General features: G+C 50.5%; 1 protein-coding gene and 1 long non-coding RNA gene across 2 annotated transcripts in view; one reads left to right on the top strand and one right to left on the bottom strand.

The window, feature by feature from the left end:
* Positions 1 to 21,698: 21,698 nt before the first annotated feature.
* LOC140429720 (uncharacterized) lies at positions 21,699 to 48,322 on the top strand. Its single transcript, XR_011949177.1, has 3 exons — positions 21,699 to 21,769; positions 44,769 to 44,966; positions 47,974 to 48,322. It is a non-coding gene; the product is annotated as an uncharacterized lncRNA (long non-coding RNA).
* A 6,773-nt stretch (positions 48,323 to 55,095) lies between these two features.
* Positions 55,096 to 62,852, bottom strand: part of zmpste24 (zinc metallopeptidase, STE24 homolog) — a 44,942-nt gene continuing 37,185 nt past the window's right edge. Inside the window, exons 7-10 of the mRNA XM_072500900.1 lie at positions 61,196 to 61,389; positions 60,782 to 60,886; positions 58,976 to 59,119; positions 55,096 to 58,682 (exon numbers count right to left, since the gene is read on the bottom strand). Coding sequence (XP_072357001.1) covers positions 58,458 to 58,682; positions 58,976 to 59,119; positions 60,782 to 60,886; positions 61,196 to 61,389 — 668 coding nt within the window. The 3' untranslated portion in view covers positions 55,096 to 58,457. The remainder of the gene's footprint in view (positions 58,683 to 58,975; positions 59,120 to 60,781; positions 60,887 to 61,195; positions 61,390 to 62,852) is intronic.

Genomic DNA, 62,852 nt, shown 5'->3' with positions numbered 1-62,852 from the left:
ACGCCTTGTCAACTCACCGGGTCGGGCGCAACGAGGCCATTCGTTCGTGCCCAAATTTTATTTATCCCTGGCCACCAAATGTAACCGTGAGCAGCATCTTCATTTTCGTCTGGCCCGGATGAACACTGTGCAATTTTTGCTGCAGGGTTTCCCTCGCTAGGCGTGGTACTGCTACCCAGAACCCCCAGAGTATTACTCCATCCATGCAGGTGAGCGCATCCCTGCGAGTGAGGAAAGGCCTCAATTGGTCAGATTTCTCATGGTGCCAACCTGTTCATTTTTTAAAAAATTTACAGTACCCAATTCATTTTTTCCAATTGCGGGGCAATTTAGAGTGGCCAATCCACCTATCCTGCACGTGTTTGGGTTGTGGGGGTGAGACCGACGCAAACACTGGGAGAATGTGCAAACTCCACATGGATAGTGACCCGGTGCTGGGATCAAATCCGGGTCCTCGGCCCCGTGAGGCAGCAGTGCTAAGCACTGCGCCACCATAATGCCCAATGCCAACCTGTTAATATCTTACATTTCACCTTGTACAAGGCAGGGTCCCCCTGGGTCCAATTTTGTACGTGTCCTGACAAGGTGTCATGCAATTCCAGTGGCAAGATGATTTCTTGGGGCACTGATGGTGGCACTAGGGCTTTTGGCAAAGAAAGTTAACTCAGGCCAAATATCTAATGTGATTGAACTATGTTGAAATATATAATTGTAGGCAGCTAGCAACAAGGCCCATTGTTACACTCTGGCCGAGGTGATTGATGCAACCATCAACTCACGCGAGACAGAGGGTTGAAGTGAACAGTGGCTTTAATCGACTGGAACAGTGCCTGCTAGTGAGGGCCGCCTACAGGGCAGGTGCTCTTTATACCTCCCCTCATGGGGGCGTAGCCCACAAGGGCATCACAGGTGGAGCCCAGATGGGGAACAGCATGATACAGTGTAATACAGTGGTGAATGGTTAGTACAATATGTTCACCACATTCACCCCCTGTTAAAACAATGAAGGTTCACAGGTTCAGTCTGTCCGGCGCCCTGATCATGCGCTGCAATCGTCGGAGCTCTGGTTTTGTAGCTGGCCCGGGTGTCAAACTCATTGGTGCGGGCATGGGTGGTGAACTCACCGGTGCGGGCACAGACCTGGACTCCGGGAGCGTGTCTTCTGGAGCTTCGTTCCTGTGGGTCGGTGAAGGGGCAAGGGAGTATAGGAGGGGGTGTGGAGGCCATGTAGGGGCGGGGGTGCTGGTCGGCGTAGGTTGGAGGGGGTAGGTGGTGGTGGAACCTGCGGGTGCCAGGTCCCGGAGGGAAGCTGTATCCTGTCGGCTGTCGGGGTGCTCTACGTATGCGTATTGGGGGTTGGTGTGAAGGAGCTGGACTCTCTCGACCAGGGGGTCGGACTTATGGCTCCTTACATGTTTGGGGAGTAGGACGGGCCCCGGTGTCTTCAGCCAGGATGGAAGCAAGTCCCTGGAGGTGGATTTCCTGGGGAAAACAAACAGGCGGTCATGAGGGGTCTCGTTCGTGGCCGTGCAAAGAAGTGACCTAATGGAGTGGAGTGCGTCAGGGAGGACCTCCTGCCAGTGGGAAACTGGGAGATTCCTAGACCATAGGGCCAGGAGGACGGTCTTCTAGACCATCACGTTCTCCCTCTCCACCTGTCCGTTTCCCTGGGGGTTGTAACTGAAAGTCCTGCTCGAGGCGATGCCCTTACCGAGCAGGTACTGACGCAGTTCGTCGCTCGTAAACGAGGAGCCCCGATCACTGTGGACGTAAGTGGGGACACCGAACAGGGTGAAGATACTATGTAGGGCCTTAATGACGGTGGACGCGGTCATGTCGGGGCAAGGGATTGCAAAGGGGAAGCGGGAGTACTCGTCAACGACGTTGAGGAAATACGCGTTGCGGGTGGTAGAGGGGAGGGGCCCTTTGAAGTCGATGCTGAGGCGCTCGAAGGGCCGGGATGCCTTTACCAGGTGGGCCTTATCCGGTCGATAGAAGTGCGGCTTACACTCCGCACAGATTTGGCAGTCCCTGGTCATGGCTCTGACCTCCTTGGTGGAGTAGGGCAGGTTGCGGGCCTTGATGTAGTGGAGAAGCCGGGTGGCAGAGGTCATCGTGGATGGCCCGGAGTCGGTCATCTTGCGCTCTGGCGCACGTGCCGCGGGACAGGGCATCTGGGGGCTCATTGAGCTTCCCAGGACGATATACTATATCGTAATTATAGGTAGAGAGGTCGATCCTCCACCTCAAGATCTTATCGTTCTTGATCTTGCCCCGCTGTGTATTATCAAACATGAAGGCTACCGACCGTTGGTCGGTGACGAGGGTAAACCTCCTACCAGCGAGGTAATGCCTCCAGTGACGCACAGCTTCCACGATGGCTTGGGCTTCTTTTTCGACTGAAGAGTGCTGAATTTCGGAGGCGTTGAGGGTACGGGGAAAAAAAACGCTACTGGCCTGCCCTCCTGGTTAAGGGTGGTGGCGAGGACGACCCCGACGCGTCGCTCTCCACCTGGAAGGGGATGGACTCGTCCATCGCACGCATCGCGGCTTTGGCAATATCTGCCTTGATGCGGCTGAAGGTCTGGCAGGCCTCAGCCGCCAGTGGGAAGATGGTAGCTTAGATAAGTGGACGGGCTTTGTCCGCATAGTTGGGGACCCACTGGGCGTAATAGGAAAAGAACCCGAGGCACCTTTTCAGGGCCTTGGGGCAGTGGGGGAGGGGGAGTTGCATGAGGGGGCGCATACGGTCAGGGTCGAGCCCTAGAACTCCGTTTTCCACGACGTAGCTGAGGATGGCTAGTCTGGTTGTGCGGAAAACGCATTTCTCCTTGTTATAAGTGAGATTGAGGGCTTTGGCAGTTTGGAGAAATTTCTGAAGGTTGGAGTCGTGGTCCTGCTGGTCATGGCCGCAGATGGTGACGTTGTCCAAGTACGGAAATGTGGCCCGCAGCCCGTACTGGTCCACCATTTGGTCTATCGTTCTTTGGAAAACCGAGACCCCATTTGTGACGCCGAAGGGAACCCAGAGGAAGTGGAAGAGGTGGCCGTCTGTCTCAAAGGCCGTGTCGAGGCGGTCCTCCTGACGGATTGGGAGCTGGTGGTATACAGACTTCCACCGTAGAGAACACCCGGTAGTGTGCAATCTGATTCACCATGTCCGCTATCCGGGGAAGGGGGTACGCATCGAGGTGCGTGTACCGGTTTATGGTTTGACTGTCGTCTACAACCATCCGGTTCTTTTCCCCGGTCCTGACGACCACCACTTGGGCTCTCCAGGGGCTGTTACTGGCCTCGATGATCGGGCAGCACTGTCGGGGATGTTTTGAGTGTCTGCAGAAGTAACATTTGGGTCCCCCGGGGTTGGTTGCCTGCCGCGCGGCACAGGCCTGGGGTTGGCTGGGGGAGGTCGTTGATGGGGTCCACGGTGGGGTGTTCGCTGGCGGGGTCCACGATGACAATATCAGTCTGGCCTCAATAAAACTCGAGATGGATTTGTAGGTATAGTATTATTTATTTTAACCAACTTGCAAGGCTGACTCGCTTCTCAGGGACACAGAACACAGAAACTGTCTCCTGGACCCCTTGGAAGATGAACGAGGTCGGAGACAAAGAGATCTCTGCAAATACATTCAAATGGCATCAAGTTTCACATACATGATTCCCATAGGTCATCCTATACCCCTCCTGACCTGGCCATACATCCTAATTGGCTCACTTCTCATTCCTTAACCCTGGGCCTCTTGTTACCCAGCATCCTTTTCCCCTCCTCTACCAGACACCCTCCCCCCTTCCTTGCCATGCTTTCTGAAATCCTTTGTGCTTTGTCTTTCGTGAACTCACTAGAATTAAACTGGCCTATATCTACATTACTGTAACTATTATTTAAACTAACTATTTTATATCACATTCGTTACGATGCCCAGGAGGGGTGGGCCGTGCGGTCGGGGGCATACGCCTGTACATTGCGTGAGGCGACTGTGAGCGAGAGCGCTAGTTTCTTGGTCACCGCGAGGTCGAGGGTAGCCCCTTCTATGAGGCGCTGGCGGATGTAGGCCGACCCTATGCCCGTAATGAACGTGTCTCTAACTAGCAGGTCAGAATGTTCAACGGCCTGGCAATTGCAGTCTCTCACCAGGGCGTGCAGGGCACGCCAGAAATCTTCCATAGACTCACCGGGGAGTTGATGCCGCGTGGACTGGAGGTGACTGGCATAGATTTTGTTGGTCTGCTGAGTGTAGTTCTCCTTCAGTAGCGCCATGGCCTCAGCGTAGGTCGGTGCGTCGCGGATGAGGGGAAAGATATCGGAGCTCAGCCGCGTGTAAAGGATCTGGAGCTTCTGTGCCTCTGAGGGTGGTTCTGTTGCAGATCCGAGGTGTGCTTCAAAGCAAGCTAGCCAGTGTGCGAACGCCGACTTGGCGTTGTCTGCTTGAGGATGCAGCTGCAGGCGATCAGGCTTGATGCGGAGATCCATCTTTGTAAAATCTCTGTGTAATAAATTGATGCACTATCAATTACGATGAGACGAGAGTAAAGAGTAAACGAGGCTTTATTACGCAGAGAGTTGCGTGTAGCCGGCGTGGTTGGAGGTGATGGGGTGGTCTCAAGATGGCTGCCCCCGTCGGTCGCACGTGTCGAGCAGCGTTGAAGATGGCGGCCCCCGTCGGTCGCACGTGTCGGGCGGCGAGGAAGATGGCATCCAAGATGGCGGCCCCCATGAGTCGCACGTGACGGGCCGCGTGGGAGACGGTGGCCAAGATGGCGGCCCCCGTGAGTCGCACGCGGTGTGCGGGGTTGAAGATGGCTGCCCCCACGGACAACACGAGGCAGATGACGCGTCTGGAGGGGGCGGAGCCGGCAGGCACGCAGCCACACTGCAGGGTCTGCGGGCCTGTGAGTCTGAGAGTCGGGCCTGCGACTTGGAGGACTTGGACCTGGCCTGGCAAACTTTGACAAAGTGTCCTTTCTTGCCGCAGTCGCTACAGTTCGCGTTTCAAGCCGGGCAACGCTGCCTGGGGTGCTGGTACTAGCCGCAGAAATAGCAAGGAAGCCCCCCGGGTTGGACGGGCAGCCACGCGGCACAGGCCTGGGGTACTCTCTGGTCGGTAGTCTATGAGGGGATCGCATGATCAGAAGGGAAAGCTTTGAGGCTCTGAAACGCTACTTCTAGGGAAGTGGCTAATTTTACCGTCTCTTCTAGCTCAAGGGTGCCCTTCTCGAGCAGGCGCTGTCGGACGTAGTTTGACCGGACCCCAGCCACGTAGGCGTCACGGACGGCGAGTCCTATATGTTGCGAGGCCGTGACGGCCTGGTAGTTGCCGTTTCGCGCGAGGACTTTGTGGTCGCGTAGGTACTCCTCCAGTGATTCCCCGGGGCGTTGGCTGCGAGTGGTGAGGAGATGCCGTGCGTACACCTCGTTCACCGGCCTCACGTATTGGCGCTTCAGCATCGCGAGCCGTCTGCGTATGTGGAAGCTTCGTCGATTTGCACGGAGATTCGATGGCTCACCTGGGCATGGAGGAGGCTCAGCTTCTGATCGTCGGTGACGGAAGGCGAGAAGGAGGCGGCGAGTTAGGCCTCGAAACATCGGAGCCAGTGTGAAAAAATCCCTTTGGCTTCCGCGGCCTCTGGGTCGAGTTCCAGTCGGTCAGGTTTGAGGGCCGATTCCATTGTGGTGTTGTAGTCGATTAAATCAATTCACGTGAGACAGAGAGTTGAAGTGAACAGTGGCTTTAATCGACTGGAATAGTGCCTGCCTGCGACTGCTCTGCTAGTGAGGGCTGCCTACAGGGCAGCTGCTCTTTATACCTCCCCTCAAGGGGGCAGAGCCAACATGATACATTCTGTGTAATATCGTACAATGGTCCATAGGTGGAGCCCACATGGGCAACAGCATGATACAGTGTAATACAGCGGTGAAGGTTAGTACAATACATTTACCACAATCAGCTTATCATCTCTAAGGAGTCCCAATAATGGTTTATGGTTGGTTAACAATCGCCCTTCGAGGTATTGGTGAAACCTTTTTACACCATAAATCACTGCAAGACCTTTCTTTTCGATCTGGGCGTACTTGCGCTCAGCTCCTGAGAGGGTTCTGGAGGCAAAAGCAAGTTGCCTTTCTGATCCGCCTTCTATTTTATGGGATAGAACCGCCCCTATCTTGTATGGTGATGCATCACAAGTTAGGATGATTGGCCTCCCCGGGTCGAAATGAACCAAAAGACTTTAAAACTGTAAGGTTTGCTTGATGAGATGGAAGGATTTCTCTTGTTGTCCTTTCCAGTGCCAACACTGGCGTTTTTCTCAAGAGCAAATGTAGTGGCTAGGCTGGGATGTATCTACCATAATAGTTTACCATCCCTAGGAAAGACTTTAACGCGGCTGTGTTCCTGGGTGCCAGGACCCAGTATAGCTCTGACCTTTTCTTTGAGTGGGCGCAGGCCTGTGCTGTCCACTATGAACCCCAAGTAAATGACTTCTGTCATTTCTCACATTTCAGACAGACTCCTACACCCCTAAATCTCTTCAGCACCTCTTCCAGGCTTGAGGTGTACCTTGTGTGTTCCTGTTACAGGGGCATAATCCAGGTAAACCATCACCTTTGGGATACCCAGAAGTAGGTATATCAGGCAGGCTGAGGAAATGCCAAAAGATAGACTAGTGTATCAGAATAATCCCTTATGTGTGTTGATTGCAGCAAACGTTTGGATTCCTCATCGAATTCCAGCTGCAGGTAGGCATGGCTGAGGTCCAGTTTGGAGGATGTGAGGCCATCTGCCAACCTTGCGTGGAGGTCCTCGATTCTGTAAATTGGATACTTGTCTACTTGGGCTGCCTGATTGAGTGTTAGTTTGTAGTCCCTGCATATTTCAACTGAACAGCCTGGTTTCAGTATGGGGATGATGGGGGCTGCAGTAAGGAAATGGTACTGGTTTGATAATTCCCAATTCCTCCAGGCGTTCGAGTTTGTCTCCCACTTTTTGCTGTAGGACGTAAGAAATTGGTGTCGCGCTAGGAAAAATTAGCATTGAATCTGGATCAACATAAATCTTGGCGTTTCCTCCCTTTATTCAGCCAAACTCATTTTGGAACATGTCCTTGTATCTACATAAGACATCCTGGAAAGAACTGCTTAAACCTTTGAAGATTTCCAGCCAATTTAATTGAATTGGCTATAGTCAGTACCATCCCATTAGGTTTGGTCTAAGCCCCTCTGCGATGATCATGGGCAGCTGGGCTTCTTGTTCCTTGTAAGACACTGCCGTACAGGTGATCCTCAAAATCTTCAGGGTCAACAACTTGGCTGTCATGTTGCTCAAATTCTTGAATATATTCGAACGTCTGCTCACCCACAACCCTGACCAACACCCCGGTGTCGACGTCCGTCTCCAGGGGTCTTCCATTCACTTGTAGGACTACCTCAGTTGGGGCTGTTTCATTCACTTGGACAATGTTTAATCGGTACCTGTCGTGTTCCTCACAGAATTCCTCTCCAATTGGTTCACTGGCATCATGACTTGCCGCTGCTGTTTTTTTTAATTGACCTGGCGTGGCAACGTGCCTGGCTATGGCTCTTTCAATTGCAGCAAAATCACGACATCAGTAGCAACCCTCGTCTCCCTTGATCTGATGACCTGTTTTCTTCACAGACTGTGGACTACGATCCTGTCCTGAGAACCACCCTGACTTTATTTTGTGCCTGTCGACCTGGCCAGCACCTCACAGCCGTAGAACCCCACACTGATTTACTTCCCTTTATGGCACACTTTGGAGCTCAGTGGGCCTTTCTTTGTGCATTCGGTCACGTGAGCAATCTGAATCGCCTTGTCTAATGTGATCTTCATTTCAGCCAGGAGTTTATTTTGTATGTTTAGGTTGTTAATTCTGCACACTAAACAGTCGCACAGCATATCACTGAGTGCTGTACCAAACTTCAAATGCTCAGTCATTTGGAGGAGTCTGTCAAGGAAGACGGAGATGGATTCTCCTGGGTCCGTAACTGAAGTATTGAATTTGTACCACTGGAAGATGATCGAGGGTTAAAATGCTTCTTCACCAATGTTACCAACTGGTTAAACCTTTTGGAGTCAGGAGCCAACGGGGGATGCTAGATTCCTTTTTAGGTTGTAGGTCTGGTACCCACAAACCGTCAACAATATAACCTTCTGTTTGTCCTCCCCGTCACTTGATTCGCAGTGAAAAAGTAGCAGTGCCATTCGATGTACTGGCTTCGACCTGCTGGTCGAATGGGTCTAACATCCTGACAATGAGCATTTTCACTCACTGTTTTGATGCTTCCGCCGATGTATCCTGATCTTTCATTTCTTTTGGAGGCTTCTTCCTTCCCCCTTTCAATCCAGAAGCCCAGGGCCCCATTGGTCGGGGTTTACATGCTCCAAAACATTAGGCTCGGAGCCGATCACGTGGACCGCGAAGGCTCACACCTTAAAGGGACTGCATTACCACAGAAACAGTGGTTCACATCAGTTTGTTGTGCAACCTGAAGGGATCAAATGAGCCTTGACTGAACTAAATCTGGGAATCTCATTAGAAAATCCAAATGAGGGCAACACGGTAGCACAGTGGTAGCACTGCTGCCTCACAGCGCCGAGGTTCCAGGTTCGATCCTGGCTCTGGGTCACTGTCCGTGTGGAGTTTGCACATTCTCCCAGTGTCTGCGTGGGTTTCACCCCCACAACCCAAAGATGTGCAAGGTAGGTGGATTGGCCACGTTAAATTGCCCTTAATTGGAAAAAAATGAATTGGATACGCTAAATTTTAAAAAAAAAGAAAATCCAAAAGAACCCGCAATACAGAAACAACCCAGAGCAGGACTTATGTCAATGTTTGTGTGCGATCTCCACAATCCTGAACATCCATTCCAGAGCAACTCCAGCACAGATTTTTAGCACTGCGGACAGACTCTCATGGCAGAAATGGCCGGAAATCCTCAGTCCTCCCCCGAATATGGCACCTCCTTTTTTTTTTGTGAACACAGGACTAGAGTTGCATCAGGGTTCACGCATGTGCTTTTTACAAAGGCAGTTGGCCATTAAATCATCAGCGACCTCCACTGATGTGGGATTTTAGTAGCTCAGAAGTGTGAAACCAGACATGTGCAGATTAGACCAGGTAAGTGCTGGCCTGAACTTGGTGGATTTTTTTTGATAGCCAGGGTACTCCTTTGAATATGGTCTCAGGATCACCTTTGGGAGAGGTAAGGCAGCTGTTGTGATTGTTAAAGTGAAGCATGATTGTGCGTAACTGTCAACGCTATCAACGGATTTAACTCTGCTGGGCTTTAAATATAATTTTTTAAAAATAATATATTTATTAAAGTTTTTTACCAACACAATTTTTCCCCCTTACAAACACTACTCCCCCCCCCCCCCCCAACCAACAAAATAACACAAAATCGCACTGAGCAAGATATATACATGGCAAAATGGTATATTTACAGAGCTTTATACACTGGCTCTCTCCCGCACATGCCAGTTTCCCCCACCCTTCATGTTATCTCTTGCTCCTCCATCCCCCCAAGCAATCCCCCATTCCCCCCCCTTCCCCCCCAAGGGTTGCAGCTGCTGCTGACCGACCTTCCTCTAACGCTCCGCGAGATAGTCTAGGAACGGTTGCTACCACCTGTAGAACCCCTGCGCAGACCCTCTCAAGGGAAACTTAATCCTCTCCAGCTTTATGAACCCAGCCATGTCGTTTATCCAGGCCTCCACGCTGGGGGGCTTCGCCTCCTTCCACATTAGCAAGATCCTTCGCCGGGCTACTAGGGACGCAAAGGCCAGAATGCCGGACTCTTTCGCCTCCTGCACTCCCGGCTCGTCCACTACTCCAAATATTGTTAGCCCCCAGCTTGGCTTGATCCGGACTTTCACCAACTGAGATATTGCTCCTGCCACTCCTCTCCAGAACCCCTCCAGTGCCGGGCATGACCAAAACATATGGACATGGTTCGCCGGACTCCCTGAACACCTTCCACATCTGTCCTCTACCCCAAAGAACCTACTCAACCTCGCCCCCGTCAAGTGCGCTCTGTGAACCACCTTAAATTGTATCAGGCTGAGCCTGGCACATGAGGAGGAGGAATTAACCCTACCCAGGGCATCAGCCCACAAACCTTCCTCGATCTCCTCCCCCAGCTCCTCCTCCCATTTACCCTTCAACTCTTCTGCTAGCGCTTCCCCCTCTTCTTTCATCTCTTGGTGTATTGCCAAAACCTTGCCCTCCCCGACCCATACACCCGAGATCACCCTGTCTTGAATTTCTTGTGCCGGGAGCAACGGGAATTCCCTCACCTGTCGCCTCACAAAAGCCCTCACCTGCATATATCTAAATGCATTTCCCAGGGGTAACTCAAACTTCTCCTCCAGTGCCCCTAGGCTCGCAAACGTCCCGTCAATGAACATGTCCCCCATTCTTCTAATCCCTGCCCGATGCCAGCCCTGGAACCCCCCGTCCATCTTCCCGGGGACTAACCGGTGGTTATCCCTGATCGGGGACCACACTGAAGCTCCCACTGCACCCCTGTGCCTTCTCCACTGGCCCCAGATCCTTAATGTTGCCGCCACCACCGGGCTCGTGGTGTACTTTGCTGGCGAGACGGCAGCGGTGCCGTCACCAACGCCCCCAAGCTTGTTACTTTACAGGACGCCATCTCCATCCTCGTCCATGCCGCCCACTCTCCCTCCATAACCCACTTGCGGATCATCGGCACATTTGCTGCCCAGTAGTAGCTCCCTAGGTTTGGCAGCGCCAACCCTCCTCGGTCCCTACTGCGTTCCAGGAACCCTCTCCTTACCCTCGGGGTCTTTTTCGCCCACACAAACCCCATAATACTCCTACCCACTCTCTTGAAAAAGCCCTTGGTGATCACGATGGGAAGGCACTGAAACACAAACAGAAACCTCGGAAGGACCACCATTTTGACCGACTGCACTCTACCCGCCAGCGAGAGCGGTAACATGTCCCATCTTTTGAAATCCTCCTCCATTTGGTCCACCAACCTCGTCAAATTCAGTTTATGTCGGGCCCCCCAACTCCTGGCTATCTGGATCCCCAGATACCGAAAACTCCCCACCGCCCTCCTCAGCGGTAGGTCCCCTATCCCTCTTTCTTGGTCCCCTGCCTGTAATACAAAAAGCTCACTCTTCCCTACATTGAGCTTATAGCCCGAAAAATCCCCAAACTCCCTTAGAGTCTGCATGACCTCCACCATCCCCTCCATTGCGTCGGCCACGTACAGCAACAGGTCATCCGCATATAGCGACACCCGATGCTCTTCTCCCCTCGGACCACCCCCCTCCATTTATTAGACTCCCTCAGTGATATGGCCAAGGGTTCGATCGCCAATGCAAACAACAGGGGGGACAGGGGGCACCCCTGCCTCGTTCCTCGGTACAGCCGAAAGTACTCCGACCTCCGCCGGTTCGTCACTACACTCGCCACCGGGGCTCTGTAAAGGAGCTTAACCCAGCTGATAAACCCTCCCCCGAACCCAAACCTACGCAACACCTCCCAGAGGTCCTCCCACTCTACTCGGTCAAAGGCCTTTTCCGCGTCCATAGCTGCCACTATCTCCGCCTCTCCATCCTCCGATGGCATCATTATCACGTTTAAGAGCCGCCGCACATTGGTGTTTAGCTGCCTGCCCTTTACGAATTCCGTCTGGTCCTCATGAATCACCCCCGGGACACATTCCTCAATCCTCGCGGCCAGCACTTTTGCCAATAACTTAGCGTCCACATTGAGGAGCGAGATCGGCCTGTACGATCTACATTGCAGTGGGTCCTTGTCTCGCTTTAGAATCAAGGAAATTGTCGCCTCCGACATTGTCGGGGGCAGGGTCCCCTCCTCTCTTGCCTCGTTAAAGGTCCTCACTAGTAGCGGGGCCAACAGGTCTACGTACTTTCTGTAGAACTCCACCGAGAACCCGTCCGGCCCCGGGGCCTTCCCCGCCTGGATACTCCTCAAACCCTTGCTCAGCTCCTCCAACCCGATTGGTGCCCCCAAATCAGCCACCTCTTGCTCCTCCACCCTCGGGAACCTCAGTTGGTCTAGGAATCGTCTCATCCCCTCTTCCCCCCCGCTGGGGGGCTGGGATCTGTACAGCTCTTCATAGAAGGCCTTGAATACCTTGTTTATTTTCGTTACACTCCGAACCGTGGCTCCCTTTCCATCTTTGATTCCCCTTATTTCCCTCGCTGCCGTCCTCTTACGGAGCTGGTGTGCCAGCATCCGACTAGCCTTTTCCCCGTACTCGTAGGTCGCCCTCTGCGCCTTCCTCCACTGTGCCTCCGCCTTCCCAGTGGTCAACAGGTCAAGCTCCGTCTGGAGCCGTTGTCTTTCCCGAAGTAATCTTTCCTCCGGGGCCTCTGCGTATCTCCTGTCCACTCTCAAAATCTCCCCCACTAACCTCTCCCTTTCCATACCCTCTGTCTTCTCCCTATGAGCCCTGATGGAGATTAGCTCTCCCCTGATCACCGCCTTCAACGCCTCCCATACCACCCCCACTCGCACCTCCCCGTTGTCGTTGGCCTCCAAGTACCTTTCGATACACCCCCTCACCTTCCCACACACCACTTCGTCCGCCAGCAGTCCCACATCCAGCTGCCACAATGGGTGTTGGTCCCTCTCCTCTCTCAGCTATAGTTCCACCCAGTGCGGGGCATGGTCCGAAATGGCTATGGCCGAATACTCCGTCCCCTCCACCCTCGGGATGAGCGCCCTGCCCAGAACAAAGAAATCTATCCAGGAGTAGGCTTTATGTACGTGGGAGAAGAAAGAAAATTCCCTGGCCTGCGGTCTTGCAAACCTCCATGGGTCCACTCCCCCCATCTGATCCATAAACCCCCTGAGCACCTTGGCCGCCGCCGGCCTCTTTCCCGTCCTTGATCTGGAGCGGTCCAGTGCTGGATCCAACACTGTATTAAAGTTCCCTCCCATTATCAGGCCTCCTACCTTCAGGTCCGGAATGCGCCCCAACATGCGCTTCATGAATCCAGCATCACCCCAGTTCGGGGCGTATACGTTTACCAACACCACCCACGTCCCTTGCAACCTACCACTCACCATCACATATCTCCCTCCATTATCCACTACGATAATCTTGGCCTCAAATGACACATGCTTTCCCACCAAAATTGCCACCCCTCTATTTTTCACGTCCAGTCCCGAGTGAAATACCTGTCCTACCCATCCCCTTCTTAACCTGACCTGGTCCGCCACCTTCAGGTGTGTCTCTTGGAGCACAGCCACATCTGCCTTCAGTCCCTTCAAGTGCGCGAACACTCGAGCCCTCTTCACCGGCCCATTCAGGCCCCTCACGTTCCACGTTATCAGCCAGATTGGAGGGGCTCTCACCTGCCCCCCCCCCCCCCCCGACTAGCCATCTCCTTTTTTGGGCCAGTCCCGTGTCCGCATCTCCCTCGCCCTCCAGTCCCCCAGCCGGGCGACATCCGTCCCGACCACCTCTTCTGTGTCTCAATCCGTTTCGGCCAGTGCAGCAGCAACCCTTTTTCCCCCCCCTTCCCCCCTTCCCCCCTCCCCCCCTTTCCCCCCTCCCCCCCCTCCCCCCTCCACTCCGCCCCGCTAGACCCCTGTCTAGCTTTTTTGCTCCCCCCATATCACTCCCGTAAGTCAGCTGACACCTGCTGACCCCGGCTTCCCCTGCCGTCCCTTTGACCCCCCCCGTGTGGGAGTCTCCCAATCAATCCTTCGTTCCCCTTCCCGCCATTCTTCCCGCACGCGGGGAAAAAAAAACGTGCTTTCCAAAGCCTGCCCCGCCCCCTCTGGCGCAGCTCCTGTCGCGGCCTAGTCTCTCTCCCCCAGCCCATATAACATCTCCTGCACGTGATTGACCCCCTATATACAACAACCATCATACTTCAACTCTCAAACACCCCCCACCCTCACAAACCCACAGTTAGAGCCCAACTTTTCAGCTTGTATAAAGGTCCACGCCTCTTCAGGCGTTTCAAAGTAGTAGTGTTGACCCTTGTATGTGACCCACAGTCGCGCTGGCTGAAGCATTCCAAATTTCACTTCTTTCCGGTGCAGCACTGCTTTGGCCCGGTTGAAACCCGCTCTCCGCTTGGCAACCTCCGTGCTCCAGTCCGGGTCTCTTCGGATCTCTGCATTGTCCCACTTGCTGCTCTGCTCCTTCTTGGCCTATTTCAGGACCCTCTCTCTGTCCGTAAACCGGTGAAATCTCACCACCATCGCCCTTGGCGGCTCAGTTGCCTTGGGCTTCCTCGCCAGCACCCGGTGCGCCCCGTCCAGCTCCAGCGACCTTGAAGGGGCCTCCGCGCCCATCATCGCCCCGATCATCGTGCCCGCGTATGCCGCGGCATCGGCCCCCTCCCTCCTTCTGGGAGACCCAGGATCCTCAGATTATTTCTCCTCGACCTGTTCCCCAGGTCATCGAGTCCTCCCGCCCACTTCTTGTGTAGCACCTCGTGCCGCTCCACTCTCACCGCCAGGCCCAAGAGCTCGTCCTCATTCTCACTTACTCTTTTCTGGACCTCCTGGATCTTCACCTCGTGGGCCTTCTGGGTTATCCCTAGTCCTTCAATTACCGCCAGCATAGGCGCCAGCATCTCCTTACGCAGCTCCTCGAAGCAGCGCTTGATGAATTGCTGCATCTCCTCTTTGTCCCCGGCCACCGCCATTTTGCTTTTTTTCCCTCGCTTCTCCCGCTGCTCCAATGCTGCTTTTTTGGCCGTTGCACTTTGCGTCTGTAGCGCACAAAGACTCCGAGAGACGAATAGAGTGAAGTTGATGAGGTTTTATTAAGCGTGACTGTTTCCCCCGCAGTTCAGTAGTAGACTGCCTGCGGGGGAGGACTCCAGGTACTTATACTCCGCCTTCAGGGCGGAGCTAGAGGTCAACGTCCAACCAGGACCAGGGATCTGTCAGCCAATGACATCATGGCTTCACAGTCCCACATGACCCCTAATGCATACTACCACATTCACCCCTTGTTAAAACTGAACCCGGCGGGGGGATGCTTCGCATGGTGGTAAGGGTTTACAAGGCTGGTCCTGGGAGCAAAACTTTCGCATGTTATTACAGTATGTACAAGGGTTTTTTTTTTAAAAACTATTTACAGTAATCGTCAGGAAAAGACAAAATGTTCTCGTTAAAAGTCCACATATTGTACTGTTAGATCGGCCGTCGGGGTACTCCACGTAAGCGTACTGCGGGTTCGCGTGAAGGAGGTGAACCCTTTCGACCAACGGGTCCGACTTGTGCTTTCGGAGCAAGATGGGTCCTGGGGCCGCCAGCCAGGTCGGCAGCGACGTTCCAGAGGAGGACTTGCTGGGGAAGACAAGGAGGCGCTCATGAGGCGTTTGGTTAGTGCTAGTACACAGTAGTGACCGGATGGAGTGGAGGGCGTCCGGAAGGACCTCCTGCCACCGTGAAACTGGGAGGTCCCTGGACCGTAGGGCCAGTAGGACGGTCTTCCAGACCATGCCGGTCTCCCTCTCTACTTGCCCGTTCCCCCGGGGGTTGTAGCTGGTCGTCCTGCTCGAGGCTATCCCGTTGCTGAGCAGGAACTGGCGCAGCTCGTCACTCATGAAGGAGGACCCCCTGTCGCTGTGGACGTATGCGGGGCAACCGAACAGTGTGAATATGGTGTTCAGGGCTTTAATGACTGTGGCCGCGGTCATGTCAGAACAGGGGATGGCGAATGGGAAGCGGGAGTACTCGTCCACCACATTAAGGAAGTATATGTTGCGGTCGGTGGAGGGGAGGGGTCCTTTGAAATCCAGACTAAGGCGTTCAAAGGGGCGGGAAGCCTTAATCAGGTGCGCACCATCCGGCCTGAAAAAATGCGGTTTGCACTCTGCGCAGATGTGGCAGTTCCTTGTGACTGTACGGACCTCCTCTAAGGAGTATGGGAGGTTGCGGGACTTGATAAAGTGGTAAAACCGAGTGACCCCCGGGTGGCAGAGGTCCTCGTGGAGGGTTTGGAGGCGGTTAATTTGTGCGTTGGCACATGTGCCGCGCGATAGGGCATCGGACGGCTCGTTCAGCTTTCCGGGACGATACAAGATCTCGTAGTTGAAGGTGGAGAGCTCGATCCTCCACCTTAAGATCTTGTTGTTTTTGATTTTGCCCCGCTGTGCATTATCGAACATGAAGGCTACCGACCGTTGGTCCGTGAGGAGAGTGAATCTCCTGCCGGCCAGGTAATGCCTCCAATGTCGCACAGCTTCCACTATGGCTTGGGCTTCCTTTTCCACTGAGGAGTGGCGGATTTCTGAAGCGTGGAGGGTTCGGGAGAAAAAGGCCACGGGTCTGCCCGCTTGGTTAAGGGTGGCCGCTAGAGCTACGTCGGAGGCGTCGCTCTCGACCTGGAAGGGGAGGGACTCGTCGATGGCGCGCATCGTGGCCTTTGCGATATCCGCTTTGATGCGGCTGAAGGCCTGGCAAGCCTCTGTCGACAGAGGGAAGGTCGTGGTCTGTATTAGGGGGCGGGCCTTGTCTGCGTACTGGGGGACCCACTGGGCGTAGTATGAAAAAAAACCCAGGCAGCGTTTTAGGGCTTTTGGGCAGTGCGGGAGGGGAAATTCCATGAGGGCGCGCATACGTTCGGGGTCGGGGCCTATTATCCCATTGCGCACTACGTAGCCCAGAATGGCTAGCCGATCGGTGCTAAAAACGCACTTGTCCTCGTTGCACGTGAGGTTCAAGGCTTTAGCGGTCTGGAGGAATTTTTGGAGGTTTGCGTCGTGGTCCTGCTGATCGTGGCCGCAGATGGTTACATTGTCGAGATACGGGAACGTGGCCCGCAACCCGTGTTGATCAACCATTCGGTCCATCTCTCGTTGGAAGACCGAGACCCCGTTTGTGACGCCAAATGGGACCCTTAGGAAATGGTATAATCGCCCGTCTGCCTCGAAGGCTGTGTACTTGCGGTCACTTGGGCGGATGGGGAGCTGATGGTAGGCGGACTTGAGGTCCACGGTGGAGAAGACTTTATATTGGGCAATCCGATTGACCATGTCGGATATGCGGGGGAGAGGGTACGCGTCTAGTTGTGTGTACCTGTTGATGGTCTGGCTATAGTCTATGACCATCCTTTGCTTCTCCCCTGTCTTTACTACTACCACCTGTGCTCTCCAGGGACTATTGCTGGCCTGGATTATGCCTTCCTTTAGTAGCCGCTGGACTTCGGACCGAATGAAGGTCCGGTCCTGGGTGCTGTACCGTCTGCTCCTAGTGGTGACGGGTTTGCAATCCGGGGTGAGGTTTGCAAACAAGGACGGGGGTTGCACCTTGAGGGTTGCGAGGCGGCAGATAGTGAGTGGGGGTATTGGGCCGCCGAATTTGAAGGTTAGGCTCTGTAGATTGCACTGGAAGTCTAATCCCAGTAATGTGGGGGCGCAGAGTTGGGGAAGGACGTAGAGCCTGTAGTTTTTGAACTCCCTCCCTTGCACCGTTAGGGTAACTATGCAGAAGCCTTTGATCTGTACGGAGTGGGATCCTGCAGCTAGGGAAATCTTTTGTGCGCTGGGATGGGTGGTCAAAGAACAGCGTCTTACCGTGTCGGGTTGGATAAAGCTCTCCGTGCTCCCGGAGTCGACTAGGCATGGCGTCTCGTGCCCGTTTATCAGCACCGTTGTCGTCGTCGTCTGGAGTGTCCGGGGCCGAGCTTGGTCCAGCGTCATTGAAGCGAGACGTGGTTGTAGTAGTTGAGCGTCTTCTTCGAACCCGGTGGAGCCGTCGATACTGGGGTCCGTTGTTGCCGTCCAAGATGGCGTCGGGGGTGAACAAAATGGCTGCCCCCATGCATCGCACATGGCTGGGAGGTCACAAGATGGCGGCGGGGGTGGACAAAATGGCCACCCCCATGTGTCGTACAGGTCTGGGGTGGTCCAAGATGGCGGCGCCCTTCCTCCCCCCGTGGTGGCCGGGACCCAAAATGGCGGCGTCTGCGGGTCGCACATGGGGCGCTGGGGGGGTTGGGGAGCGTTAGGAACGCGCGGGGCTCCCTCATCTCTGGGGACAGCGGTGGTCGGGACCCAAATTGGTAGCGCCGGCGGGTCAGACGTGGGGCGCGGGGGGGGGGGGGGGTTTGGGGGGCGTTAGAGACGCGCAGAACTCCCTCTTCTCCGGGGAGAGTGGTGGTCGGGACCCAAAGTGGTAGCGCCGGCGGGTCAGACGTGGGGCGCGGGGGGGGAGGGGGGTTTGGGGGGGGGCGTTAGAGACGCGCAGAACTCCCTCTTCTCCGGGGAGAGTGGTGGTCGGGACCCAAAGTGGTAGCGCCGGCGGGTCATACATGGGGCGCGGGGGGGGGGGGGGTTGGGGAGCGTAAGCGGCGTGCAGGGCTCCCTGTTCTCCCGGGACCGCGGTGGTCGGGACCCAGAGTGGCTGCGCCTGCGGGTCGTACATGGGGCGCTGGGGGGGGTTGGGGAGCGTAAACGGCGTGCAGGGCTCCCTGTTCTCCCGGGACAGCGGCGACCTTGCGGGACCGGCACACAGCCGCAAAATGGCCCTTTTTCCCCGCAGCTCTTGCAGATCGCTGCGCGGGCCGGGCAGCGCTGCCGGGGGTGTTTCGCCTGGCCGCAGAAATAGCAGCGGGCGCCCCCGGTGCGACTTGGCGTTTGGACCGCGCAAGCCTGTGGGGTGTCCGGGGGGGGGTGGGTTTGTCGCGACGGGTACGTACGGAGCCCAATGGGCTGCCGCGCGGTCGGGGCCGTAGGCGCGGGTATTTCGCGTGGCCACGTCTAGGGAGGCTGCTAGGGCCCGTGCCTCTGAGAGTCCTAGCGACTCTTTTTCTAGAAGTCTTTGGCGGATTTGGGAGGAGTTCATACCTGCCACAAAAGCATCGCGCATTAACATGTCCGTGTGTTCATTTGCATTCACCGACGGGCAGCTGCAGGCTCGTCCCAAAATTAGTAGCGCGGCGTAGAATTCATCTATCGATTCTCCGGGACTTTGCCGTCTCGTTGCGAGTTGATAGCGAGCGTAGATCTGGTTTACTGGGCGGACATAGAGACTTTTTAGTGCTGCGAACGCCGTCTGGAAATCCTCTGCGTCTTCGATGAGAGAGAAAATCTCCGTGCTTAACCTCGAGTGCAGGACCTGTAGTTTTTGGTCTTCTGTGACCCGGCCGGGGGCCGTTCTGAGGTAGGCCTCAAAACAAGTCTGCCAGTGCTTGAAAGCTGCTGCCGCGTTCACTGCGTGGGGGCTGATCCTCTGGCATTCCGGGATGATCCTGAGCTCCATAGTCCTTTAGTCACGCTTAATAAATTGTAGCGCACAAAGACTCCGAGAGACGAATAGAGTGAAGTCGATGAGGCTTTATTAAGCGTGACTGTTTCCCCCGCAGTTCAGTAGTAGACTGCCTGCGGGGGAGGACTCCAGGTACTTATACTCCGCCTTCAGGGCGGAGCTAGAGGTCAACGTCCAACCAGGACCCGGGATCTGTCAGCCAATGACATCATGGCTTCACAGTCCCACATGACCCCTAATGCATACTACCACAGCGTCCGGTCCATAAAAGTCAGTAGGGGACCTCTCTCTTCTCTTCTCCATGGGTTGTCTGTAAAAAGAATCCCGTTGGGGCTCCTCTAGCGAGCCCGAAAGTCCGTAATCGCGGGAGCTGCCGAATCGTGCGGCTTAGCTCCGCATAGCCGCAACCGGAAGTCGCTTTAAATATAAAGTTCAAAAAAAGACCAGTGCTTGATATTTCATTTTGTTTGTTGACATACGCTTGAGGGTCATTATTATAGGATTTCTGCTAAAATGACTGATTTTACAAACTAACATTTTCACAATGGGGTGCCTGTTCAGTGAGAAATTTGATAGACAAGTCTACAAGAGAGGCTCTAACAAACCATCAGCCCTTGACATTCAGTGGCATTATCATCACTGAATCCCCCAAAATCAACATCCTGGGGTTACCATTGATCAGAAAGTGAACTGGACTAGCCACGTTAATGCTGTGGCTACCAGGGCAGGTAAAAGGCTAGGAATCCTACTGCGAGTAACTTACCTCCTGACCCTCCAAAGCCTTTCCACCATCCACAAGGCACAAGTCAGGAGTGTAATGGAATACTGTCCACTTGCCTGGATGAGTGCAGCTCCAACAACACTCAAGAAGCTCGACACCATCCAAGACAAAGCGGCCCGCTTGATTGCTCCTCCTTCCACAAACATTTAAATCCTCCACTACCGATGAAGAGTGGCAGCCTTGTGTACCCTCAACAAGATGCACTGCAGTAACTCACCAAGGTTCCCTAGACAGCACCTTCCAAATCCATGACCATTACCATCTAGAAGGACAAGAGCAGCAGGTACCTGGGAACCCCACCACCTGGAGGTTCCCCTCCAAATCACTCACCACCCTGACTTGGAAATATATCGCTGTTCCTTCGCTGTCACTAGGACAAAATCCTGGAATTCCCTCCTTAACAGTACACGGGTGTATCTACATCTCACGGACTGCAGCGGTTGAAGTAGCTAACCACCACCTCCTGAAGGGCAACTAGGGATGGACAATAACCAGCGGCGTCCACATCCTGTAAATTAATTTTTAAAAAGTGTTTATAAGATAATAATCTTTATTAGCGTCACAAATAGGCTTACATTAACACTGCAATAAAGTTACAGTGAAAATCCCCTAGTTGCCACACTCCGGCACCTATTCCGGTACACTGAGGGAAAATTCAAAATGTCCACTTCACCTAACGAGGAGGTCTGTCGGGACTTGTGGGAGGAAACCAGAGCACCCGGAGGAAACCCGTGCAGACGCAGGGAGAACGTGCAGACTCCGCACAGCCATTGACCCAGCCCGGAATCAAACCCAGGTACCTGGTGCTCTGAAGTAACAGTGCTAACCACTGTGCTATAGGAATGTTTGTTTTCATAAGAGGAATTTCTAAGTATTGAATGTTTTTCTTCAATCAACAAGTGCTTTTTTTTGTTTAAAATTATGTTTTTAATCGGCTCAACTCTATTTTATGTCAGTATGTTTCTTGAGGTTTACCCATGGCAGATCCTAAGTGAGTTGGCATGGAGGGGGTACGGTCAAATGTTATGCGGGGGTATAAGGACTGTAAAAAAACCAATAGAATGTGAGGGTCATAGGGGTTACGGGGACCATGGAATTGGATAGAGGGGCATTGTTGGCATTGCGGGCATGGGGTGCCATGGCAAGTTGGGAGGGGCATGAGATGGTATCAGGAGTATATGATGGGGGAGGGTAGAGGTGGGGGGCTGGGGGCACAGAGACGGGCCCCAAAATTCAAACTGCAGACTGCCATTTTTTAAAATCGGAGAAATGTTCAAAGAAAATTTAAACAAAACAATCTTTTGTTAATGTCCTGATGATTTTTCTCTAGGGTTGCAAACAACATTGTCCTGGAGATTGAACTTCAATTCCTGGAGATTCCAGGCTAATTCTGGAGGGTTGGCAACCCTACTGGCCACTGCCTGCATATGACGCAAGGCCCTGAATACACCGCTGGATATTTGTCAGAGATCTTATGAAATTGGTCATTTCTGACCTTGTATTAAAGCCAGAAACAGGCTTAAGTTTCTCAGCCATGTTCCACTAAAGTTTGTTTACCTGTTTCAAGCTGTCATGAACAAAGGTTTGTGACATCAGAAGACTGATTGTGACACTGTTACGAAGTTAATGTCCCTCTTCATCTTTCCATTTTCAATACAAAGTCTGTTGAGGAAAAACTCTTCAGAGTTTATATGTTCAAGCAGAGAAGGAGAGTCTAGTGGTCACTGATCGGTAAGAACAGCTCGCAGATAGACCAGCCTATCACAAGGGCCCTCGTTACAAAATTTTGCTATCTTGTCTTTTTTAGTTTAGAAAACCTGATTAACTCAGGTGGGAACAATACAAACACATTTCAACATTGTCAAGTATAAAAACCAAGGGTTTAATCTCTGTTTGATCCACTTAATGCATAATTATGAGATATGGCCTAGAAAGTCCCATCTTCTTGTACCAATGGAGTTAACTGATCTCAGTTAGAATGGTCCTCGGGAATGAATGATCCACTGTACCTAGGGAACGGGTAACAAATGTTAGCTGACCAAGATTGACCGCTGTTGGAAAGTGAATGTATAGAGAGGTTCATGAAATTATAGCCTCTATGTTTGACCTGGCCTGATTCAGTCTCAGCAGACTCAGTAAATACCATATGGGCAAAGGGCAATTAAATAGTGTGCAGTTTGAACTGTTGAAATGTATAATATTCTGACTGGACAGACTGGACAGACTGGATGCGTGGATGTTGCTTCAACTTGGCTGAGGGGTCTAGAACAGTCTCAGGATACAGTTTAGGCCATTTAGGACTGAGATGAAAAATTCCTTCACTTATAGTGTGGTAACCCTGTGGAATTCTCTTCCACAGAAAGCTGTGGAAGCCAAATTACTGAGTGTTTTTAAGACAAAGATAGATAGGTTCTTGATGAATAACAGGATCAGGGGTTATGGGGAGAAGGCAGGAGAATGGGGATGAGAAAAATATTAGCCATGATTGAATGGCGGAGCAGACTCGATGGGCCGTGTGGCCTAATTCTGCTCCTCCGTCTTATGGTCTTATATGTTTCAGAAGGAAATAGACTTCTAGACTCTGGAGGGGTCAAGGGGTATGGGGAGAGTATGGGAGTATAGCATTGAGATAGAGGAGCTATCATATTGATCTAAGCTTCTATGTATCAGGAAAAGGGTCCGTGTCCAAGGATGGGATTTATCCCAAATAAAACATCCAGGGTGGGATTCTCTGATCCTGAGGCTAAGTGCCGACGCCGTCGGAAACGCCGTCGCGTTTATCCACGGCCACAACACGGCCTCAGGATCAGCAATTCTGGCCCCTTCCGGGGCCCAGCACGGCACTGGAGTGGTTCACACCGCTCCAGCTGCTGATCCCACAGTGGCTCCCTTCTCCGCGCTGGCCCTGACGCAACATGGCGTAGGGCTAAAGGGGCTGGCGCAGAAGAAAGGAGGCCCCCCAGCCCGAGAGGCCAGCCCGCCAATTGGTGGACCAGTCCATAGCGGAGGCCCCCCCCGGGCTGAGAGAATCACGCCCCCAGTTTTTGGATCAAAGGCATGTTTGTTGAATAATTTTAATGAAAATAATCTGAAACTGTAACACATGCAAAGGGAACTCATAAACATTTGTTTGCATGATTATCAAAAATAATTTGAATCTCACTTCCGGTTGCGGCGATGCCCAGCTAAGCCGCACGTTTCGGCGGCTCCAGCTCGAACGGACCTTCGGGCTCTTTTAAGCGCCCCAACGGGGAATTTTTTCGGGACGAAACCCGGTATGGGGTGAGACAACAGGGAGTCCCCCCCCCCCCCCCCCCCAGCGAAAAAGAAAAATATCGGCGGCGGCGGCCAGATCGCGAAGAATCCTCGAGGACAGGGGCAGAAGGAAAAAGGAGCAAGATGGCGGCGGAGGGAGGCCAGGCGACATGGGGGCCGGACCAAGACGAATTTTTGAGACGGTGTGTGGAGCTGCTTAAGAAGGAGGTGCTGGCCCCGATGCTACAAACAATTGAGGGGCTTAAGGAGACACAGAAGACCCAGGAGATGGAGCTCCGCGTGGTGGAGCAGAAGGTGACGGACAACGAGGACGAGATCCTGGGCCTGGCGGTCAAAATGCGGACGCATGAGGCGCTCCACAAAAAGTGCATTGAAAGGATTGAAGTACTAGAAAACAGATCACAGAGAAAGAACCTTCGGATCCTGGGTCTCCCCGAGGGAGTGAAAGGAGCGGACGGCGGGGCTTACGTGAGCATGATGCTACGCTCGCTAATGGGAGCTGAGGCCCCCTCGGGCCCCTTGGAAGTGGAAGGGGCCCATCGGGTCCCTGCGAGGAGACCAAAGGCGGGAGGACCACCTAGGGCGACGATCGTGCGATTTCATCGCTTCAATGACAGAGAGGTGGTTCTGAGATGGGCCAAAAAGGTACGGAGTAGTAGATGGGAGAATGCGGTGGTATGGGTGTACCAGGTTTGGAGTGCGGAGGTGGCGAGAAGGAGGGCGAGTTTTAATCGAGCCAAGGAGGTGCTACACAAGAAGAAGGTGAAGTTTGGGATGTTGCAGCCGGCGTGACTGTGGGTCACGCACCAGGAGAGGCATCACTACTTCGAAACGGCGGAAGAAGCATGGACCTTCATTAAAAACGAGAAACTGGATCAGAACTGAGGGACTGATGTTGGAGGGGAAATGACACTGTCGATGTATATAGAGATGTAAATTGGGGAGGGGGGGACACTGAAAAATGTGGGCGCCGGTGGGGGGGAAGAAGAGACATAGGCGGGGGATGGGGAATGGGAGTGGGGCGGCAGAGGGAGCTGCGCCACGAGGGGCGGGACGGCTCTAGCGAACACGGGGCTTATTGTTCTTGTTCCTGCGCCAGAAAGATGATGGCGGGAAGATAGGCGCAAGGTAGACGGGAGTTCCCCACACGGGGGGGTCAAGGAGAGAGCGGGAGAAGCCGGGGTCAGTTGAAGTCAGCTGACTTTCGGAAGCAATATGGGGGGAGTAATCATGCTAGATGGGGATCTAGCTGGGGGGGCGGGGGGGATAACTGGGTTGCTGCTGCAGAGATCGAAGAGGAACTGGTAAAAGAAAAGGTGGTCGGGGCGGGAATGCGCCGCCTGGGGAATGGGTGGGTGCGCGGAACCGGGACGTGGGACTGGCCTAGAGAAGGTCATGGCTAGTCGACAGGGGAGGGGGGCAGGCAGCCCCCCAGTTCGGCTGATCACATGGAACGTGAGAGGCCTAAATGGGCCGATTAAAAGGGCCCGAGTGTTCGCGCACTTGAAAGGACTGAGGGCAGACGTGGCCATGCTTCAGGAGACGCACCTGAAGGTGGCGGACCAAGTTAGGTTAAGGAAAGGATGGGTGGGACAGGTGTTCCACTCAGGGCTGGATGCAAAGAACAGAGGGGTGGCCATACTGGTGGGGAAACGGGTGTCATTCGAAGCTAGGAACATTGTAGCAGACAGCGGAGGCAGATATGTGATGGTGAGTGGCAGACTGCAGGGAATGGAGGTCGTGTTGGTTAACGTATATGCCCCGAATTGGGATGATGCGGATTTATGAAGCGGATGCTGGGACGTATCCCGGACCTGGAGGTAGGAAACCTGATAATGGGGGGGGGGACTTCAACACCGTGCTGGACCCAGGGTTAGATAGATCTAGATCTAGGACCGGAAGAAGGCCGGCAGCGACCAAGGTGCTTAGGGGGTTTATGGACCAAATGGGGGGAGTGGATCCGTGGCGATTTGTTAGGCCGATGGCCAAAGAGTTCTCCTTCTTCTCCCATATTCACAAGGTGTACTCCCGGATAGATTTCTTTGTTTTGGGAAGGTCACTGATCTCGAGGGTGGAAGGAACTGAGTACTCAGCCATAGCTGTTTCAGATCATGCCCCACACTGGGTGGACCTGGAACTAGGAGAGGAGAGAGAGCAGCGTTCACTCTGGCGACTGGATGTGGGATTACTGGCGGATGAGGGAGTCTGCGGAAGGGTGCGGGGATGTATCGAAAGGTACCTGGAGGCCAATGACGACGGGGAGGTCTGAGTGGGAGTAGTATGGGAAGCACTAAAGGCAGTGGTCAGAGGAGAGCTGATCTCCATCAGGGCCCACAAGGGGAAAATAGAGGCCAAGGAAAGGGAAAGACTACTGGGGGAGATTTTGAGGGTAGATAAAAAATATGCGGAGGCCCCGGATGAAGGACTATACAGGGAGAGGCGACGACTCCAGACGGAGTTCGACCTGTTGACCACAAGGAGGGCGGTGGCACAGTGGAGGAAGGCACAGGGGATGAGATATGAATATGGGGAACAGGCGAGTCGCTTGTTGGCCCATCAACTGTGAAAGAGGACAGCGGCGAGGGAGATAGGGGGAATTAGGGATGAAATGGGAGCTACGGTGCGGAGAGCAGGGAAGATAAACAAGGTGTTTAAGACCTTTTACGAGAGACTATATAGGTCCCAACCCCCGGAGGGAAAAGAGGAGATGCGGCAGTGTTTGGACCAATTAAGGTTCCCGAGGGTGGAGGAGCAGGAGGTGGAAGGCCTGGGGGCGCCGATTGGGGTGGACGAGTTTACCAAGGGGTGGGGAACATGCAGGCAGGGAAGGCCCCGGGGCCAGATGGGTTCCCGGTGGAATTCTATAGAAAATATGTGGACTTGTTGGCCCCGCTGCTGGTAAGGACCTTTAACGAGGCCAGAGAAGGGGGGTCCCTACCCCCGACAATGTCGGAGGCGACGATATCGCTAATCTTGAAGCGGGATAAAGATCCGCTGCAGTGCGGGTCCCATAGGCCTATCTCACTGCTAAATGTGGACGCCAAGTTGCTAGCAAAGGTGCTGGCAACGAGGATAGAGGATTGTGTCCCGGGGGTGGTGCACGAAGACCAGACAGGGTTCGTAAAGGGGAGACAACTAAATGTCAACGTGCGACGGCTATTAGGGGTGATAATGATACCCCCAGCAGAGGGGGAGGCAGAGATAGTGGCGGCAATGGATGCAGAGAAGGCATTTGATAGGGTGGAGTGGGAGTATCTATGGGAGGTGCTGAGGAGGTTCGGGTTCGGGGACGGGTTTGTCAGCTGGGTTAAACTCCTCTATGGGGCCCCAACGGCAAGTGTGGTCACAGGTCGGCAAAGGTCGGAGTATTTTTGACTACATAGGGGAACAAGACAGGGATGCCCGCTGTCCCCATTACCGTTCGCACTGGCAATTGAACCACTGGCCATAGCGCTGAGAGACTCCAGGAAATGGAGAGGGGTGATTAGAGGGGGAGAGGAACACCGAGTGTCACTCTACGCGGATGACCTACTGCTGTATGTGACGGACCCAGTGGGGAGGGGGGGATGACAGAGGTCATGCAGATATTGAGGGAGTTTGGAGATTTCTCGGGATATAGGCTTAACATGGGAAAGAGTGAGCTTTTTGTGATACACCCTGGGGACCAGAGTAGAGGGATAGATGGCCTACCGTTAAGGAGAGTGGAAAGAAACTTCCGATACCTGGGGATTCAGATAGCCAGGAGCTGGGGAACCTTACACAGATTCAATCTGACACGGCTGGTGGAACAAATGGAAGAGGATTTCAAAAGGTGGGACATGCAGCCGCTGTCACTGGCGGGCAGAGTGCAGGCAATTAAGATGATGGTCCTCCCGAGGTTCCTACTTGTGTTCCAATGTCTCCCTATACTGATCACTAAGGCCGTCTTTAAAAAAATAGATAGGAGCATCACGAGCTTCGTGTGGGCAGGGAAGGCCCCGAGGGTAAGGAGGGGGTTCCTACAACGTAGCAGAGACAGAGGGGGACTGGCGTTGCCGAATTTGGGCGACTACTACTGGGCCGCCAACGTGGCGATGATTCGTAAATGGATGATAGAGGGAGAGGGAGCGGCGTGGAAAAGGTTGGAGATGAAGTCCTGCAAAGGGACGAGTTTAAAAGCGCTGGTGACGGCGCCACTACCGCTCTCCCCAAATAAATTTACCACGAACCCAGTGGTGGCGGCAACATTAAGTATCTGGGGGCAATGGAGGCGACAGAGGGGTGTGCTGGGAGCCTCGGTGTGGTCCCCGATCAGGAACAACCATAGGTTTGCCCCAGGGAGGCTGGACGGAGGATTCCAGAGCTGGCACCGGGCAGGAATCAGGAGAGTGGGAGATTTATTTATAGACGGGACGTTTGCGAGCTTGGGAGCGCTTGAGGAAAAGTATGAGCTGCCCCGGGGATTTTTTTTTAAGATATATGCAGATGAGAGCGTTCACGAAACAACTGGTGAGGGAATTTCCGCTGCTCCCGACACAAGGGATCCAGGACAGGGTGCTTTCGGGGGGGTGGGTCAGGGAGGGCAAAGTGTCAGAGATATACCGGGAGATGAGAGAAGAGGGAGAGGAGCTGGTGGGCGAACTGAAGGGAAAATGGGAAGGAGAGCTCGGGGAGGAGATTGAGGAGGGTTTGTGGGCTGATGCCCTAAGCAGGGTAAATTCCTCTTCCTCGTGCGCCAGGCTTAGCCTGATCCAATTTAAGGTGCTGCATAGAGCACACATAACGGGAGCAAGGTTGAGCAGGTTCTTCGGAGTGGAGGACAAGTGTGGGAGGTGCGGGGGAAGCCCGGCGAACCACACACATATGTTTTGGTTGTGTCCGGCACTGGAGGGGTATTGGAGGGTAGTGACGGGAGTGATCTCGAAGGTGGTGAAGGTCCGGGTCATACCAGCCTGGGGGTTAGCTTTATTTGGAGTTGCGGATGAGCCGGGAGTGCAGGAGGCGAAAGAGGCCGATGTCGTGGCCTTTGCGTCCCTAGTAGCCCGGCGTAGGATTTTACTCATGTGGAAGGAAGCGAAACCCCCCGGACTGGAGGCCTGGATAAACGATATGGCGGGGTTCATAAAACTAGAGCAGATGAAGTTTGCGCTGAGAGGATCGGCTCAAGGGTTCACCAGACGGTGGCAACCGTTCCTCGACTACCTAGCGGAACGTTAGAGGGAAGATAGATGGCCAGCAGCAGCAACCCAGGGGGTGGGGGGGGGGGGGGCGGGGGGGGGGGGGTAAATTGTTTGGGTTTTTGGAGGGGAGAGGGGGCGGGGGGGAGTATTACTTTGTGTTATTTGGTTAGTTTACCATGTTAGTTAAACAATGTTATATTGCAGTTATCATGTTACCTTTATTTTTTGATTTGTAAGGGAAAAAATTGTGTTTGAAAACTTTAATAAAATATATATTTTTTTAAAAAGAGCATTATGGGGTGTGTGTGGGCGCAGAAGACCCCGAGGGTGAGAAGGGTGTTCCTGGAGCGGTGCAGGGATAAGGGGGGGTTGGCGCTGCCTAACCTCTGTGGGTATTATTGGGCCGCCAACATGGCGATGGTGCGTAAGTGGGTGATGGAGGGGGAGAGGGCGGCATGGAAGAGGCTGAAGATGGCGTCCTGTGTGGGCATGAGCGTGGAGGCGCTTTCTCCAACGAGATATACCACGAGCCCGGTGGTGGGGGCTACCCTCAAATTTTGGGGGCAATGGAGACGTCATAGGGGGGAGGTGGGGGCCTCGGTGTGGTCCCCGATTCGGGGGAACCACCGGTTTGTCCCAGGGAGGATGGATGGAGGGTTCCTGAGCTGGCACAGGGTCGGTATTAGAAGGATGGGGGACCTGTTTGTGGACGGGAAGTTCGCGAGCCAGGGTGAGCTGGAGGAGATGTTCGGGCTCCCCCCGGGGAACACCTTCAGATATATGCAGGTAAGGGCGTTTGGTCGGCAGCAGGTGGTGGAGTTCCCACTGCTGCCGCCACGCGGGGTCCAGAACAGGGTACTGTTGGGGGTGTGGATTGGAGAGTGAAGGATCTCGGCAACGTATCAGGTAATGCAGGAGGAGGAGGAGGCCTCGGTGGAGGAGCTAAAGGGTAAGTGGGAGGAGGAGTTGGGTGAGAATATTGACGAGGAGATGTGGGCAGATGCCCTGGGGAGGGTGAACTCTTCCTCCTCTTGCGCGAGGCTCAGCCTCATACAATTTAAGGTGCTGCATAGGGCTCACATGACCGGGGCAAGGATAAGCCGGTTCTTTGGGTGTGAGGACAGGTGTGTTAGGTGCTCAGGGAGCCCAGCAAACCACACCCACATGTTCTGGGCATGCAATATGGCGGGGTTTATTAAGTTGGAGAGGGTGAAATTTGCCTTAAGGGGATCGGTGCAAGGGTTCTGAGGACGGTTAGCATCGTCATCAAACCAGCAGACAAAGGGGGGGCCACTGTCGTACTGAACAGAACGGACTACTGCAAAGAAGTATACCGACAACTGAACAACCAAGAACACTACAGACAGTTACCCGCAGATCCGACCAAGGAACACATCCGCCAACTTAACAGACTGATCAAGACCTTGGATCCAGATCTTCAGAGCACCCTACGTGCTCTCATCCCACGCACTCCCCGCATTGGAGATCTCTACTGCCGCCCAAAAATACATAAGGCCAACACACCAGGCCGCCCTATCGTTTCAGGCAATGGGACCCTGTGTGAGAACCTCTCTGGCTACATCGAGGGCATCTTGAAACCCATCGTACAAGGTACACCCAGCTTCTGTCGCGACACGACGGACTTCCTACAGAAACTCAGCACCCGTGGACCAGTTGAACCAGGAACATTCCTCGTCACAATGGACGTCTCGGCACTCTACACCAGCATCCCCCATGACGACGGCATTGCTGCAACAGCCTCAGTACTCAACACCGACAACTGCCAATCTCCAGACGCAATTCTGCAACTCATCCGCTTCATTCTGGATCACAACGTCTTCACCTTCGACAACAAGTTCTTCATCCAGACGCACGGAACAGCCATGGGGACCAAGTTCGCACCCCAATACGCCAACATCTTCATGCACAAGTTTGAACAGGACCTACTCACCGCACAGGACCTTCAACCGACGTTATACACCAGATACATCAATGACATTTTTTTCCTTTGGACCCACGGCGAAGAATCACTGAAACGACTACACGATGAAATTAATAAGTTCCATCCAACCATCAGACTCACCATGGACTACTCTCCAAAATCAGTTGCATTCTTGGACACACTCGTCTCCATCAAGGACGGTCACCTCAGCACTTCGCTTTACCGCAAACCCACGGATAACCTCATGATGCTCCACTTCTCCAGCTTCCACCCTAAACACATTAAAGAAGCCATCCCCTATGGACAAGCGCTCCGTATACACAGGATCTGCTCAGACGAGGAGGAGCGTAACAGACATCTACAGACATTGAAAGATGCCCTCGTACGAACGGGATATGGCACTCGACTCATCGAGCGACAGTTCCAACACGCCACAGCAAAAAACCGCACCGACCTCCTCAGAAGACAAACATGGGACACAACCGACAGAATACCTTTCGTCGTCCAGTACTTCCCCGGAGCGGAGAAACTATGTCATCTTCTTCACAGCCTTCAACACTTCATTGATGACGATGAACATCTTGCCAAGGTCATCCCCACCCCCCCACTACTTGCCTTCAAACAACCGCGCAACCTCAAACGAACCATTGTTTGCAGCAAACTACCCAGTCTTCAGAACAGTGACCACGACACCACACAACCCTGCCATGGCAATCTCTGCAAGACGTGCCAGATCATCGACATGGATACCACTATTGCACGTGAGAACACAACCCACCAGGTACACGGTACATACTCGTGCGACTCGGCCAATGTTGTCTACCTCATACGCTGCAGGAAAGGATGTCCCGAAGCGTGGTACATTGGCGAGACCATGCAGACACTGCGACAACGAATGAACGGCCATCGCGCAACAATCACCAGGCAGGAATGTTCCCTTCCAGTCGGGGAACACTTCAGCAGTCAAGGGCATTCAGCCTCTGATCTCCGGGTAAGCGTTCTCCAAGGCGGCCTTCAGGACGCGCGACAACGCAGAATCGCCGAGCAGAAACTTATAGCCAAGTTCCGCACACGAGTGCTGCCTCAACCGGGACCTGGGATTCATGTCGCATTACATTCATCCCCCACCATCTGGCCTGCGAAATCCTACCAACTGACCTGGCTTGATACAATTCACACCTCTTTAACCTGGGGTTACCCCATCTCTGGATCTGTAAAGATTTAATCACCTGCTAATGCTCACATTCCAAGCATTGTTTGGCATCTTTGAATCTGTCTATATATATGTTTCTGGAACAGACCTCTTCATTCACCTGAGGAAGGAGCAGCGCTCCGAAAGCTAGTGACATCGAAACAAACCTGTTGGACTTTAATCTGGTGTTGTAAAACTTCTTACTGTGCTCACCCCAGTCCAACGCCGGCATCTCCACATCATGGCTACCATCGACACCGCAAACTGCCGGCTCAAAGTGGAGAGGATCTCCAGGAAGATCGCGCATATAGACACTGACATTAAGTTTCTACAAAGATGCAAGAAAGCAGACAAGATCCCGAAAGGGCTACAGATCACAAACCCACTCAAGTCGACCTACAACACAGACTACGCTGAGAGACTCTGCCGTCGCACCTCTCTCACACTCCTCAACCACCTCGTCCGCCAGCTCTACAGCAGACGACGCAACCTGGAAACCAAGATAGAGGCCATATTCTCAATTTGCGCTCAGGATGCAGCAGACCAGCTGCGGAACACCGCCAAACAGATGAGACAACAATACTATGCCACCTATATGCACACCAAGAACAGAAAGCTTGAGAAACTTGGCATCACCACCGGCAGCAACCAAGCCACCCCCGGTGGTAGACATCAAGAAATGTCTCTTTCAGCTTTTGGGATGGGACAGGAGACATTTCTTGCATGTCTGAAAGCAGGAACTCAAGGGAAGTCTGGTGTGAGGGAAGGTTGGTGTGGGATGCAATGCAAGAGGTCCATGGTTACACCATCAGTAGCAGCTTGCTCATCAGAAGATGAGGATGAGCTGGCTCTATCTGGGATCTGTGTTTCACAGCCGCAAAGTAATGTTCGCTGGGAGTTGGATTTGGTACAGATTAAATAACAAATGTTAAAAAAATTTTAAATAAATATATACCATTTGCAGTATATACCATTGTTATTTGTATATTATTGGCACAGTCCAAATGATTTTTTTCATGTAATGATGCAACAGTATAGTCGTCCACTGGATGCAAGAATGTTTTAACTCACGACACCTGCAAGTTCCACCACCCCCGCCCCAACAGCACTGTGGATCTATCTACACCACATGGACTGTAGGGTTCAAGAAGGCAGCTCACCCCCACCTTTTCAAGAGCAATTAGGGATGGGTGACAATTGCTGACTGAGCTAGAGATGTTCACTTCCCAAGAAAACATTTTTAAAAAATGGACTGAAGTGTGTCACAAAGCCGTATCACAAAACAGGTGAGGATAAAAAATATTTGGAACAGACCTTAATCAGTGTAATGATCTGAATCTTGAGTTGTCCGTCTATCAGGCTAAGTGGCATTATATGGATCATCCTTCTGATTATAATTGATTATGTAATTGTAGTGTGTGGGGTGCCTGTGAGAGTTCATTATGGATGGAGATCTTCCAAAACTGGTGGTCACCATGTGCCAGGATAAAGCTAACAGCATAAAGAGCAATTCAAAAGATCCACATAACAAGGTGGCTGCAATTTATAACAGTCATATTGAAGTTTGCTTGACTACTTAAGTCTATGAGCACACGTGTGGGAGAAACCAATGTGAACGGATTAATTTCACCATACTTCAAGGCGTTTTGCTTATTCTTTTCTCCCATAGAAGAAGTTGACTGCAGTCCTTCCAAACTATGTCAATGATAGCTGAATGATGGGGCTGGAACCATAGACTAGTTACTGGAGGTTGTGATTGTATGCATTTCATTCTGGTTAAACTTGCAAACCGTTTGCAAGGGCGGTACAGTGCACAGCGCCAGGGACCTGGGTTCAATTCCAGCCTTGGCTATCTGTGGAGTTTGCACTTTGTCCCTGTCTCTGTGGGGGTGTTCCGGTTTCCTCCCACAGTCCAAAAATGTGCAGGTTAGGTGGGTCGGCAATGCTAATTTACCCCTCAGTGTCCAAAAGAATAGGTTGGGTTCCGGTGAACGTTTGGGGGTGCGGGCCGAGGTAAGGTGTTCTTTCCAATGTTCAGTGCAGACTCGATTAGCTGAATGGCCTCCTTCTGCACTGTAGCGATTATATTATTCTAGGGTATAGTGATCATAATCTGTATGAGGAAGGTAGGAGGAAGCCAATCTCGTGCTCTATGATGGTAGGATGCAAGAATTTTAGGTTATTAAACCTGCACAGAATTGGCCATCTTGTCAACCTGTACCAAAATTCCCAGGGTAAGCAAGATGTTTATCTCTAGGTAGAGAAGAATACACTCTCCATAGTCAGGCATAGAGCAACTGCGAATGCTTATTTCTTAGTAGTTTGCAAACTTGTGTATCACAATGGATTCACTGTATGCTGTCAAACACAAAACTGACTGTGGTAGTATGCATTAGGGGTCATGTGGGACTGTGAAGCCGTGATGCTATTGGCTGACAGATCCCAGGTCCTGGTTGGCTGTTGATCCCTAGCTCCGCCCTGAAGGCGGAGTATAAGAACCTGGGCTTCTCCCCGCAGCTCCAGTCTGTTGCTGAACTGTGGGGAACAAGTCACGCTTAATAAAGCCTCATCGACGAGGTTTCCGGGTGCGGCGATGACCAGCTGAGTCGCACGTTTCGGCAGCTCCCGGTGGAACGGACTTTTGGGCTCTTAATAAGAGCCCCAACGGCAATTTTAACGGCTAAAAGCACTGTGCGGTAAACCAGAAGGGAATCCCCCCTGGATACGGATGGAAAAAGGAGAGGAAAGTGGCCGAATTGCGGTGGATCCTTTAGAGCAGCGGCAAGGAAGGCAAGCAAAAACCAAGATGGCGTCGGAAGGTGGCAGTTTAATATGGGGCCCTGAACAACACGAGTTTTTGAAACGCTGCGTGGAAGAGCTTAAAAAGGAGATGAAGAAGGAGCTGTTGGCCCCGATATTACAGGCAATCGAAGGGCTAAAGGAGGAGCAAAAGACCCAGGAGCGGGAGCTTCGGGTCGTGAAGGCAAAGGCTGCCGAGAATGAGGACGACATACAGGGCCTGGTGGTGAAGACGGAGATGCACGAGGCACACCATAAACGATGTGTGGAAAGGCTGGAGGCGCTGGAGAACAACGCGAGGAGGAAAACCTAAGGATTCTTGGTCTTCCTGAAGTGCGGAGGGAGCGAACGTCGGGGCATATGTGAGCACGATGCTGCACTCGTTAATGGGAGCGGAGGCCCCGGCGGGTCCGCTGGAGGTGGAGGGAGCATACCGAGTGATGGCGCGAGGACCGAGAGCAGGAGAAATTCCCAGAGCCATAGTGGTGAGATTCCTCCGTTTTAAGGATAGAGAGATGGTCCTTAGATGGGCAAAGAAAACTCGGAGCAGTAAGTGGGAGAACGCGGTGATCCGCGTATACCAAGACTGGAGTGCGGAGGTGGCGAGAAGGAGGGTGAGCTTTAATCGGGCCAAGGCGGTGCTTCACAAAAAGAAGATAAAATTCGGAATGCTGCAGCCGGCAAGACTGTGGGTCACATATCAAGGGAGGCACCACTACTTTGAGACGGCGGATGAGGCGTGGACTTTTATCATGGAAGAAAAATTGGAATGAGCGGGTTATTAAAAAAAGAACGTTTGAAACAAAGTGGTGGGGTGAGTATGGGGGGCGAAGAGGGGGGTAAAATGGGGGAAAGAGGAGTTTTATGTTATTAATCCTGCGATGTGGTAACTTTTCTCTCTTCCACAGGAGGTGGTGAGGGGAGGAAAGGAGGTGGAAGAGATGGGGCGTTGGCCATTGGGGGCGGGGCCAAGGGGGAAGCGCGGGCTCGGTTCCCGCGCTATGATAATCATGGCGGGAATAGGGAAGCAGGAAGGAGGGGGCGTCGCACGGTGCGAGCCGAGGTCACGGGGGGAAGCCGAGGTTGGCCAGAGTTTGCTGACTTCTGGGAGCAACATGGAGGGTGTAACTACGCTAGTGGGGGATCTAGCGGGGGGGGTGGGAGGGGGGAATTATTGGGCTGCTGCTGCTGGGGAGAGGGGGGAGCTGGTATGGGGTGGGATGGGCGGGGGGGCACCGCCTGGGGGGGACACAGCTGCGTGGGAACCGGGTGAGGAGCTGGAAAAAGGGGATGGCTAATCGACAAGGGGGGGGGGGGGGGTAAAAAGCCCCCAACCCGGCTGATCACGTGGAACGTGAGAGGGCTGAACGGGCCGATAAAGAGGGCACGGGTACTCGCACACCTTAAGAAACTTAAGGCAGACGTGGTTATGTTACAGGAAACGCACTTGAAACTGATAGACCAGGTGAGACTACGCAAAGGTTGGGTGGGGCAGGTGTTCCATTCAGGGCTAGATGCGAAAAACAGGGGGGTGGCTAAATTAGTGGGGAAGCGGGTAATGTTTGAGGCAAAGACTATAATGGCGGATAGCGGGGGCAGATACGTGATGGTGAGTGGCAAACTACAGGGGGAGATGGTGGTTTTGGTAAACGTATATGCCCCGAACTGGGATGATGCCAATTTTATGAGGCGTATGCTAGGACGCATCCCGGACCTAGAGGTGGGAAAGTTGGTAATGGGGGGAGATTTCAATATGGTGTTGGAACCAGGGCTGGACAGGTCGAGGTCCAGGACTGGAAGGAGGCCGGCAGCAGCCAAGGTGCTTAAAGATTTTATGGAGCAGATGGGAGGAGTAGACCCGTGGAGATTTAGCAGACCTAGGAGTAAGGAGTTTTCGTTTTTCTCCTATGTCCACAAAGTCTATTCGCGAATAGACTTTTTTGTTTTGGGAAGGGCGTTGATCCCGAAGGTGAGGGGAACGGAGTATACGGCTATAGCCATTTCGGATCACGCTCCACATTGGGTGGACTTGGAGATAGGGGAGGAAACAGAAGGGCGCCCACCCTGGAGAATGGACATGGGACTAATGGCAGATGAGGGGGTGTGTCTAAGGGTGAGGGGGTGCATTGAAAAATACTTGGAACTCAATGATAATGGGGAGGTCCAGGTGGGAGTGGTCTGGGAGGCGTTGAAGGCAGTGGTTAGAGGGGAGCTGATATCAATAAGGGCACATAAAGGAAAGCAGGAGAGTAGGGAACGGGAGCAGTTGCTGCAAGAACTTCTGAGGGTGGACAGGCAATATGCGGAGGCACCGGAGGAGGGACTGTACAGGGAAAGGCAAAGGCTACACGTAGAATTTGACTTGCTGACAACGGGTACTGCAGAGGCACAGTGGAGGAAGGCACAGGGTGTCCAGTACGAAAATGGGGAGAAGGCGAGCAGGTTGCTGGCCCACCAATTGAGGAAAAGGGGAGCAGCGAGGGAAATAGGGGGAGTGAGGGATGAGGAAGGAGAGATGGAGCGGGGAGCGGAGAGAGTGAATGGAGTGTTCAAGGCATTTTATAAAAAATTATACGAAGCTCAACCCCCGGATGGGAGGGAGAGAATGATGGGCTTTATGGACCGGCTGGAATTTCCCAAGGTGGAGGAGCAGGAAAGGGTGGGACTGGGAGCACAGATTGAAATAGAGGAAGTAGTGAAAGGAATTAGGAGCATGCAGGTGGGGAAGGATCCGGGACCGGATGGATTCCCAGTTGAATTTTACAGGAAATATGTGGACTTGCTCGCCCCGCTACTGATGAGGACCTTTAATGAGGCAAAGGAAAGGGGACAGCTGCCCCCGACTATGTCTGAGGCAATGATATCGCTTCTCCTAAAGAAGGAAAAGGACCCGCTGCAATGCGGGTCCTATAGACCTATTTCCCTCCTAAATGTAGACGCTAAGATTCTGGCCAAGGTAATGGCAATGGGGATAGAGGATTGTGTCCCGAGGGTGGTCCATGAGGACCAAACTGGGTTTGTGAAGGGGAGACAGCTGAATACGAATATACGGAGGCTGCTAGGGGTAATGATGATGCCCCCACCAGAGGGGGAAGCGGAGATAGTGGTGGTGATGGATGCCGAGAAAGCATTTGATAGAGTGGAGTGGGATTATTTGTGGGAGGTGCTGAGGAGATTTGGTTTTGGAGATGAGTATGTTGGATGGGTGCAGCTGTTGTATAGGGCCCCAGTGGCGAGTGTGGTCACGAATGGACGGGGATCTGCATACTTTCGGCTCCATAGAGGGACAAGGCAGGGATGCCCTCTGTCCCCATTACTGTTTGCACTGGCGATTGAGCCCCTGGCAATAGCATTGAGGGGTTCCAAGAAGTGGAGGGGAGTACTTAGAGGAGGAGAAGAACACCGGGTATCTCTGTATGCGGATGATTTGTTGTTATATGTAGCGGACCCGGCGGAGGGGATGCCAGAGATAATGCGGACACTTCGGGAGTTTGGAGAATTCTCAGGATCATAACTGAACATGGGGAAAAGTGAGTTGTTTGTGGTGCATCCAGGGGAGCAGAGCAGAGAAATAGAGGACTTTCCGCTGAGGAAGGTAACAAGGGACTTTCGTTACTTGGGGATCCAGATAGCCAAGAATTGGGGTACATTGCATAGGTTAAATTTAACACGATTGGTGGAACAAATGGAGGAGGACTTCAAGAGATGGGACATGGTATCCCTGTCACTGGCAGGGAGGGTGCAGGCGGTTAAAATGGTAGTCCTCCCGAGATTCCTCTTTGTGTTTCAGTGCCTCCCGGTGGTGATCACGAAGGCTTTTTTCAAAAGGATCGAAAAGAGTATCATGAGTTTTGTGTGGGCCGGGAAGACCCCGAGAGTGAGGAAGGGATTCTTACAGCGTAGTAGGGATAGGGGGGGGCGGGCTGGCACTACCGAGCCTAAGTGAGTACTACTGGGCCGCCAATATCTCAATGGTGAGTAAGTGGATGGGAGAAGAGGACGGAGCGGCATGGAAGAGATTGGAGAGGGCGTCCTGTAGGGGGACTAGCCTACAAGCTATGGTGACGGCCCCATTGCCGTTCTCACCGAAGAAATACACCACAAGCCCGGTGGTGGTGGCAACTTTGAAAATTTGGGGACAGTGGAGACGGCATAGGGGAAAGACGGGAGCCTTGGTGGGGTCCCCGATAAGAAATAACCATAGGTTTGCCCCGGGGAGAATGGATGGGGGATTAGGAATATGGCAAAGAGCAGGAGTAACGCAACTGAAAGATCTGTTTGTAGATGGGAAGTTCGCAAGTCTGGGAGCGCTGACCGAGAAATATGGGTTGCCCCAAGGGAATGCATTCCGGTATATGCAACTGAGGGCTTTTGCGAGGCAGCAGGTGAGGGAATTCCCGCAGCTCCCGACGCATGAGGTGCAGGACAGAGTAATCTCAAAGACATGGGTGGGGGACGGTAAGGTGTCAGATATATATATAGGGAAATGAGGGACGAGGGGGAGATTATGGTAGATGAGCTGAAAGGGAAATGGGAAGAAGAGCTGGGGGAGGAGATTGAGGAGGGGCTGTGGGCGGATGCCCTAAGTAGGGTAAACTCATCGTCCTCGTGTGCCAGGCTAAGCCTGATTCAATTTAAGGTGTTACATAGGGCGCATATGACTGGAGCACGGCTCAGTAAATTTTTTTGGGTAGAGGATAGGTGTGCGAGATGCCCAGCGAATCACACCCACATGTTCTGGTCATGTCCGGCACTACAGGGGTTCTGGGTGGGGGTGACAAAGGTGCTTTCGAAAGTAGTGGGGGTCCAGGTCGAACCAAGCTGGGGGTTGGCTATATTTGGGGTTGCACAAGAGCCGGGAGTGCAGGAGGCGAGAGAGGCCGATGTTTTGGCCTTTGCGTCCCTAGTAGCCCGGCGCAGGATACTGTTGATGTGGAAGGAAGCCAAGCCCCCGGGGGTGGAGACCTGGATAAATGACATGGCAGGGTTTACAAAGCTGGAACGGATTAAGTTCATCCTAAGGGGATCGGCTCAAGGGTTCAGCAGGCGGTGGCAACCGTTCGTCGAATACCTCACAGAAAGATAGAGGGAATGGAAAAGAAGAAGGCAGCAGCAGCAGCCAGAAGGAATTTCAGGGTTATTAATATATATGTATAATATGTATAGGTCGTTGCTATAAATAATTGTATATTGGACTGTTAAATCATATTTTTGGAGAGTGTTTATGAGACAAGGCAGTTGCCATTTAGTTTTAGTTTTAGTTTTTGTTGTATATTATTTATTCTTTGTTTATAAAACAGGTCATTGTTATTTATACTGTTATTATTGTGTAAAGGATACACAATGTACTGTGATGGTTGACCAAAAATGTTCAATAAAATATTTTAAAAAAAAATAAAGCCTCATCGACTTCATCTCTATTCGTCTCTCTCGTAAGTCATTGTGCGCTACAATTTATTAAGCGTGCTTAAAGGACTATGGAGCTCAGGATCGCCCCGGAATGCCTGCGGATCAACCCCCACGCAGTGAACGCGGCAGCAGTTTTTAAACACTGGCAGGCTTGTTTCGAAGGCTACCTCTGAACGGCCCCCGGCCGGATCACAGAAGACCAGAAACTACAGGTCCTGCACGCAAGGGTAAGCACGGAAATTTACCCTCTCATAGAAGATGCAGAGGATTTCCCGACGGCGCTCGCAGCACTAAAGAGCGTCTACGTTCGTCCAGTGAACCAGGTCTACGCACGCTACCAACTCGCAACGAGACGGCAAAGTCCCGGAGAATCGCTAGAAGAGTTCTACGCCGCGCTGCTAATTTTGGGATGGGGCTGCGGCTGCCCGCCGGTAAACGCGACGGAACACACGGACATGTTAATTCGCGATGCGTTTGTGGCAGGTATGAACTCTCCCCAAATCCGCCAAAGACTTTTAGAAAAAGAGTCGCTAGGACTCTCAGAGGCACGGGCCATCGCAGCTTCCCTAGATGTGGCCTCGCAAAACGCCCGCGCCTACAGCCCCGACCGCGCGGCAGCCCCTTGGGCTCAGTGGACCCCTGTCGCGACAAACCCCCCCCCTCCCTCACAGGCTTGCGCGGTTAAGACGCCAGACCATCCTGGGGGGGCCCGCTGCTATTCCTGCAGGCAGGTGAAACACCCCCGTCAGCGCTGCCCGGCCCGCGCAGCGACTTGCAAGAGCTGCGGGAAAAAGGGCTATTTCGCGGCTGTGTGCCAGTGCCGGGGGGTCGCCGCTGTCCCCGGAGAAGAGTCCAGCGCATCCCAAACGCTCCCCAACCCCCCCAGCGCCCCATGTGCGACCCGCGGGCGCCATTTTGGGTCCCGGCCACCACGAGGGGAGGATGGGCGCCGCCATCTTGTGACCCCCAGCCATGTGCGATGCATGGGGGCGGCCATTTTGTCCACCCCCGACCACGTGCGATCCGTGGGGGCGGCCATCTTGTCCACCCCCGGCTGCGTGCGATTCATGGATGCCGCCATCTTGGATGACAACAAAGGACCCCAGCATCGACGGCTTCACGGGGTCCGAAGAAGACGCTGAGACACTACGACCACATCTGGCCTCGGTGACGCTGGATCAAGCACGGCCCCGGACGCTCCAGACGACGACAACAACGGTGCTGATCAACGGACACGAGACACTGATCGACTCCGGGAGCACCAAAAGCTTCATCCACCCAGACACGGTAAGACGCTGTTTTTTGACCATCCGTCCCAGTACGCAAAAGATTTCCCTAGCTGCAGGATCCCACTCCGTAGAGATCAAAGGGTTCTGCATCGCGAACCTAACGGTGCAAGGGAGGGAGTTTAAAAACTCCAGGCTCCTCGTCCTTCCCCAACTCTGCGCACCCACATTACTGGGATTAGATTTCCAGTGCAACCTGCAGAGCCTAACGTTTCAATTCGGCGGCCCAATACCCCCACTCACTATCTGCGGCCTCGCAACCCTCAAAGTTGAACCGCCATCCTTGTTTGCAAACCTCACCCCGGATTGCAAACCCGTCGCCACTAGGAGCAGACGGTACAGCGCCCAGCACCTGACATTTATCCGGTCCGAAGTCCAGCGGTTGCTGAAGGAAGGCATAATCCAGGCCAGCAATAGTCCCTGGAGAGCACAGGTGGTAGTAGTAAAGACCGGGGAGAAGCAAAGGATGGTCATAGACTATAGCCAGACCATCAACAGGTACACACAGCTAGATGCGTACCCTCTCCCCCGCATATCCGACATGGTAAATCGGATTGCCCAATATAAGGTCTTCTCCACCGTGGACCTCAAGTCCGCCTATCACCAGCTCCCCATCCGCCCAAGTGACCGCAAGTACACAGCCTTCGAGGCAGATGGGCGACTATACCACTTCCTAAGGGTCCCATTTGGCGTCACAAACGGGGTCTCGGTCTTCCAACGGGAGATGGACCGAATGGTTGATCAACACGGGTTACAGGCCACGTTCCCGTATCTCGACAACGTAACCATCTGCGGCCACGATCAGCAGGACCACGACGCCAACCTCCAAAAATTCCTCCAGACCGCAAACGCCTTGAACCTCACATACAACGAGGACAAGTGCGTGTTTAGCACAAACCGGCTGGCCATCCTGGGATACGTAGTGCGCAATGGGATAATAGGCCCCGACCCCGAACGCATGCGCCCCCTTATGGAATTTCCCCTTCCCCACTTCTCCAAAGCCCTGAAACGATGCCTGGGGTTTTTTTCATATTACGCCCAGTGGGTCCCCCAGTATGCAGACAAGGCCCGCCCACTAATACAGACTACTACCTTCCCCCTGTCGACAGAGGCTCGCCAGGCCTTCAGCCGCATCAAAGCGGATATCGCAAAGGCCACGATGCGCACCATCGACGAGTCCCTCCCCTTCCAGGTCGAGAGCGACGCCTCCGATGTAGCTCTAGCGGCCACCCTTAACCAAGCGGGCAGACCCGTGGCCTTCTTCTCCCGAACCCTCCACGCCTCAGAAATCCGCCACTCCTCAGTGGAAAAGGAAGCCCAAGCCATAGTGGAAGCTGTGCGACATTGGAGGCATTACCTGGCCGGCAGGAGATTCACTCTCCTCACTGACCAACGGTCGGTAGCTTTCATGTTCGATAATGCACAGCGGGGCAAAATTAAAAATGACAAGATCTTAAGGTGGAGGATCGAGCTCTCCACCTTCAACTACGCGATCTTGTACCGTCCCGGAAAGCTGAACGAGCCGTCCGATGCCCTATCCCGCGGCACATGTGCCAACGCACAAATAGACCGTCTCCAAACCCTCCACGAGGACCTCTGCCACCCGGGGGTCACTCGGTTCTACCATTTTATAAAGTCCCGCAACCTCCCCTACTCTGTGGAGGAGGTCCGTACAGTCACCAGGAACTGCCACATCTGCGCTGAGTGCAAACCGCATTTTTTCAGGCCAGATAGAGCGCACCTGATCAAGGCTTCCCGCCCCTTTGAATGCCTCAGTCTGGATTTCAAAGGGCCCCTCCCCTCCACCGATCGAAACACATACTTCCTGAACGTGGTGGACGAGTACTCCCGTTTCCCTTTCGCCATCCCCTGCCCCGACATGACAGCGTCCACAGTTATTAAAGCCCTTAGCACTATATTCACACTGTTCGGTTGCCCCGCATATATCCATAGCGACAGGGGTCCTCCTTCATGAGTGACGAGCTGCGCCAGTTCCTGCTCAGCAAGGGCATAGCCTCGAGCAGGACGACCAGCTACAACCCCCGGGGGAACGGGCAAGTAGAGAGGGAGAACGGCACGGTCTGGAAGACCGTCCTACTGGCCCTACGGTCCAGGGATCTCCCAGTTTCACGGTGGCAGGAGGTCCTCCCGGACGCTCTCCACTCCATCCGGTCGCTGCTGTGTACCACCACTAACCAAACGCCTCATGAGCGCCTCCTCGTCTTCCCCAGGAAGTCCTCCTCTGGAACGTCGCTGCCGACCTGGCCCCAGGACCCATCCTGCTCCGGAAACATGTGCGGGCGCACAAGTCGGACCCGTTGGTCGAGAGGGTTCATCTCCTCCACGCGAACCCGCAGTACGCCTACGTGGCGTACCCCGACGGCCGACAGGACACGGTCTCCCTGCGAGGCCTGGCGCCCGCCGGCAACACGCACACCCCCCCGACACCGATCACCCCCTCCCTGCCACCGGCGCACCCCGCGACCGCCCCCTTCCCGGGAGGATCGGTCCTCCTCCCATGTCCGACCAGGAGTGAAACAGAAGCAGACACCGAAAAGCTCCCGGAGACGACAACGCAGGAACAAGCACCTGCACCACCACCGGGGCTGAGGCGATCAACAAGGAAGACCAGACCGCCCGCTCGACTTGTGGCATCGGTGTAACACAAGAATGTTGTGGACTTTAACGAGAATGTTCTTTTTCCTCTTACGAATATTGTAAATAGTTCACAAACCCTGTACATAGCCCAATGTAGGGCAAAGTGTAGAGCATTGAAAGGACATGCCAAAAATTCTCTCCTCCCAGGACCAGCCTTGTAAACCCCTACCACCATGCGAAGCACCACCCCGCCGGGTTCATTTTTAACAAGGGGTGAATGTGGTAGTATGCATTAGGGGTCATGTGGGACTGTGAAGCCGTGATGCTATTGGCTGACAGATCCCGGGTCCTGGTTGGCTGTTGATCCCTAGCTCCGCCCTGAAGGCGGAGTATAAGAACCTGGGCTTCTCCCCGCAGCTCCAGTCTGTTGCTGAACTGCGGGGAACAAGTCACGCTTAATAAAGCCTCATCGACTTCATCTCTATTCGTCTCTCTCGTAAGTCATTGTGCGCTACACTGACAAAAGAAAAAGTGAGTTTTAAATGGTGCTTTGTGTTATTTACTTTACTCCTGCGTAGAAATATCTCCACCATTATTATTCCCCCACCTGTCCTGACATCCGGTAGGGTGGAGGGGGGGGGTGCTGTTATTCTGGACAATTGTCCTCTGGTACTTTGCCCAAGTGGCGATTCTTCCTGTAGGAGCCTTTGTTGTGACTCGCAGCACCTTTCCTGATGTGTGTCGATCGCATCTACTCCCCGTGTCCATACCTGCTTTGCCTGGTTGATAATCAGAAGTTATCACCCTCTCCAATGCCAAGTCCAAACGTAGAATTATGCAACAGAGGAGGAGGTTGTTTGGCCCATCGTGACGGTTCTGTAGCAGACGTCCCCTATGCCCAAATGGGAAAAACCGAGTCATCAGCGATGGGGACTTGAGCCAGGGACTTTTCTGTGCATTCACCTCCTTTTGACACGTAACATGACACATTTAATAATGAACTGAGCTGCAATATTCCAGGCTCTGAAAATTTTCAAGCATGTTTTTTGTCTCCCCTCTTCTGTTAAAGGAGTTCAAAACATCAAGAGTTGGGATGGAGATGATTCCAGAAGACTTTCACCTGTGGTTGACCAGTAAACCTGCACCAACACAATCCACACTATTTGGTCAGATTGTGCTCGATGTAATTCTATTCCTCTGCCTTGCTGTATTCAGTGTCCATGTGATCAATTTTGTAATTAAACGTTTGTTCCGTCACCCCTCAAAGGTAAGTGTTTACAGTTCTCCTGGACTATAGCCTTACTTGAAATATTACAGCTTAATCAATAAAACAATTTTAATTTTGTAGGAAAGGAGACAAAGATCATGGAATTCTATGATGAAGAAATATAGCCTCGCTTCAGTGCAGAAGGAGGCCATTCGGCCTATCGAGTCTGCACCAACCCTCCGAAAGTGCACCCTACCTGGGACCAACTCCCCACCCTATCCCCATATCCGCAACTAACCTCTGGACACTCGGAGGGTAATTTAGCATGGTCAATTCACCTAACCTGCATATCTTTCGACTGTGGGAGGAAACCGGAGCACCCAGAGCAAACCCACACAGTCTCCCAAGGCCAGAATCGAACCAGGATCCCTGGCTCTGAGAGACAGCAGTGCCAACCATTGTACCACCATGCTGCCCAGAGTTCTTTTCTGGTGAAGAGTTAGAGGACTCAGAAATGTTAACTGTTTCTCTCCTGATAGATGCTGGCAGACCTGCTGAGTTTTTCCAGCAGCCTCTGTTCTTGTTTCCGATTCCAGTATCCACAATATTTTGCTGATCATGGTACTCTACGCTTGCTGTAAATTGCACAGTGACTTCAGATGGTTATACCTGTTTGACAATGTTGTATAGATATGTACCTTTGAGTAGTTCTGTTGACTATTCCTGCATTACCATGTGTTATTCTCTGGTTTAAAGGAAAGGCTCGACCCAGTTACCTTTCAAAAAAGTATCTATATACTATATGACTATAACAAGCTGACAACTTTCTTATTATTTACATTTGTGTGAGGGAAAAAAAACAGGTTTACTTCATTGACATAACCATCAACTAGCTGGTGAGTTCTGTTTTTCTACGGCCTGTATTCTCTGCAGTGTAGAAGACTGAAAGGTGATCTGGTGCAATACACAAGGTTCTGAAAAGGATTGACAGGGTGGATGGACCCTGAGAAGTTGTTCTCCCCTGGCTGGGAATCTAGAACACCAGAGTGGTAGGGCACAGACTCTGCCTTAAGGGGGCCGGTCATTTAGGATGGAGAGGAGGTGATGTATATTCGTTCAAAGGTTAGTGAATCCATGGAATTCTGCATCCTTGAGGGTTGCGGATGCTCCATGATTAGGTACGTTCAAGACAGAGATCAACCGATTTTTGATCTCTTAGAGAATCGAACAATATGAGGAATGGGTGAGAAAATGGAGTTGAGGTAGAAGATTGGACATGATTGTGTTGAATGTTGGAACAAGCTTGATGGGCTGAATGGTCCACCCCTGTTCCCACTTCTTATGTTTTTATTAATACATTATGCTTTACAGCATCACATTTAAACAAATACAAAAACATCATAATGCGGATGATGGAAATAAGAACAGAATATGCCGGAACTGCTTCTAAGATCTGCAAGTATCAGTAGAGAGAAAGAAACAGAGCTAATATTTAAGTTTTTTTTTTAAATTTAGAAGTAATGGTGACGCTAACATAGCTAAAGAATAGGGCAGCACATAAGTGGATTGAACACACTAAATTGCCTCTTAATTGGAAAAATTGAATTGGGTACTCCAAATTTTTTTTTTTTTAAACATAGCCGAAGAATTGGATGGGGGCAAAAAGTAGCTGCGTTTACTGGTCCCAGTTTAAAATTAACCTGCTGAAAACAGACAAGTGTGAATGAGGGTGAGGATCTGGTGGTGCTATCACCCCTCCCCCCCCCCCCAACCATTGCCACCCCTCGCCCAAATACCCTTAGCAGCCAACGACCACCAACAGTCCTCCAACCATCCCCCCTTAACAACCCCCCCAACCACCATCACCCTCCCCCCACAACAAATTGGTTGAATTGAGGCCCACATGCGATGTTGGTCCTTTTGCATAAACCAGTAAGCTGTTGGTCCTGAATGTGATGATATACATAAAGAGTCATGTATATAGTGATATACAAGACCTCCAACTAGCAGGTGGCAGTCGAGAACAGCCACATGATACTTACCTCACGGAGTTGGTAGAGGGTTTTCGTAGTGGATAGTCACAATTTGTAGTAGCTCGTAGTTAATTTATTATAGTTAGTAGTTTTAGATAATATTCTTATGGTTATCTTACCCACGCACAATGAAACTTTTAACTAGTCTAGAACTAGATATTCTTTAGTGCATTTATTCCAACCGGCCAAGCACCAGAACGTAACACTGAAGGTACTGCACCTCAGCAGGAGTCTGTGCCTTTAGGAGTGAAGTGGAGAGCAAGTAATAAAATGATGAAAGATCTTTCTCAAAAAATGTTTTTAAAAATAAATTTAGAGTACCCAATTATTTTATTTTCCAATTAAGGAGCAATTTAGCATGGCCAATCCACCTAAACTGCACATCTTTGTGTTGTGGGGGTAAGACCCACACAGACATGGGAAGAGTGTGCAAACTCCACACGGACAGTGACCCGGGGCCGGGAGCGAACCTGGGCCCTCAGCGCAGTAGGCAGCAGTGCTAGCCACTGAGCCACCATGCCACCTATTCTCAAAAACATTTTCTCAAAAAATGTTACAGCAACCTTAAGTATCAAATGTCAAAAAAAGTAGCAACATATTTATAAAGCACTTTAAACAATCCAAGATGCGTCACAGAAACATATCATATGACACCGAGCCACATAAGGAGACATTAGGTCAGATGACTAAAATCCCAGTTTAAGAGGTAGATTTTGAGGAATGTCTTAAAGAAGGAAAGCAAAGTAGACAGAGGCAGTGGGGTTCAGGGAGTGAATTCCATAGCTTACGGCCCAGGCAGCTGAAGGCACAGCCACCAACGATGGAGGGAATAAAATTAACTATGCTCAAGATGCCAGAATTAGAGAAGCAAAGAAATAGCACAGAATAAGTAAAAACAACTTTGAATATACCTTGTTTCTGAAAACATCTACACAATATCAAATACAAGAGACAGGATTTATATATATTCTTTTAAAGGAGTTTGCCCTTTGGCATGTTGGTTTGCACTGACTGTTCTACTTCCTCCAACTCAGGAAAAACATTACAAGCTCAATCCTCTAACACCTGACGAAACAAGAAGATTGCACTATGGAATCACCATCCAGAAGGTTATACTGAAAAAGATGCAGCTGGTTGAGTTAAAGATAGCCTTATTAAAAGCCATTCTCAGCTCCCTGAAGAAAAAAAGGAAAGTGAAGCATATTCACAACAGAAACACCTGTTCATGTTCCGTTTGCAACAATGCCAGTACTGGTACAGCTGGCACAGACGTTAGTCTGACTGGATCAGACAGATGAAACACTGCAAAGAAATGTACGACTAAATATTACAAAAAAGCTGAAAATATCTACCAATGACTAAAATAATTTACTCTAATCGCAATACATCTGAATTGTGTTTGTTGACATAAGTATTTAAGTCGAAGGGAGTCTGAGTTCTTAGAAGAGGAACCCAGAGCGGGATTCTCCGAAATGGAGGCAGAGTGTCCACACCGTCGCAAACGCCGTCGCGTTTTACGACGCCGTGAACAGGCCGCTCCCAGGTCAAATTCTGGCCTCTACAGGGGGCCAGCACGGGGCTGGAATGGTTCGCGACACTCCAGCCACGGATCCCGGCGCGAACTGGACGCCGTGGGATCCGCGAATGCGTAGTTGCGCCGGAGTCAACGATGACATGCGCAGTGGCGCCGGTGCCAACCGACGCATGCACGGTAGCCTCGCGGCGCGCTCCGGGCCCTCACCAACATGGCGCCGGGGTTCTGGGGCCGGTCACGCAAGGAGGTTGGCCCGGGGGGGGGGGGGGGGGGGTGAAAGAGGCCGGCCCACCGATCAGTGAGCCCCGATTGTGGGCCAGACCTCATCAGAGGCCCTGCCTGGTAACGCAGCCCCCCCCCCACCCCACCCCCCCACAGGCTGCCCCCTGAGCCTTCGCGACAAGTACCTGGCAGCAGCGACCAGGTGTGGATGGTGCCGGTGGGACTAGGCCATTTACGCGTGTTCCCTCGGCCCGTTCGGACCGGAGAATCGGCCGCCCGGCCGTGGATAGCGACTTGCGCCACGCCAAATGCGGTGGCGCAAACGGCGCCGATTCTCCACAGCTCGGAGAACAGTGCCTTTTGAGATTACAAGACATTCCAAAGTGCATTACAGCCATTAAGTGTTGCTATTGTTGTAATGTAGGAAACTTAACATCACTGTGCAGACCAATACAGTGAGATAATCTCTTTTTGTATGATGCCGAGAGGTAAATATTGGCCAGGACACAGAATAATAATAATTCCCCAGCTCTTCTTCAAAGCCGCGCTGTGGAATATTTTGCAGCCACCTGAGAGAGTAAACATGGCCTTGGGGTGATGTCTCAATTAGAGGTGACACCTCCAACAATGCAGCGCTCCCTCAGTATTGTACTGTGGTGTCAGCCTAGATATTTGTGCTTCGGTTTCTAGCGGGACTTGAACCTACAACCTTCTGCCTCAGACTACTGTGCTACCATCTTGGCTCCATAATTCTTAATAGTCACATCTAGCAAAAATATATCAATCTCAACTTTGAAATTTTAAGTTGACTCCCAGCCTCAATGGTAGCAAGTTCCAGACTTCTGCTACGCTTTGCACGAGTTTAGATTGACAAAGGGGGTGTTGTACCTTTGTTTGTATTAGTTGTTTTATAAGTGGAATTAAGAGTAAGCCTTGCAATGTGAGAAGGGAGTATAAGCCAGGCCTTGCAACTGTTCAAGGTGCACCCGCAAATTACTAGCCTTATTGAATTCAATGACACAATGGGATTTGAACTTATTGCTTCATTAAGTATCACAACCATTACACCACCGTATCACTATTGGTGTCCAACTATCTAAAAACATAATTCTGTTCTGGATTTCCTAGCAATGTTTACAATACTACAGTCAAACCCAGGTACAGTCAACACTTTCCCAGTTACGAGAAAGTTAAACATGACTTTTAAAAATGAAGTTTGATTTGTCTTGTCTTAGCTAGTGAAAATTCTTAAGCAAGTTTTCCTTCCCTGGGCAACTGAGACAGGGGTCCATCCATACCGATTCGCTTGCAATTAGTTAGATCACAAACTCACTATCATAACCATTTAGTCTTGAATATTCTCGAATTAACACCTTTTCAAAATTCTTTTTCTGCCTGATTCACTTCTTTAACCGTGTTGCCCCTATTCCCCCTCGCCAGCTTTATTTTAGATCTTGTTCGTTGCCCTATGACCTTTCCAATGAATCAACGAAGAGTATTCCACCCTCTTACTCACAGCCCACTTTAAAAGTCATCAGAATGACCATTTTATTTTTCTTTAACCTATTTTTGATGTTAACTTGTGCACTTGTTACCCCTTATTCTTTGCCATCTCGTAAATTAAAGAGTGAGAATAATATTATATAAATCTGTCAATTTGCAGTACACCACCACGGAGACAGGTTAGCGGAGAGTTGAACATGTCCTTCCCTGCCCAAACTGTTGTCTTCACTTACCTTGTGTTAAACCTCATCTGTCCCATCATTTTTCACTTTTATCAGCACTGTCATCTGCCAGTATCTCCTTGCTGACAGATTATTCCGTAAATACTCCTCTGTAGCTTACTCTATACATCCTTTTCTCAGTTCAACTGGTATTGGAAGGTTATTTAACACAATTGAGCATAATCATAAAAACATTAAAAGAAACAGGAGTAGGCCATACAATGCTTCAAGGCTACTCTATCATTTAAGATCGTCTGCCTCTATTCCACATTCCTGCCCATTCCCTACAACTCTCAATTCCTTTGAATTTATCGAAATTTGAATTTGATAAAAACAATTTCAACAAAAAATATGGAATTAAAAGTCTAATGATGGCCATGAAACCAGTGTTGTCATAAAAATCTATGAGATTCATTAATGTCCTTTAAGGATATCTCCATGTGAATCCAGACCAAAGACAATGTGGTTGACTCTTAAATGATATTGGCCAAGCCAACCACTCAGTTTAAGGGCAACTAGGGACAGGCAATAAATGTTAGCCAGCGTCCCCGCCAGCAATGCCCACATTCCATGAAAGAATTTTAAAAATCTATTGTGACTAGTTCATCACTTGCAACTATTACACCTGAAAATTCCGGTACCGGCCTCCCCGAACAGGCGCCGGAATGTGGCGGCTAGGGGCTTTTCACAGTAACTTCATTGGAAGCCTACTTGTGACAATAAGCGATTTTCATTTCATTTTCATTTTTTCATTTCAATTAAACTGATGGGTGCAATTGAATGGCCACGCTGCACTTGAAAAACAGGGCGCCATGGCTCATTGTGGCCGACAGAAGGCAGGAGACCTCGCTCCCAGGATCTACCTGGCTCGCAATGTCCCGTGAGATGTAACGTGATCTCACAAGATGTTACGCTATAAATCCTGCCCATCGGCATGTGGTGCAGTGGTTAGCACTGGGACTGTGGCACTGAGGACCTGGATTCGAATCCCAGCTCTGGGTCACTGTCCGTGTGGAGCTTGCACATTCTCCCCATGTCTGCGTGGGTTTCGCCCCCACAACCCAAAGATGTGGTTAGGTGGATTGGCCACGCTAAATTGCCCCTTAATTGGAAAAAGAAATAATTGGGTACTCTAAATTTATTTTTTAAATCCCACCCATTGTGGGTAGGATCACTTTTAGGCAAATCTGCCTATTAAAGTGAGACAGCTAGTCTCACTTTAAAGTGCAGTTTCCCGATGTACACAAGGCATTGGGATCTATCCTCTTCGCCTCCGAGACCTCGGACGAGCGCCATTCGGTACGGGTCTCCACAAATGGAGATCAGATGGAATGGCACGGGGGTCTCCCAGGGGATTGGAGGCCCCAGGTGCATGCCCCTTGGGCAGGTGGGCAACCTGGCACTGATGCCACCCAGACACCGTCAAGCTGGAATATTTTGATGAGGCTGAGGGTGCCCTGCACAGGTGTTGGGAGGAGTGCGGGGGAGGGGTGCAGGGGACCTTCCATAGTCCATTTAAAAGTGGCATCCTGATCTCTCACTGCATTGAGTATTCCAGCAAATGTAGCTCCTCAGTGCACAAAACAGGACTATGTGCAGCCTCCGCTGAGGCCCCCGTTCTCACCCAGGTGCCGTTTTATAGTGCGAGCGCCGGAAACACATGGCTACACGCACTCACTGTGGGATTTTGTTTCCATTTAGTTAAATCCCACATGATATTTTCCTGCCTGCATGACTTAGTCTTGAAACAGACAGCATATGTTCTTGGGTGACACTGGGTAGTACATCTCTGTCAGGACTGATGTTTGCGAAGTTTGTATGATGTAAATTGAACCAAGAAGACAGGTGGTATTGCTGGCAAGAATGTTTAACCATGTCTCAAACTACCTTTTCAAAACAATGATGATGATTCTATCATCAATGTGGTTGATAATACTAACAGTTCTTCTATTGTATAAACATATGGGTGGCACAGTAATTAGCACTGTTGCTTCACAACACCAGGGTTCCGGGTTCGATTCCCAGCTTGGGTCACTGTCTGTGCGGAGTCTGCACGTTCTCCGTGTTTGCGTGGGTTTCCTCCGGGTGCTCCCGTTTCCACCCACAAGTCCCGAAAGACGTGCTAGTTAGGTGAATTGGACATTTTGAATTCTCCCTCAGTGTACCTGAACAGACGCAGGAGTGTGGAGACTAGGGGATTTTCAGAGTAACTTGCAGTGTTTTTTTTTAATTTAGAGCAGTGTTCTTCAAACTTTTTTTCCAGGGACCCATTTTTACCAACCGGCCAACCTTTGGGAGCCAACCCGGCCGACCTGAGCGACCAACCATTTTCTCTTACCTTATTTGCTGCGGATAAAAATGGAGAAAATGGTTTTCAGTCCTTTTGGCCCTCGTACACGCTCCTCCAATGGAACCTGTTGGATGAAGGTGAAGCCTTCCGGTGTCGGAAAGTATGGAGTGTCCATCTGTCCAAAGTTCTGCATTTCTTCTGTAAAAGTTTATTAAATAAACCCCCCCCCCCGAACTTGTTAAAAAAAAAAGAATAAAATAAATGAAAAAAATAAAAATTAAATGAATAAAATAAATGAATAAAATGAATTTTAAAAAACGAACTTGTAAAACAAAAAGCTGCGACCGTTAAAAAAATAGCGGCCGCACTGCGCATGCGCGCCAGATCATCGTCACGCATGCGCATAGTTTTGCACATGCGCGCCGATGATAGTGGGCGCATGCGCAATACGGCCAAATTTTGTGTACATGTTCACGGCCATTTAAATGGCCGCTTGCAACCGGCGCTATTAAAAGCCGGCTGCTGCGCGGAGATTTGCTCGATCGGGAGCGCCGTGAAGGATGGCTCCGCGCCTCTCCCGACACCCACCCGCAACCCACCCGTGGGTTGCGCCCCCGAGTTTGAAGAACACTGATTTAGAGTACCCAATTTATTTTTTCCAATTAAGGGGTAATTTAGCGTGGCCAATCCACCTAGCCTGCACATCTTTGGACCATGCAGACATGGGGAGAATGTGCAAACTCCACATGGACAGTGACCTAGAGCCGGGATCGAACCTGGGACCTCAGCGCCGTGAGGCAGCAGGGCTAACCCACTGTGCCACCGTGCTGCCCACATCATTGCAGTGTTAATGTAAGCCTACTTGTGACACTAATAAAGATTATTAAATTATTGTGGGAATCACCTCCAGAGTTTCAAAGGCACATTTCAAACATGGGCATAAACAAAACAAAACATAAACATCTCCCTGACTGGAAGTGCTCATGTGGGGATCACCTGAGGGCAGGACTGGATCTAGCTGCCCTCATTACTCTTACCACCATTCACCTATACAGTCAAGTCTCATATCAATAATGATATGAGTTAAGGTATTGTAGCCCATGGAAAACATCCCAGCAATCAGTGCATTGAGGGAGGTGAGAAAGGAAAAGTGCAGGTTTGGAGAGAGGGAAGGAAGTGGGTGGGGTGACACAGGGATGAAAGTTGTTAGTACATAAAAAAAGAAGTTTCAACAGAAATGTTAATTTAATTTAAAAAGGGAAACATGGAGATAGCTTATTGCTCCACAGAGACCTGCTCACTGTAGGATCCAGAAAATAAACTTTGCTACATTTAAAATTGAAAATCTATGCCCTATCAATTAATGTGTCTTCTTATCCTCAGCATAGCAAGAACTCTTTTCTCTTCCTCCACCACCGACCGCCGCCCCCCCCGCCCCCCCCCCCCCCCCCCCCCCCACCCCCCACCCCCAACAGTTATCATCGTTGAAGAGTGGAAAATTATCTAATCCACATGAATGTCGAATTGGAAGAAATTCTCCAAATTCTGGTACCCATTTCGGACCTGCTGCTTATAGATGAACAGAGACAGCATGACGAGCACACTGCGATGGTTCAGATTACTCATTACAAAATTAACAGGCTGAATGCTGCACCATGGAATAAAAGACCTTGGCGTTGTATAAAGGACCGAGAACGTGCTTGACTAATGAAGTTCTGTCATTAGTTAGTCAGCATGCACCAAGAAAAATGACGAGTAAAGAAGAAACGTTACTATTAAGCTATTTTGCTGGTAGGGACAGCTGGTTTTCAAACAGTCGTGCCAGATTGGCTTCAGCAGTCACAGGATGTGGGATTTTACGCTTGTTGAAGAGACCGGAGAGGTCACTCTCAATCTTGCTTTTTGACTTGAACAGTTTTTCATTGAAGAGCCTGGTCAGCTTCTCTTTGATAACCAGGTTTCTGTGGCCTTGGTGCTGTTTTTGTCTACATTCATGGTTGATATTCAGCTTCCTCCTCTCGGGATGCAATAACTCTCTCAAACAAGTTGCACCCAAGTCACAACTATGTACGCCTTAGAGTTACACAATAGCAAGTTAATTTCATCTGTGGCATGGGGAGAATTAAAGTGACACGGGGTGGATAGGGGAAAATCTCGAGAGAGAGAGAGAGAAGAGGGGCATGTTTAAAAAACAAAAATGATGCAATATAAATCAAAAAATTCTTTCCTTGAAATCATTACAATTAAACCATAAAAATAAAATTTACATATCTTTAACCTGGGCCTAGACCAATTAACATGTTTCAAAAGAGAAGTAATGACGAGGTAAACTAATTGCTGGAATGTCAATTTTTACATCATCCAAGTCACAAACTCACTCTGCCTCTGGCCTCACAATTTTTCAATTTATTGAAAGTTGTCATCACAGTGGAACTTAAATTATCAGACTTTTTCTTGAAGAATCAGGATTGGTTTCACAATTCCAAAACAAGCCAATTATTTCATTATATCAACTTTCCTTAATTTAGATCATAACAATCCACTTCAAGGAATCAATTTTACAAATTGTGAATTTAAAGAAAAATAAATGCCAGCATGCAAGTGTCCAACATTCAGGCAGCATCTAAACAGTGTGACATATCCTATTCATAACGTTGCGTCACGTGAAAATCACTGACAATTGAAATCATTCTTTAATCACTTCCCTCCTATCTTTCATTTTTGAAATAGTACTTCCTGCCTTATACTATTGGAGTGCAAGATACAGATGTGCAATAATTTCCCATTATCAAAGTAGCATCATGGCTTGCTCACTGTGCAAAAGTGATGTATTTCTGATAATCTGTTCTGCTTTGTCAACAGGCCAAACTCCAAACTTTTGAATGAACCTAATCTCAAGCCAAGGGCTGAGTCCAAGGCCAATTCAGAGAACAATGGGTAACTTCATGTCCAAATCTCATACCCGAAAATAAAGTCTGTAATTTCCATGAGTTCCACAGTTTTACAGGACACCCAAGTGATAACGTTTTGGCCATCTCCACTGCTTTTGTGGATAAAACACGCTATGTAGTGGGATACTGAGAAGTACAAACTTTTATCAGTTGCCTGCCCCAGCTTTGCAGATCTCCAATGGGCAGTGGTAGAAGTGCCAAAACACTGGGCTGCCTGGGGCAACAACTTACCAATTGTTGAAAGTTGACCCATGAGAGTGAACAGATCAGGGCTGGAATAGGTTTGAGCAGTGATATGCTCTCCAACGTTTGAATACTCAACTCAAAGCTCGCACGTGAAAAACAGGGATCTTAGGCGAGGTAGTGAGGGTTCCAACTAGTGATGGGAAGCACCACTTGGAATGGAAGAGTAACAGGGACAAAAAGAAAAGTACATCAACCCTGCAGGTTATTTTTTCTTACTTTGCTGGCTTGGAGATTCAAACAGCAGCAAGTGGCAGGTAAATTAAACCTTTCCATCCCATTTCATGAAATGACTACGACTGTAAACAATGACGTTTCACAACCCAGCACAGACACACAAGTGAGCCAACTAACCAAGTGCAATATCACATCCAGTGAAGTGTACATAAACCTCTTCCATTCCTCAAACTGTACACACTGTGAACATTTATTTTAGTATTTAGAACTGGTCATTTAACAACTGAATACAATTAGCAGCAACCACACTCAGACTCTTCTGCTGTGCATGTCAACACAACCAACTTGGACTGAGATGTTCTGGGTAATACAGAAAGATAAAGTAATGGACAAATTACTTCACAGGTACCAAATAAAAATGCATTCCCACATGCCAGTTCAGGTACAGACCAGGATCACTTCAGTCAATTTTCTTCATGTACAGTCATTTCCAAATGAGGGGGAATAAATGTATGATTGAAACTTCTGTGGTCAAGGTTTATTAGAATTCAAGTCTCCCAGGTGTAAGAAAATGTATTGACATAAAATGAGGGCTATTTATAACTGGGGGGGGTGGTTGTGGAGAAAGTGTGCCAAAAGCAGTGTCATCAGGGTTGAGAACATTTTGCCCTATGCGAATTGGAAGGACTCAGAACAGGGTCACTGTTAACCTGAAGTGTGTATTTCCCCATATTTTAAATTTGCTGAAATAGGCATGAGCAATTTAAAGAAACCCTACCCACAGATAAAGGTTTTGGACTGAAGACTTGAAAATTAAACTACAGCATAAGCCTACAGCAACCTATTTATACTAAGATGGTTTGACATTTGTAACTGATTTTCACTGTGCCTGGATTTTCTCCCCATCCCTTTTACTTCACAATTTCCTTCCTAAGAGTACTGGTTAACAGAAGGTTAGATTTCCATAGGCACTGTCTAGTACATTTCTAGTGACCATTCCTCATTGAACCTAGACAGCAACTGTCTCATAGCCTCCCAGTGAGGGTTTGTGGGATCAATACCTATTATGCACTTTCCTAATTCTGAAGTAAAAGGCTAATTGAGGTACTGCTAGCCCACTCCTTTTTAAAGTTGCATTACCAACTGAGCTCTCAGGGAGCCGGAGAATTGACAGGCAGCTTACCGAAAATCAATACCTCCCTCAAGCACCATCAAAACGGGAGGGGAGAGAAAATGCTACTTTCATTTCTGAACAGTTTAGGGAACTCATTTACATTTTTTATTTTCTCCTAATCCTTTCTGTCGCAGACTCCCAAGGCCTTATTTTTTTAAATTACTTTCCCAGCGTTACAAAGCCAAGAGATGAGTGTGGACAGGGGCAAACCCCTAAACCAGCTCCTTGCGTGCTCCAAAAAACAATTCAAATTGAATCCAATTCATGGTCCCCACAAGAGAGACATGCCAGATCCAGGCATTACACCTGACCTCACGCTCATCTTAGCCAAAAGGCTGAGAATCTATCCCAAGGACTCTCATAACTGTAGTTCAAAATAGTGGTTCAAGCGCAGCTTCTGCAGGTCTAATTTAGAAGACCTTTAAAGAAAGCACTTTTTTTAAAAAAGTGATATAAATAAGATGTTATCTCAAAGTTGCTGGTAAGGAGGATATTGAAAGCAGTAGCAAATATTTGCTACTGAATGCACTGAAGTAAGCTTCATAAAGTTAAACCGTTACTTTGAATGGGATGTACATGAAGCTTTTTCCAAGAGCACTTGTGACAAGATCTCAGATATGACACAACTATGGGCAGCACGGTGGTGCAGTGGTTAGCATTGCAGCCTCAAGGCACAGAGGTCCCAGGTTCGATCCCTGCTCTGGGTCACTGTCCTTGTGGGGTTTGCGCATTCTCCCACTGTTTGTGTGGGTTTCACCCTCACAACGCAAAGATGTGCAGGGTAGATGGATTGGCCATGATTAATTGGAAAAAATTAATTGGGAACTCTAAATTTATTTTTAAAAAGATATGATGTAACTTAGATTCAGAGATATAGAACATTAGATATCGGTGCTGGTGCGACTGAAACTGGTTCACCTGTACCACATTAATCTAAGCATGTGTTGCTTTAAATTAAAAACAAATTCAAGTCTCAGTGTATTCTTAACACAACTTAAAATGTTACATGGATCTGTACTACTGGCAGTCAGTTGGTGCATAAGCTAAATGCACTCAAATTCTAACCCAGTTCCCATAATACAAATATCCAGTACAAATCTGCACTGTTCATGGAATGAAAAATTAAAAATAATTGAATAAAAAAAGAAACTATTCAATTTCTTCAAGATGAATGAAAGTTCCTTCCCCTTCTCTGATGTTCTATTAGTCCTCCTTCTTGTCCTTTAAGGCACGGAGTCTCTCCAGGAGAGGAGGGTGGGAATAATGCCACATGGAATACAGCCAGTCGGCGACTGGAAAACCTAGGTTATCCTTGTTCAGTTTTATCAGTGCAGAGTACAGGTCTGTGGCTTTCCCCAGATCTTTAGCAAATGCATCAGCCTGGAATTCAAACCTTCGACTCAGTACAGTCAGGCTAAAGGATAGCACCTATATAAAAACAAAAAACAAATTCACCAAACATCAGATGCAAGTTTAATCAGAAGAATTTCTTTTAAAAAAAAAACACAGTTGCCCATGGCTTGAAATCACATGACAAGCCTGCCCTGCCCCTCTGTTCACAAATGGTGATGAATCTGGAATATCACACCAGAAACCTATTAGCTTAAGAGAAATATCTTCCTCGTGCATTCTGTGCCGCTGCAATAAGTAAACCCGTGGTAGCAACAAAACTTAATTTGAATCAATATAGGCACAAAGTATTCATTATAGCTCCACCTCACCTCATTGTAGGGAGAGAAAATGAACTGGAAGATGATCATCAACCCAATGAGAGTGGGCTGGGTGTCAGAGAAACCAAAAGCAGTGAAAAGCTCCTTTCTGTCCATGAGAACAGCAAACAGGAAAAAGCAGAAGAAAGAGTTCACCTGAAATAAAAGCATCAGCATTACATACCGATAATCCTGAACATTAAAGGACATATAACACTTTGCAGATCGTATAGAAGAGCAAAGATCTGTATTTTAGGCTACTCTAGAAGTACTGCAGGCTATAATTTTGTTCATCCACCGTGCCACTCCCAATTCAATTCTAAAGGTTTGCATTTGTGCACAACCAGTTACAAGCATACATTCAATTAAAGGCACTAGAATGGAAGTCAGAGAGGACGGCACGGTGGTGCAGTGGTGAGCACTGCTGCCTCATGGCGGCAAGGACCCGTGTGTGATTCCAGTCCCGGGCCACTGTCCATGTGGAGTTTGTACATTCTCCCCATGTCTGCGTGGGTCTCACTCCCACAACCAAAAGGATGTGCAGGGGGCAGCACGGTGGCGCAGTGGGTTAGCCCTGATGCCTCACGGCGCTGAGATCCCAGGTTCAATCCCGGCTCTGGGTGACTGTCAGTGTGGAGTTTGCACATTCTCCCCGTGTTTGCGTGGGTTTCACCCCCACAACCCAAAGGTGAGCAGGGTAGGTGGATTGGCCACGCTAAATTGCTCCATAATTGGAAAACATTATATATTTTTTAAAAATGGAAGTCAGCGATAAAGAAAAACACGTACACACCAAGTACTTATACAAGTAGTACTGGAAATTTCCAATTCACATTACATTTAGTTTTGGAATTTGGTCTTTTAAAGTGGATTTGAAATGTTAGCCACATCTTTCGCGCTGCACAGATGCTTCTTGCTCTGCTCAGTGTTTCCAATATTTTAAACCCAGATTTGATCCCTTGTCTATACAGGTTTAGCCAATCTTATGGTGAAGATTTCAAATGGCAGTGGACTGGAGAAAAATGGCTGTTAAAACTAACAGGGTGGAATTGGGAGACAAAAAGGATTGAGGGAGATGGAGACAAGGAGAGTAAATAGGTTTGGGTTATGGGAACGACCGACATTGGTTTGCTTGGGCAGAACAACATTTGCTTGTGCTAAAAGTATCTCATCCACATTCACCTTAAGACAACTTAAATAGAGTGGCTCTGTGGAAGTTTGAACTACTCCAAGTGGATAAAACCCAGGCGTAAACAGCTGAAACCAATTTTATTAAACGTTACTTCAGGTCTTCTCGCAACACATCTCACAAGGTAAGGAAATACATCTTTTGTTCCCACACATGCGAGTGGGGCAGAAGATCTTTGAATCTGAGTTGAGTTGGTTGCTTTCAGCTGGGAAAGTAGAAGATCCCCTGAAATGGCTTCACCAGCATGGGTTTCTGCTTCTGATTGTTACATGAGAAACCTAGACACCGCGAGATGGAATGAATTACAAAGCTCTTGAGGTCAAATAGCCAACCTATATTCGGGGGGGGGGGAAACTAAGGCAGCAACAAATACCCATGCAACCTTATTTCAGAAAATCTTTACCTCCAGAAATGGGGAAGAATATCCCTTCACAGGTGGCAGTGAATAGTTGTAAACTGTACTTCAGTGGGGCCATTGTCATGTGCCCATTTATAATTAACCAATCCTTCATCAACCACAAATACAATGCTCATTATGCACATACATAGAATATATATTTGTACATATATGTATGATACATATAACACACAAATATATAAATACACACACAAAAAGAACAATGTATTACCTGACTAATAATGATGTTTTTCACAGTATGGCCTAGTTTCCAGTGCCCAAGTTCATGTCCAAGTACGGCTAGAACCTCTTGGTTACTGCAGCCTTGCCTCTTATTCTGAAAAGATAGCACAAATCAAACATAATTTAATGGAGTCCATCCCACGCTCAAATTCACTTTTGAAATGAGGCAGCCTAATGAGCTCCTTTTCCTCAACATGCTACTTGAGAAATCCACTAATAGGCTCTCTCCTGCAGTAAACTGCAAGCCTACCTTCACTGATAAATATACACACCGGGACTCCTACATATGCTAGAAGTTTGGGCTCATCAGCAACCTCAAATAGAACCCAAGTCATTTTCTCAACATGCAAGAATAATGTCACAATAGGGCACATCAAAGCTATCCTGTGGGATAATGGTTTACCTTTGGTCTTAGTTTGGTCTCAGTGGTTTCAGTTTCACTGCCATCGCCTGCAGCAGTCTGCATTTCAACGCCCTCATCAGCTGCTCCTTTATTTAATGGGGAATGATCTTCAAGGAGCGTATCAAACAGAACGATACGCTTGTTCTTAAAAAAGCCATAAAAGTACGCATTGCTGTGCGATGACCTCTTTGATCCTATTCAAATCAATTGATACATTTTATTACAACGTATTAAAACGTTTGCTTTAAACACTTTATTTTTATATGAAACTCCAAGACAAAATTTTCTGAATATCTAAATAGTTCTGCATTTTTTTTGGACTGTTACTAAAATTCACTAATTCTTATGCCAAAGATAATGAAAACTAATTAAGAATTCTGGGTCAAACTGGGCACTGTGAAAAACACAATAAAACAAGTAAAAACACGGTGGAGAAGAGGTGATTCCATTGGTTTAAGAAGGTACCTGGCACAGGTAGATTGGAAAGATCAAATGCAGAATAAAGCAGAGGTAAGGGTACAAACCAGGCATATTCCTTTGAAAAGAAAAATGTAGAGCATCCAAAGTTAATGTGCCCAGGATGACCAAGAAAGTAAAAGATAAAACAATACCACAAAAGGAGGTTTATGTCATTGACAGGAGCAGGATTAAGTTAATAATGCGGAGGGACCAGGAGAACTTAGCACAAGTGGCAGAGAGAGGGTATGAGGAAAGATTGGTATTAGACGGAGCCTGTAAAACATATAAAGTGTTCAGTGATTAGCTAGGGAAAAGCTTGGGCCTATTTAAGATCCAAAAAACAATCTTAATGTGAAGCAGAGGACATGACAAAGATACTTAATAAGCACTTTGCATCTGTCTTCATAAAGAGCAGGTGCCGGAATGTGGTGATGAGGGGCTTTTCACAGTAACTTCATTGAAGCCTACTTGTGACAATAAGTGATTATATTATTATAATAGTCTGGGAATTGAGAGTTAAAGCAATTGTGAACAGTTTGCACAGCAGTCAAGACATGAAATCCTAAAGAGGGTGGTGTTAAATCCTGGACTTGATTCACTGTTAAAAGTGGAGAAGAAACTTTGTTTAAAAGTATAATTTGGGAAACCTGGTCTGGATTTTGAAATGTAAATTGCTAAGGGAAAGCATTATTATGAGAGAAGATTAAGAGTTTGGAAATTCTCACGTGACAATCACCGGGGGGGGGGGGGGGGGGGAGGAGGAGGAGGAGGAGGGGGGGGGGGGGAGGAGGAGGAGGAGGAGAGAGGAGGGGGGGGGGAAAGAGGAGGAGGGGGGGGAAGAGGAGGAGGAGGGGGGGGAAGAGGAGGAGGAGGGGGGGGAAGAGGAGGAGGAGGGGGGGGAAGAGGAGGAGGAGGGGGGGGAAGAGGAGGAGGAGGGGGGGGAAGAGGAGGAGGAGGGGGGGGAAGAGGAGGAGGAGGGGGGGAAGAGGAGGAGGAGGGGGGGAAGAGGAGGAGGAGGGGGGGAAGAGGAGGAGGAGGGGGGGAAGAGGAGGAGGGGGGAAGAGGAGGAGGGGGGAAGAGGAGGAGGAGGGGGGGAAGAGGAGGAGGAGGGGGGGGAAGAGGAGGAGGAGGGGGGGAGGAGGAGGAGAGGGGGAAGAGGAGGAGGAGAGGGGGGGAGGAGGGGGGGAGGAGGAGGGGG

This window comes from Scyliorhinus torazame, chromosome 1 (genome assembly GCF_047496885.1).
Source record: "Scyliorhinus torazame isolate Kashiwa2021f chromosome 1, sScyTor2.1, whole genome shotgun sequence".
Lineage (NCBI taxonomy): Eukaryota > Metazoa > Chordata > Chondrichthyes > Carcharhiniformes > Scyliorhinidae > Scyliorhinus > Scyliorhinus torazame.
The sequence above is the reverse complement of the archived record's forward strand: the minus strand, read 5'-3'. Positions and strand labels throughout refer to the sequence as shown.